Raw genomic sequence first — 69,623 nt, forward strand, 5'->3', positions numbered from 1 at the left:
AAGGCAGAGGTGCTTTGGAGCTGAGCGCAACTCCTGATGATCTTGTGGGTCACATTGGCAACTGTAGGAAAGCGCATGCCCTCAATCTTCTTCTGGGATAGTTTCCTGCCTTCTCAATCCAGAAGAATTCCTGGTGGTTTCCCGTCCAAGGGCTGGCCAGGCGCAGCCCTGCTAGGCTTCATTAGAGCTCAGCTACAGAGCTGGAGCACCCCAGCGGTAAACACACTGAATGACCAGCAGATGTCTAAATTCATAAATATAACCACGGTTGCTAACAACCATACTACTACTACTAAATAAATAAATAATAACATGCCAACTAGCCTGCCACCAACCTGTATACAGTTTGGAAACTCAAGGAAAAAAATGGAAGGCAAAGCATTGTCTGTATTTGGGAATGTGGCTGGTCCAAATCTGTGCCCCTTCTCTGCTTGACAAAAATCACACACACGCACCCCCCTTCAGCATCACCTTTTATTTCTCTACAGCTGCTGGAGGACGGCACACAGTTTCTCCCAGGGTCCCTCTGGCCTTCAGAGGCATCCGGCCACTGCGCTCCAAAAAGTAGGCAGAGCAGGATGCTGAACAATTTGGTTTTAATTTAGTTCAAATGTGACATGAGTGAAACAAAAATGTTAATATGACTGTTCCTTGTGAATTTAATAAAGTTCTCCTGCTGCAGCTCTAAAAAATGACATTTTGGTAACAACTTCCAGAGGTCTTTTCAGGCCACTGTTAAGACTGTGGTGGGACACCTCTCTCTCAGATGTGGGACTGCCTCTGTGTGTGTGTGTGTCAAAAAAATCCTTGACTGTGCCACTGAAGCCTCACCCCTTTCTTACATGCGCTGCAGAAGGGGCAGGGCTTTATCACACAGTCACAGCTCCCAACCTGACTTTTTTGACCTCCCTGTGGATGCTGCTACTTAGATGAAAGATCCAGCATTTCGCTAGAAACTCTGGAAGTGTCTTATTTATTCAAGCCTCTTTCCAGCCCGCCCTGAGGAAATGGGTTGCAGATCTGGATCCTAGTCTAGGGTTCAAAAGGAGAAGAGCATTATTGTTTACCTCCTGCTTCAGCTTACGTCATTCCTAGCCCCTGGAAGCATCCTTCAGGGGAAAGACCTGTTTCTGAACGGCGCCGTGGCCTGTCCTTCAAGGCCCTGATCTGAAAATTAGCTCCCCAGGGTTCCAAATGCACCCCACAGCATCCTTCAAGCCAGCGCTGTGCATCCTGCGATGCATTGTGGGAAAATCCTTTGGCCAGGAAGAATCACGAGCCTTTGTATTTACAGACTTGTGTTTTCCCGAAGCCCAGGGAGATTGGAAAAGCACCCCTTTTCTCTCTGGCTGCTCTCTGCAGAGTTCCTCCTCGAGCTGCTTTTTCAGTCTCTGTTCCAAACCGTGGCAGGCATCTGGAGCTCATTCGTGCCAGATGTTTCCAGAAGGAGAGGAATGGCTTTCACGGGCTTTTCCACCCACCCAGCCTCACCAGGGTTCCCCCAGTGGGGCAGCCGTCACTTCGGGGTGATTGTTTCCTTTTTTCACAGGATCTCACCACCTGCCAACTGGCGTAAGATGCGAGAGAGGGGGTCCAGCATCTTCCTCTGCTTCTGGGTCTCTCCAAGGTCTCTCTGTTTTTTCTGAACAATCAAGCAAACAAATACACTTTTTTTACTTTCCACCCTTAAACCATGGGGAGCCAGCAAAACCCTTCGGAACGCTGGTGGGGCATCTGGGGCAACGGGGGGGGGGGGAGAAACACCTTTTAAGTCCAGAACGTCCAGGCAACATTCAGAGGCAGCCGAGGTGGACATCTCCCTGATTCTCTGAAGTGTAGGAGGGAGGAGGAGGAGATCCAGCACAATCAGACCTGCCAGATTCTGTTATAATGGCTAATCTCAATAAAAGTAGTTTCAGTATCCTGGTCTGGGTGACCCAGTGGGGCTGACCTGAGCTCAATCCTGCACGTCTTATGTGTGACACCTGCCTGAGCCGCTTCAGCTGATGCTCCATTTCCAGCCATACCTGGGCAGGAGGACAGGCCACAGGAACTCACATCCTCATGGCCACCCAGCTAGATGGCTGCCATGCGCTGTACTCAGAAAACGCAGCTGATCCAGAATGCAACGGCCCACATGCTCACTGGCTCCTGCCACTGGGAAGACAGAACGCCAAGCCCAAGGGCTTTGCCCTGGTTGCCAGTTGCTTTCCAGCTATAATTTTTATAAATGACCTCGAAGGCCCTTTATGGCTTGGCACCTGGATACCCACAGGACAGTCTGCTCCCACCAGAACTGACTTGACCCGTTAGCGTAGCCAACGAGCATGCTGGCTGGAGAATTCTGGGAGCTGAAGTCCAGCCACCTTAAAGCTGCCATCTAAATCATTTAACCATGGATGTTTTAATTTTTATTTTTATTCTGTATATACTGTAAGCCACCAACGTTGTTTTGATTGTGGTGGATCAAAGGATGATAATCAGTCAGTCAATCAATCAGTTGATTTGTTTTTCAGAGCCACGCCATCATTGGCCTGGAGTAAGAGGCTTTTGTACTGAAAGGTGAAGACCTCCTGCGGTGAGCTTTCATATTCAGCAGTGCTATACCTTTAAAACCTTGGGAGAAGAGCAATGACCAATCTTGATAAAATAGTTAAGAGCAGAGACATCACACTGACAACAAAGGCCCACATAGTTAAAGCAATGATGTTCCCCATAGTAACAGATGGCTGCGAGAGCTGGACCATAAGGAAGGCTGAGAGAAGGAAGATCGATGCTTTGGAGCTGTGGTGTTGGAGGAAAATTCTGAGAGTGCCTTGGACTGCAAGAAGATCAAACCAGTCCATCCTCCAGGAAATCAAGCCAGACTGCTCACTTGAGGGAATGATATTAAAGGCAAAACTGAAATACTTTGGCCACATCATGAGAAGACAGGACACCCTGGAGAAGATGCTGATGCTAGGGAGAGTGGAGGGCAAAAGGAAGAGGGGCCGACCAAGGGCAAGGTGGACGGATGATATTCTAGAGGTGACAGACTTGTCCCTGGGGGAGCTGGGGGTGTTGACGACCGACAGGAAGCTCTGGAGTGGGCTGGTCCATGAAGTCACGAAGAGTCGGAAGCGACTAAATGAATAAACAACAACAATACCTTTAAAAATACCAAGCGCTGGGGAAGAAGGAACAGGGAGACACCACCAGGGTCCACCTAGATCACCAGTCTCAGTGGTCCTTAGCCTGACCCTCGGGTAGCGTTTATCGCGGCCAACACGATTGGCTGTAAGAGACAGCCCCTCTCCAAGGACGTTGCGTAAGGATTCTGTTCAATCTGCATTTTTAAGCCAATGGAAATCATTTGTGTGTCTCACACCAACAAGAGGACTGGGAAAGTGTTGTCGTCGGGATTTGCACTTCTAGCAATCTCATGATGTAGTTCTTGGCTTGGCTAGTATGCCAAAAATATACAAAACTTTTTTTTAAAATGTTTGAATGCTCACAAAGGTGTATTTGGGAATGAAATGTGTGTTTTGTGAGCTTTCTTGCCACTTTAAAAATAAAAAAAAAACTGACTGGTGTGGGAACAGGTGAAGGGGTCCGATGAATGAATGTGTGCAAAAGGGTATGTATCCCATCTTTCTGGAGCTCAGAACCCCAGTGACAGGGAATTTGCAAGCCTGGAAGGCCATTCCTGATCAGGACTGTGGGCTGCCCCCTCTTGACCCCGGAGGCCCAGCTGGCTGTCAGATGGGGGGGTTGTGTGTGTTCCCCTCTGATGGCTAACCAGCATTTCAAATGGCTGCTTTCCGACACCCCACACTTCTCTCCCTTCCTTACATGAGGCTGGCTTCCATGCTAATTTGTCTCATGCAAATTTATAAATTCACATCCAACACTCCAGTAGGGGAATACCCTTTTTTCTCCCAGGATTGCTGACATTTTTATTTCACATTTTTGGCAGTCCTCTGTGATTGTGCCATGTTCGGGGCATGCCAGAGCAAACTCCTGTAGCCAGAAACATGCAGTGTGACATGGCGCCCGAGAGGGAGGGCAAGCAAGGCCAGGGCCCTGAACGTCCTCGGCCTGAAAGTACAGGCTCCTCCCTGGGCCAACATCCTGAAAATCCTCCTTTTATTATTCTTGATTATCATTTATGAGCAGGTTTCTAGACCTTATGACATCTGGACGGAGACTCACTGCGTAGCTGGAGGAGGGTGCTGAAAAGCTGCGTGGGAACAACAGAAGCCTCCTTCCCCAGGTCAAAGAAATCTGGAAAGGGAAGCTCGGAAAGGAATCTGGAGATCATCTAGTTCAACCCCTTGCCAGGGGAGAATCCCTCTCTACAGCTCCATGCTAAGCAGCAGCTGTTCTCCCAGGTTTCACACAGGCCCTCCTGGGGATGACCTGAACTGTCTGCAGACCAAGCCCATAAGGCTGTGCAGAGGGGAGGCCCTTGGCTGTAGTTGGCTGAGCTTCCCTTCCCTGAAGGGCAAGGCAGGGAGAGGAGAGGATCAGAGCGGCCAGCAGAGGAGGTGGGAGGAGCTAAAAGAGGTGCTGTGCTGCAGTGGTTAGAGCAGGTCCCTCCCCAGCTGAGAGGTCTCTGGAGAAGGAGAGGAAACCCCTGGTTGTCTGCCCTGGGGGGGTGGTCCCCAGGAACATACACTGGCCACCGTGAACAGGGAGGATGGTGAAGGACCACAGAGGCAGGGTGCCAGTGGGGAGCAACCCAATTTGTGTAACAGGCTAGTGCGCAAGTTCTGGAATGACGGCATGGCTGGAAGTGGCCATCCAGCATCCAAGGCTCACCAGGGGGTCAAGAACCATCTCTCTACATGCTCCACCTTGACTTTTTTGACACCTTCCCCACCATGGATTCTTCTTCCTTCCCCTCCCTCCCTCCTTTCCTTCTGCCTTCTTCTTCCCCTCCCTCCCTCCCTCCCTTCTTTTCCCCTTCCTTCTTCCTTCCTTCCCAGGGCATCGTTCTGTTCTGTCTGTATTTCAACAGCTGACAGCACGTGACATCTGATGAGACTGCCTTTTGCAACACAGCTTATAAATTCTTATCTTCCAGAGTGCAATGTAGGGTGGAGATGTCCATTATCAAATGGAATGGGGAAACATCCAGATTTTAAATTTCAGCTCCTCATCCCCCCAAAAGCTGGGGAATATGGAGTCCCTGCTATCAATTTATTTTGTGCAGGATCTCTCTTTATAGTGAGAACAAACTGGGTTCTCTGACACCAAATTCTTCTGTAGTCCAAATGGCATTTTACCCTCAAACTGCAGGTGGGGTATAATAATTAATAGTAATAGTAATACTAATAATTTATTATACTTGTATCGCCAAGGCTTGGGACCTCCACCTTTAGCATAAAGCAAGCAGTGGTTATTGAAAAGCAGCTGGTCTGGTCCTGAATTTCTCAGAAGATCCCATTCTGGGGCCCTTTGGCCACTCAACCAGGGCCGAGGGTGGCCATGCTGGGACTGCAGACCGGGCGAGAAGGCTCTGCTCCCACAATGGCCCTTTTGCGGTGGCGGTGCGTGTTGCTGCCCGCTCGGTGCAGATGCCCTGAATTCCTGCCCGGCTGCTGTGGAGGCTGGGCGAGCCCGGATTGTGAGAGAACAGCCGCGGCCCCCCAAGGCGTAAAACTCGGCATTCCTGGCTGACAGCTGGAAAGGCCACGGTGGGGGGCTGAGATGTTCCTTCTGCTGTTGAGTGGAGGGCTTGCCATGGGACAGTCGGGAGGGGATGGGGGGCAAGCGAATTCGAGAAGAGGCTGGAGGGAAGGGGGAGATGGGAAAGGGCAGCTCGGCTTAGGCTGTGGGCTTGGATGTGTGGGGTCCCTGCGCTCCCTCCCCCTCGGCTAACGTCTACGACCTGAAGCCAGGTCAGCAGTCAACTCCTCTGCAGGGTGATCGTGCACAAAAGTGCCCAGTGTCAGAACAGAACCAAGTCCTAAGGCTCAGAAAGGGCCTCCGAGGTCCTCTAGTCCAACCCTCACCTCATACCAGTGCAGAAAGCAGGAGGAGACAAAATCTGGAGCAGTCTTTCTCAAGCTTATCAACTTTAAGATGTGTGGACTTCAACTCCCAGAATTCCCCAGCCAGCATGGTCACAGTCCCATCCTCAGTCAGCATAGCTGGCTGGGGAATTCTGGGAGTTGAAGTCCACACATCTTAAAGTTGATAAGCTTGAGAAAGACTGCTCCAGATTGTCTTGGGGCACCATTCAAAGTGATGGCCAGACTCTGATGCATTTTCTATTGCTGCCACTGAGGGGGGAGGCAGGGGTGTCCAACAGGTGGGGTAAAAGACGTCCAGATGTTGCCCAAACGAAACAGGCAGAGCTCCAATGGCACCACTGTGGCTGCCACCTTGACCCAGCTCTGCAGACACCCCTGGATGGAGGGAAGAAGAATTGAGAGCTTGAAAATTGAGAAATGGAAAGATTGTCCTCCTCTGGAGAAATTCCTTTGTGATTTCTTTCTCTCCCACACAGCACAATTTCTCTGGCCACAGATACGTATTTACATGTTACAATCATTTGCACGCTGCTGGATGCACAGGGCTTTAGGCAGCTTGCAAAATTAAAATGGGCCAAACCCTGTGTAAAATTCCCGTCTGTTGCTGTCCAGTTAGAAACTTTCTGCTCCCAAAGAGATGTTTTTCATAGTTTTTTTGGAAGGAAAATGGGGTGGGGGCTATTCAGATTTTGGGGTCAAGCCATACCATAGTGAGGGGGCTGCTTCAGCAAAGGTCCTCCTTGAGCTCCAGTTTCTGAGGGACAGGGCCCCCGAGCCTCCCTTCCTGGCTAGATGGTGGAGGTCAGGCTGTTCCTGGCGAAGGCGATGGCCCACGCTTTGCAAATAACAGCCAGAGCCTTAAATGGGGCATGGCAGTCAGTGTGGTTCCACAGCATGAGTGCTGTTTTCCAAACCAGCCAGCACTGGTCAGCAAGCAAGTCGTCTCATTCCAGCCCCGACTGTAGCTTCCAGATCATCTTCAAGGGCAGCTCCCTGCCCAGCAAATTGCAGCAGTCTAACCATGAGACGACAGAGGCATCAGTCACTATCTTCAGCACCTTCTGGTCCAGGAAAACAAAACTGGCAGACCAGGCTGAGCTGGCTGAAGGCTGCCCTGGCTGTGACCTCCACCTGCTGTTCCAGCAGGAGTTGCAAGTCCAGAAGACCCCCCAGATTGTGTAGCGTCTCTTTTGGGGAAGAGTCCCAAAGGGAGAGCGAAGATGGAACATCCATGGATGAGGGGTGGTCTCTCTACCAGCAACAACGCCATCTGGGTTGCGGTCTCAGTCAAATCCTGCCCACCCCTCCCTCCAGGATCCAGCCCCAGGTCAGGACCTCCACTGGGTCTCCTGCTCTTCCAGGGGCAAAGATCAACAGCTGAGGGCATCAGGCGGAGCAAAGCGTTTCCAGAGTTTGGCCGGCTTCTGGGGTGCCGCTTAGCTTAGCGCTGGGCTTTTGAGGGGCACCTTTACAATTTGCAGGACTGGGTTGCTTGTTCTTCTGGGGTTGGGGTTGGGGCTGCCCTCCCCCCCCCACTAGTTTTAAGGGTCGTTCTCCAAGATCAGGTTGAGATCCGCCCCTGCTCGTTCAGCAAAGCTGCCGGGCTGTGGTTGTGCCAGATTTCCAGGCTGATAACACAGCCCACGTGATAATAGGCTGTTACTTCCTTTCCTGAATTCCTCTTCTTTTGCAAAGTGAAAAATAATCATTTCTAAGTTTGCAGAAACAGAACTAGGTCCTTGGACAAAGTGTTTTAGCAAAGCTCTGAGAGAGGACGGGGTCTTTTTACTGCACCTAGACCAAGGAGTCCCACTTTTTGAGCCCAAAAAGCACTCCCCCTATTTTTTTTGGAGTGCCACTTTCACACTCCTTTTTCCATTCTTCTGTCCCCCAATAACACTTTGAAAATAACTATGATTGTTTTAACTTCTGCCAAATCAGAAACACTAAGATCAAGGAGCAGAAATAATCATCAGGCCCGGAGCTATCCTGAGTCCTCCAGGAACAAAAATTGCCTCATTTCCGCCCTTCATTCCCCCTCCATGTAGAAGGACAAAAAAGAAAGGGAACAAAAGCTAAGAAGGCTGGTCTTTGTTCTGCTTCCATCCTTTCAGAAAATGGACAGAATCTGGCTCATTTCATCCCCTTGGGCTGAGAGGGAGCTTCAATGTTTGCATTGGTCCTTCAGGGCATGTCATCCGCCATGCCTCTCGAGGACCTTCTGGGCAACTGAAGCTGAAGAGCTGGGAGGACACCTGTAGCAAGAATTCCCCCCCCCCCGTGGGAAAATGGCCTGCCCCCCCATGCACTGCAGAGCCCCTGTATTTCCAGCTGAAAACCAGCTCTATCTCACAGCTAAGCTGAAAGAAATTGGCTCAGCTGCAGAAGGCAATATTTATACTTTTATCTTTATTAGGATGACTGAACAGAAGTTTTGGGGTTTTATGGTGAGCTGCCTAGAGTCACATGAGTAGGTGATGTACAGATACAAATATAGATAATAAATAGATAGATACAGGCATACGTGTATATAGCTACTTGGAGCAATGAAATGTGGTACCATCTATTTAGCAAGGGGCTGCGCCTGGCTTTTTCTACAGATCTCTTGGCAGGATTGGAAAGAACCGTACCCCAATCCTGTACATCAGTTTAAAGCAGCATTTTTCTTGCAAAGGGTCCACGACGGTACCACTGAGCCCAGCGCTTGCCCTTTTCTATAGGATAGGGGGAACCTGGCTCAACCGTAGTTTGTGAGAAGGATCTGGGTGTCCTGCTGGATCACAGATTAAGCATGGGCCAGCAGTGTGATGCAGCTGCCAAAAGAGCTAATGCAATTTTGGGCTTCACTGAGTTTAATGTCGAGGTCACTGGAGGAGATGGTTCCACTCTCGGCGGCCCTGGTCAGCCCACACCTGGGAGACGGTGTCCGCATCTGGTTGCCATGGTACGAAGAGGAGGGGGAGGTGCTGGAAAGCGGGCAGAGCAGAGGGACAAGGACGGGGGCGGGGGGGGGGAGGCTCGATCCTGGAAGAGCCATTTGCTCTGTTTAGCCCGAAAGAGGCGGCCACAGAGGAGACATGAAAATGGCCTTCCGATACGTGGAGGGATGTCCCAGGGAAGGGGAGGTGGGTTTCTTCTCCGGAGCAAGAGCTGCGGGGGGCTCTGCTTTGGGGGGTCCAATCTCAAAATCAGGAGGAATGTCCTGCCTGGGAGAGCCGTGAAGGGGTGGACCAGCCGCCTCCTGGAGCTGGGGCGGGGGGCGGCTCCGTCCCTGGAGGGTTGCAAGCAAGGCCGGACAGCCGTTTGCTGGGGATGGTCTGAGGATTCCTGCCCTGGGCAGGGGGCTGGATTAGGAGACCCCCAAGGCCCCTTCCCACCCGGGAGTTCTATGATCTCATTTTGAGCCTGTTGAAAATGTCAGCGAGCCCCGTCCTGATATTCTGTGGTGTGGGGGGATGGATCCTCCCTTCCTACAGTGTCCCGGCCAAGTCAGATGGCCGGATTGTGACTGACAGGAGAACAACCCAAAACTTCATTCAAAAATCCTTATCAAATGTTAACCTTCCTTTCTTCTTTCTTCTGTAATATTTGACTTTGGGGAGGGCTGAAGGAATTAAGACATCTGGCCAGAACCTTTGCCAGCAAAGACGCTGTAAATTAGAGTGACATATTTAAAGACAGATGCAGCTTTTCCATTGCAAAGTTTTGTAGACTCACTCCAAGCTCAGCTGGAAAAGGAAGTGCTTTTCTCTGGCAGTATTTGATGTATGTCTAAGTAGAGAAAGAGAGGGGTAAATCTCAGGCTGTGGCATGTGATCATCGGCTCCATTAGTTGCTGATCTGGGAGACGCCCAGAAGAAAAAAAAAGTGGATTTTTAAGCGGGTGGATTGTCGTCTTTTCTGTTTCAGTAATTCCAATGAGAAAGTGAAGCATGCATAAAACACTACAAAAAAAGAATATGGTCTTTCTGTAACCAGATTCCACTTTATATTGAGATTCCATTCCATTCTTTCAGGATATGCACTGGTACAATACCACACCAAATACAACCGAGCTGGGGGGTCAAAAAAGTCAAGATGGTGGCCACAACCATGTGATCAAAATCCCGCCCCTTTTTTATGCATGTTGCATGATTGAGGCTGCTGCCTTGACACCCCCTGCCCCCCCCACTCCCGGTGACCAAGCAAATGATTGCTCTTTCTGAAATGATCCAAGGGCGCATCCCATTAATCAAAGATCAAGATGGCATTTTTGTAGTGCTTCTGGCAATCTGCTTGCCCGGTTCAGAAATACAGGATGGAAAATAACGCAGTAGAGCTAGAACAATTAAAATCAACTGCAAACTTTGGCCAGTCACATTATTCTGTGTGAAATATTAGAAATAAGAGAAATGACGACAAAGCAGTGGTGTGTTCATTAAGCCTTGGCCAATCTGGAATACCAACTCTAGGGAGAATATTTAGAAGAGCAGGAGGGGGGGGGGGTTGTATGTGTGCTTTGCTGTGACAAATTGCACACGGCTGGAACCCAGAGTGTGCTACAGTCAAATGTGCCAAGTTAGATCCAGTTCCTTCTTCTGGATAATTAGGACATTAATCTCCTAACCATGAAGCAACTTCGAGTTTATTTGATGACTCCAGATGGCAGGGGCTCTAGCAGAGACGAGAATCTTCCGATTGGGTTGAGTCTCCTACTCAAAATTGAACACGGGGAAGATTTTTTTCCCTTATAAGGCCAAAGAACTTTTTTTCCCAATTGCACAGAAGCTGAACATTGTAACTAGGTTGCCATTCCCTTTGCCAAAGAGACAGGACGTCTGAGTCTATTCGAGTTTTAAAAAGTGTTCGTTTTGGGGGGTTTTGGCCAAAACTTTGTTGAAATTCGGAATAGTACTACCCTCTCTTGCTGCTAGTCAACCCCCCCCCCGCCAAACCCAGGGCCGCAAGTGGGGGGGGGAGCAAGCGGGGCAGTGCCCCCGGCGCCGCGCTGGGGGGCGGGCAAACTGAGCGCTGGGGGGGGGCGCCAAAATGGGCGTGGAATCGATGTTTGCCCCGGGTGACACACACCCCAGTTGCAGCCCTGTCCAAACCAGGTCCTCAGCCTCCCCCCAGGAAACTGGGCTGCAAAGCCCGGCGGTGCCCGGGTTGGGCGGAGGCTGAAAAGCCTGGGAGACGCCGGGCGGACCTGCCCAGGCCGCGCACCGCTGGTCCTTATGGCCAGCAGCCGTTGCGGGTCCCCGCGAGACCCAGGGCAGCTTCCTGCGGGAGGTGGGAGCGATGAGCGACGGCTGTAACGTGAGAAGGGACCGTCGGCCGATCCATCTTCTGATTGCCTCCTTCCCGACGGGCTCCCGGCATCGCAGTTCAGCCACCCACGGATACGAGGACCCCGTGGCTATTAATAATATTGTCAAGGAGATTTAATGCCAGCTTAAGGCACTGGGAAGCGGTTCCCCCGTCCTTCCCGCGTTCGGCCAGAGCGGCAGCTGCGAGACGCAGCGGCCACCCATCACGAGCTGGGCCGTAACTCGCAACTCGCATTTCGCTCCAAAACGCGAGGGGGAAGGGGGAGGCCCGCCCCGTTCCCTCGGCCCTTGGCTCCTTCTGCCGTGACGAACCGTCCGCGAGGCCAGCAAAGTTTGAAAAATTCATTTTGATTGGCAGCAGGGCACGGAAAATTTACTCGGCGGAGAGCGGGCTGATCCAGGGCCTTGGAAGAGAGGCTGCTGGACTTTTAAAGCCTCGCAAATTGGCTGCCGGGTTTGCAGGCAGAGTATGGAATGGGTCCACTATGGATTTTTAGTTCGTTCTTTCTTCCCATTTTTAAAAGATAAAATAAAACAACCAGATGCTCGAATAGAAAGGGAAATGAGGGAGAACAAGGGGTCGGCACTCTTCCGGACCCCGTTTTGCTCAGCTGGTCTGCGGGAGAGGAAGTTGCTCATTGGAGGTCTGGCTTCCTCTGAGTGACGGCTCGTGAGGGTTTGTGGTCAGCCAGTTCCCCAGCCTTTTCGTCGCTGTGCTGACAGATGTGTGTGTTTCACTTCCTCTTCTCTTTCCCACATCTGTCCACGGTGCCACACTGGCCACGGTCTTCCTGGAAGCCACTCGTGTGCCAAAAGGAGCCCAAGGCTTCCCTTACGTGGATGCTGCACCCCTGGGCAAGAAGGCGGCGCAAGCATGGGGGGGGGCAGTTTGACCAGGGCCAAAGTGAAGTATTCTCCGGGGAGGGGGCTGAGGGCGGGAAGGAAGCAAAGACGGCAGCCAAGAGGGGGCTCCTGCAGGCCTGGCCTGGGTCACCGTTCCCCGGAAACTGATCAGGTGGTAAGGCCTCAAGGGCCCGGGGGCCGGATCAGGCCAAAGGCAGGTCGATTCCAGCCTCCTTTGGCCAGCTGGGGTCCTTGGATGGAGCCCACCCCGGCATCGGCCGCACATGGGGACACAGGAGCTGGTCTGTCCCCCCACGCGTCTCCTGTCCAAGCCACCATGAAGTCGTGAAGGTCCTCATGGGAGCAACCCACCTTTTTGTTGGTTTAATTATCCGGTTTGGTTGCCATTTTATGTTTTATATATTGGGTTGTTTTTTTTAAGATTGTAGCGTTATTTTTCTCTGTTAGTTTCTGTTGTGTGCCACCCAGAATCATATTCTTTGAGTTGGGCGGCCCTGCGAATCTGGTAAATAAAACTATGAACGCAAGCTACGGACTTGGCAAAATCCATCATTCGGAGACCCCTGTTGATGGACGGACGGAAGGAAGGAAGGGTCAAGTTATCCAGAGCACCCTGAAGATCTTGGGACATCAGCTGGGAAGAGGAACCCCACATGTTGCTCTCTCTCGGTGGTTGTGCTTTGCAGGGCGGGGGCAGCTCAAGCACATGTGTCCTTACCCACCCACCGCTCTGCCCCAAGGCTCTGCTCCGCCCTTCCTCCCAAGGAGGAATCCCCCCCCCCCGCAGAGGCGGGTGGTGCAGGGGGTCTGGCTGCCCGGGGCGGGGGGAGAAGGCTGAGGGTGCAGGAGCAGAGGGGGGGTCCCTCCCACTCCCCAGCAAAGGACCTGTTCCTCCTGCAGAAAGGTGGCAGGGCGACTGAGCGGGGGGGGGGGGCACCCGGGCTCCTCCCCCTGTCCAGCTCCGGCTGCTGCGGAGGGGCGTAAGAGCAGCCGACGTTCCTCCTGCGCGTCCCTCGGCGGCCCGAAGGAGGCGCCCGACAAGGGCAGTGCCGCTCTCAGCAGCTGGTCGGGGAGGTGGGACGGATGGCAGGATTTGCGGGTGCGGGTTCGAAACCCCCTTCAGCGAAAAGAAAGGGGGAGGCAGAAGAAAGGAGGGTCCCTCTTTCTGAAGAGGCCGCTCTCCGGAATACATGAAGAGCGGTACTTTCAAGACAGAGATGCCGAGGATGGGAAGCACTGGAGCGAAACAGAGGGATCCAAACACGAGTCCTTTTGTTCATCTCCTCAGTGATTTGTTTTATAAAAGGAAAGAGAAAGTACACAAAGTATCTTGCCAGAGTCATGAGTAAAATACAACTTAGCAAAATCTGTATTATTCTAACATTCGTACAAGTGCTATTATTTATGTGTGTGTGTGTACACACACACACACACACACGTGTATCACTTCTAGAAGATAAACAAGAAAAACAGAACTATAATGGTGAACTATAATTAACTATCTAAGAATATAACCAGCTACTATAGGCAACCTGCTCCAGATACAGAATAAAGAATAATTTCTAAAGAGAAACATGGAATATTTAAAATGAAATAATTAACATTGTTTACCTCCTCAGTGATTAGTTTTGTAACAGGAAAAGAACAGTTAAAAATGCAGTATTCCTTTTTGCTGAAGTCATGAACGATTCAGACTTATAATGCAATTTATAAACTACATTTTCTTATGTTTTTCTGTCATATGTGAACTCTAGCAAGCATAATACAAAACAATAAGAACTTGTTTAACTATGGCTAACTCTTTGCAAAACAACAACTTTAAAACTTTCTTAAACTGAATCTACTGGAATATTCTCCTTATCCGAATCCTATTAAAATTGAAAGCAATTAAAAGTTCAGTTTCAGTGAAGTCCTATTCCAGTGTTTTCAAATGGACTTAAATAACAAATAAGGCCCATCAGGTTTAATCTAGGACCACAACATTTTAAATTTATGATTAAACATTTGATACGATAAAGACAAATATAGAATTAAAGGAGAACAGTTAAGAGAACCATTGAAGGCAGCTGAGAACGGCTTTGTCATTTCGCTGTGGTTAATAAGCACATAGATCTTGCACATGGTTTGAAAAACAAAAAACGTAGCTTTCCATTTATTACTTGCCCACCACAGTAAAGTAGATTCAATAATTTGCCAATTTTCAGAGGCTTGTTTAGAGGGTGAGGACTTCCTGCAGCCATTCACTGAAAAGATGCAGCAAAAATAAATGGTTAATTCCAGCACATTTTGCAGCGCTGAACACACTTTTTAAGAGCGGAGGGTGCACAGGAATAAGACAGTGTGCTGTGGAGCTGATGAGCTCGGTTGATTTTAACCCACCAACTTGCCGATGAATATAAATTCCCTTTTCAGGAGAAGAGAATCTCTGCAGCTCAGGGTTCATCTGTGGAGTCCCCAGTGCGCTCTGAGCTGGGTGGTTGGCTTGCAGACCTTTCGTTGCCAGACTAGGTGACATCATCAGTGCGAGATGACGCTCACTGATGATCGTCGCGCTGATGATGCCGTCTACATCATCTGCAGACAAACCAGCCAGCTCAGAGAGCACCAAGGACTCCACAAATTCCCTTTTGCTCTGGTTTATCAACAGAAAAGGGCACGAACAGAGAAATCTATTCAGTTTACCTTGGAATGCCAATCTGTCTCTTAGAACTGCAGCAAACTGGGTTTCCCTTGGTTCCATACGGGGAAGACAGAAGGAACCAGAGCAGGGTTTCTCCAACTTGGCCGCTTTAAGATGTGTGGACTTCAACTCCCAGAACTCCCCAGCCGGCTGGGGAATTCTGGGAGTTGAAGTCCACACATCTTAAAGTGGCCAAGCTGGAGAAACAGTGAACCAGAGGTTGGCTAATCAAGGCTTGGAAGAACTACAGTGGATGTGAGAGATTTCCCAGGCATGGAGAATGGCTTTCCCAGAGACTGAGGGCTTCCCAAACTCACCCAAGCTGAACCCATCTGCGCAACTACTAAAAACAATGCACAGTTTAGCGGGCTGGGATAATTCCTTCCAGCCCAGGTCTCGGGTGCTCTGGGCAGATTGGCAGCAGCTGAGGGCATCACACACCTTCTGCACCCTGGCACCCCAGATGCACGGGAGAGCCACTCCCACACGTTTGTGCATCCAGACTTTTCGAGGGGGCCAGGTTGGGCACGCCTGCGAGAACCCCAGCTGCAACCCCTGCCTTCAACTTTAGCAAAGGAAAGGAGGCGCTTGGCAAAGCTGAAGGCCTCTTTTTGATTTCCCAGGGCTGTTACTGACATCTGGTGGTCAATAAAGTTGCCTTCTGCTCTTTTTCCAGAGCTGTGGGCCCAGTGCACCTCAAACGGATGGGTCAGCCCCAGGAGAAAACAGGGGCAGCGCTCGGTACGGTCTGTGGGCCAGGAGCCTGGGAGGCCAGGGACGCTGGCTGGGGTGGGGGCGGGGACTCCGCTTCTGTACTTGATAAACCAAGTTTGGGAAACTGCGGACCAAATATGGGTTGTTCCCAAAGCAACGGCATGCTCTTGAAGCGGTGAGGCTTCGACTGCATGGTCAGGGCACAAGCTTGACCTTTCTGACCCCCACCCCCAGCAGGTGCCCTGCCACCGGGCTCACTTGCATTCCCAGATTCACCTGATTCACTGGGGCTCGGACCCCACGTCTTCCGGCTGTTCCTCCTGGCCCTGATCCGGAGCTGCTGCTGGATCTTCTGATTGACCTGGGACTTCTGGCGGTTCAGCCGTTTCCCCATCACCACGACCTCCTGCCTGACCCTTCTCCGCCTGGCCCAAGCCTTCTTCCGGCTGGCCGGCCCTTTCGGATCGCTCAGGAGACCCCAGTGGCCCCAAGGGCTCAGTCAGCATGGAGCTGTCGGTGTCTGTGGGCTCCGATTCCTGGTCAGGTGGTTGGAAAACTTGGAAGGGTTGGGGCAACACGCCGAGTTCAAAGGCCTCCAGCCTCATTTCCATCACGTCGCGAATTAAGCCTGGACAAGGAATTAGCCTGGATCAGAGTGGATCCTGACCATTTCCTGGTTATGTTAACATCCGTGGATCATCGTATTTCTCAGCTGCTGTATTTACTTTTATTTTTGTATGTTATGGTTGTAATTTGGTTTTTAATTGAGTTCAGGATTGTTTGCCACCCAGAGTCACTTGTTTGAGATGGGCGGCCATACAAATGGAATAAATAAATAAGAAATAAATAAGAATTTGCCAGCCCCAGTTATAGCAAGCTCCTGATGGTTGTGTTTCTTGGTTGGAAATGCTCAGGCTGTGTGGCTGTTTAGGGGACAAGCCACCCGGAGACTCCCCTCCTGCCTCTGGATTGCATGCGTCTCATCTCCCTTCTGCCCCTCTCCCAGTGCCCTACAGAGATGGTGTGGGGGGCTCTTCCTGTCACTGGGACAAACTGAACTTCTGTCACTTTCTGTCTTCCTTCCTTCCTTCCTTCCTTCCTTCCTTCCTTCCTTCCTTCCTTCCTTCCTTCCTTCCTTCCTTCCTTCCTTCCTTCCTTCCTTCCTTCCTTCCTTCCTTCCTTCCTTCCTCAGATAGAGCCTGAGATGGCAAGAAAAGGGGGACCACCAGGATTTACCCCCCTGTCACCATCTGCCAGGACATCCCAGGACATCCTTTGTTGCCCTTTGTGGATTGTCTGAGAATTCAGGCAGGGTGGGGGGATAAAATCTCCCTCCAGCTGAGTCAAACAGTCTCTGAGATAATCCGCTCTATTTGCAGGGGACCAAATTGGTGGTGGGGTGGGGGTGGGGATGGCTTTTGGAGTATCTTCTTTGGAGAGGGGTTGAAGAAGAAAAATATGAATAAATCTGGCTCAGTTTTTAGCACACGAAGAGACAGTATGTTTAGTTTGAGCTTCTGGTGAAAGAAGACAAGAAGTTGGGGGGATTGGCAGGGGGAAGGAAGAGTTTCAAATTGCCCTGAAATTCAGGAGAGATGAAAGGCAAATTAAAGATTTTTTGTAAGGGTTTCCCCACTTTCAACAGCTGTGCTGCAATCTACATGGCGCCTGCCTCTCTGTCTTGTCTTTGCAATGCAGGAGGCCAAAGGCACACGAGTCATGGTCCTGCTTTTGTCAGGGCTGCTCAGCAAAGGGGCAAAGCTAATAAAATTATGTTATATATTCAAAGTGATTTTGTTGCTAGAGGGGAGCCGGTTTGGGCCACAACGGTCCAGTCCAGCCTTCAGCCTGGGGAATTCTCCTTCCAGGAGACCCCAGCCCACCTGCATTTACTGGGAGACTGCTGAGGGGGGGGGGTCCTCATCTCCTTCAGACAACGTGTGAGCCCCCATTTCAAAACAGCTCAACTGTTGGTGAAACAAGCTCTCACGTACTATCAGCAATGACTCGGCTGAGGATCTTCTTCTCCAGCAATGTCTCCATCTTCACCATTATCCAAGGCATGAAGCCCATCTCGATGTCTGGTGGTGAAAGAACAGGTGTCACCGTCCTCAGGGAAGGGGTGGAGGAGGAGGCCCATCATCCCCAGCCACTGTGGCCTGTGGCTGCACGGTGCCCTCCACTGAACCACAGAGACGGAGGGAGCTATTCAGGGCACCAAGGAGCCCAACCCTGTGCCAGAGGCTGCCGGGAGCAGCTGCGATGACGTCACCCATGTCATGATGTTACTTGTACAATGATGTCATGGCACATGGGATGCCTATTGCCCCCCTCTGCCCCCTGTCACCAAGGCCCCATGCCCGATTTCCAATCAAGGACCAAGGGAGCCTTTGCTGTCCATGACGGTCGTAACGGGGTCCTCTGCCTTTTGGTAAAATTGGTGAGTTGGAAAAGGTGCTACCAGATTCCTTCAAAGGCCAGCTGAAAATCTGGAGCTAAGCCATTCAAAGGTACTTGTTAAACTGCAAAGTCCTAACGGGATCTTTACATTTCTTTAAGCAGAGATCTGCCCTGGGGTGTTTCAGGAGCCGCGCCTCCTGCGGCCGCAGATCAGAGGACGCTGGCCCTGGGTGTAAGGGTGCTGGCATTCAGACATGCCCCCATGTGACATTCTGAGCCCCCCGGGCATTCGGAGAGAAACTTACATATCTTGCGTTTGAGTAGGGAACATTTTTAGACCAAGGCAGCAACTAAAATGTAGTCGCCTTCCAAAACTGGGACCTCTGTGTATTTTGCTGTGTGGCCAGCCAGTGAAAGATACATTGGGGAAAAAGTGCGCGTTCAGTGAATATCGGATGGTATGCATGAAGATAATAACCAATTATGCCAAGGAAAGGCATTTGCCAGAACAGTAGGCAACGTAGCCAACCAAAAATGCGCTTTTGAAAAAACACAGCAAACTTATACAGGAATGTTCATATAAACCAGGGGGGTCTGCAGGGCTGGGGTCAAAAAAGTCAAGATGGTGGCCACAGCCACGGGATCCAAGCTTGGCCCTTTATAATGTACATTACACGGTTATGGCCACCACCTTGACTTTTTTGATCCCCTGCAGACATGCCTAATGCAAACTTTTCTTTTTTTTTTAAATCACATATGGGAATGGGATGAACTGAATTTACAAATGGAAAAATGAGCAATGTTGAATTGCTCACATCTGCAGAAGGGAAAGGCTGAAACTGAGCTGTCCACCCACCCATCCATCCATGCATCCATCCCTAATCCTTACTGGCATCCAGGATAAATCAGGATATCAGAGCCTGAAAGACCTCAACCCGGGTCTTTTCTGCTCCTACCTTCAGGCAGGAAATTTCCAGCATTAACCAGCGAAACTGCCTCCCTCCACCCGCCGCACCTCTTTCCACGGGGTCGTAGAAGTATCCGCTGTCGCGAAGGCTGCCAAAGACGGACGGAAGGAGGTCCGAGAGGTAGCGCTGGGCGAAGGCTCGGGCCGCGATCTTCTCCGCCGTTTCTTTCTCCTTCTTTGTGATTTCCGTCTGCTGCTTTTTACGACGTTCCTGTGGGGGGGGAGTGAGACGGGTCGTGCAGCCAGGCTCCCCCCAACTGTTCGGCTGGGTTTCCCTGGGGGCGGCTTCAGCCTTTCCTGCCCAAAGCCCACTGACCCTTGCCGCGCCTTCTTTTGCTTCCCTGGCAACCCCGGGGCGGTGGGGTGGTTCTTGCCTCGTTTTCATGCTTAATGTTGCCCATTGTAATTCCCAGGACTTGGAAGAGGGGGGCTGGCACTCAAGGCCCCTTCCCAAGGCCCCTAGAATGCCGGTGCCAAGGTTGGCCAGATAGTGGGACAATCTGGAGCAGTGTTTTTCAACCCTGGCAACTTTAAGGCATGTGGACTTCAACTCCCAGAATTCCCCAGCCAGACACTGATCTGGGGTAACCCAAAGACATTTGTGTTTCAGCACTGGGAGGTGTACTGTGTGCTGAGAGGGCCAACTCTCCTGCTCTGGAGAGATCCAGCCCTCTCTGATGGGCCTTTCGCCATGCCCTCTCCCCAGAAGAGCAGCCTTGCAGGACCAGGCCAAGGTCCAACCACACGGCGCTTTGGATCCCAACCCCTGAAGGTGCTGCAGAGTGCACAGCTCTCTCAGGTAGCCATGCCTTAAAGCAGCTGCGTCTTTCCTGTGCGTGCAGCTGCCCTCTGCAGCCGATGCGCATCCTGGGAAAAGAGGCCCTTGCTTTCTGGCGTTGCTGGCAGGTGCTGCAGGCCACTCCTGGGTGTCCAGAAGCACATTTGAGGTTGGGATGCAAAATGCTGCACAGCCTTATTGACTGTGGCCAGGCAGCTGCTTTCGTAAGGCAAAGCAGCAACCGCCGAAGGCCATAAAAGGAACGCCCTTTGCTTTATTTTTTTTTCCTCCCAGAGACTGGGGTGGAGTGCCCCTAAAGATGGAGGTTCCATTTACTTATTGGAAAAACAGCTGTCCCTTGATACCCCCTCCCCTTCGTCCTGTAGAAACATGTCTGCCCTGCTTTGCAAGGCACTTCCGCCAACTTTCCACAGCTTTGGGCCAAGAGGTGCCCAGTGCTGACTGTCAATCCAAGAAGTAGCAGAGGGAGAAGGGGGGGTGCTGCCCCACTTCCCTTGGGCCCTGATCCCACCCATGATTGGCATGCACCCCTTTCCATGGGAAGGTCCTGACCAAATGAATATTCTCCTGCTCTTTCCGAAACTAAAAATGACTAACACAGCCTTTTTTTTTCAAATCTGTCCAATCGTGTCTGATTCTCAGAGACTGCCTGGACAAGCCCCTGCAGTTTTCTTGGCAAGGGTTTTTGGAAGTGGTTTGCCATTGCCTCCTTCCCGGGGCTGAGAGAAAGTGGCTGGCCCAAGTTCACCCAGCTGGCTTTGTGCCTGGCGGGACTCGAACTCAGGGCCTCCTGGTTTCTAGCCTGGTGCCTTAACCACAATGCCGAATTGGCTCTCAGCACAGTCTAGGGTCTGCCTTTCTCCCCTGTCCTTCTGTACCTTTTCTTCTCGGTGTCGCCTCTCTTGCTCTTCAAGGCGCTGGACCTCAGCGAGTTCTGCCGCCCGCATTTCGTGGAAGGCATACTGATGCGCCTGCAGGTTGGCGAGTTCCTCTTCTTCCGCCACCTCCAGCAAAGCCTGCTCTATTGTTTTGCCAACCAGAACCTCAAGCATTGGCCGGACTTCGATGTCAAAATCAAAAAGCTGCGATGGGGAAAACAAACCGGAAGAGGGAGATTTGGGAGAAGAGGCCTCTGGGGCTAGTTTCCCGCAAATTTCCTTCCCTGGGATTTCCTGTCAAGGGTGACATTTCTTAAGGAGAAGCTCCTTCCCCATTACGCTGCCTGCAGACACAGCGGGAAGCAGACGCTGCGGAAGCTGAGAAACGCCTGGATCCGTTTCGGGGCCCCGGTGAAGTTTTATGCCACTGTTTTTCCACAATGAAACCGCCGTCTCTGCAGACAGACAAGATACCTCTAGCTTCACCTTTTCCTTGACGTGCTACTTTTCTAAATGCAGAGGAACTGGAATTTCCTCTATCCTGAAATTAGGCCCTGCAAAGAAAGGTGGTTCCGTCAAAGGTCCATCTGGCTAAATGCGTACCTCTCCTTCCCATATTTGCGTGGCCACGTCTCTGCCGGTCTTTGTAGGGATGAAGAGCGGAGTGGCCGGCCGGTCCAGAAAGGCGTCTGTTTGACATTCCACGTCTACCTCGATGATGCGGTCCGCAAGCTCTTCCAGGTACAATTCTGAAATCGCATTTGGAGCACGGTTACGGCCTGTCCTCAGCCACAGCATCGTTCAGTGAAAATGCGTTTCTGCTTGAGCACCGCCCGCAACAGCCACTTTGCTTCCTCAGAGGGTTAGGGTTAAATTGTTAACCTGTCCCCTGCTACCATAGTTCCTGGAGAAACACAAATTCCCTTACACCCACTTCATGCAGAGGAGAAATAAAATAAATTGCTTGCACATTCCCCACCCTCACCCACAGTATTACTTCATCTCTGGTTGCATGAAGAAGAACAAAAAATCCATGTAGTTCCTATGAGGGCGAGCGGCAAAGCTCTCAAGCTACCTTTCCCTTTTTAAGACCTCTTAGGCCAAGGAAGCTTAGAACTGGGAGGCTTGATGAAGTTGCTGCAAATGGGGAAATGGAGATTTCCCAACACCACAAAACCACACGGGTACCTTCACTGTGGCTCCAAATACACAACAATTGAGTCAGAAATTCATTGGCTCAGCTCTCAAAAACTGTCGACATTTCTGGAGCTGATCCTGGAGCCAGAGCACTCTGTTAGAGGACCCGGAACTGCTTTTGAATTGGAACGAAGGTGACACAGACGTTTTTGGCACCGGCTTGTTCCCGAACACGTACAATGCGATCAAAAGCCTTGATCTTTGTTTAATCCTCCCATTAATTCCACCTTGGCAGTTTTGTGATGAAACAGGCCTTTGAAATTCTGTTTCTCAAGGACTGCCAAGGTTGCGCCTTCAAACACGACAGGAGGTTCCCTGCTTTTCTGCAGAAGACCCACAGGGCTACTCCTAGGAGTCCCCCTCCCATCTGCACACTTGGCCCGTGCACACTTGTGTGCCAACTCCGCAGGGTCGCATTCTTCCAGAATTCTTTCAGGAATCTGAAAAGGGGGCAGGGGGACCGAAACATAGATTCTGCCTGGATGGAAAAGGCCTTGGATCCCCCCAAGCAGAGGGGCATTTTACTCCCAGGCCTTCGAGGCAGCTGACCTGTCTGCACATCCACGTGCCGCCTGCCTTCCAGCGGTTCTGGGGTTCCGGTCCGCAGCTGTTCTTTCGCCCTCTTCCTGGCCAGCATCTTCCGATGGGCTTCACGCTGCCGTTGCAGCTCCAATGGATCCGGCTCGCTGCTCTGGAAAGCCAACCCACAACCACGTTGTCATGTTTTGGTGGGTTCCAGAGATTTCTCAGCTGGTGATGCAGTGCTGAAGCTCTGGGAGAGGACAGCCCTGTTCTTTTTAAATAATTTTTGAGAGTCCCTGGGTGGTGTGGAGGGTGCCCCCTGGAAGTGCGCATGCAGCCTCACGTGCACACAGTGGCCTTGGGTGAGGGGGAAAAGCCCCCTGGCATCTGGTGGCCAGCCGAGATGTGTGGCCAAGCAAGAAAGTAAGACAGCTGCTGGAGTGTGCAGCCTGGAAGGGCCGGGCCAGATGCCCACGCAGGACACCCTGGGCTTCTCCGATTGCCTTTAATGATTCAATATTTCCCACCTTCACAGAATAACCTCCTCCCAGGTTTCCCCAAAACACCGCCCTGTGAGAAAGGCCGGGCTGAGGGGGAAGGACCAGCCCAAAGAGCTGCCACAGCTGAGGGTGGACTCAAACTCGGATCTCTCTGATGCCAATCCAGCCCCTTCCCCGCTATGCTAGCAGGACCTCTTAGCTCCAAGGCCCTGATCCACGGCTCTGCCTCCTCACCCCTCTCCCTGCATCGCCGTTTGGGTTGAGAAGAGCCGGCTTGTGCTACTCTGCAGGGCACAGATGATGCTGGGACTTCAGCGCCCAAAGGATGCGTTGGCAGCTTGTTGGGCACCCCCGATCAAAAGCAGAACCAGAGTTTGTATACCTTTGGCCTGCTGCATTGCGAAGCCAAGACAAAGGAAAAGGCAGACTCCGTGGAAATTGCAGCATGACGCTGGACCATTGTCAAAAACATTAGTCCTTGTCTGATTCCTCCCCGTGTCACCAATCAGAGTCAATTCAGCTTGCCGTGAACATTTTCTTACAAGGGCACTTTCAGCAGTTCATGTGTGTGTGTGTGTGGGGGGGCATCCCATAGGTTTGGCAGTGAGTGCAGCTCACATATGCAGGGAGGGTACCTTTCACCACCACACAGCATTGGATGGTAACGCCGGATGCTCAAGTCCTAATACAGCTGGTGGACACCTGGTTGGAAGTGGATGAAATCTGCCAGTTAATGCATGAGCAATCGTGTCCTAGTCCAGCATCCTTAACCTTCAAAGGACAAGGGACTCCCACATTTCAGGCCTAGAACATTTTATGGCAGCTGGTTCCACCGGATCTTCCTACCCTGTTCCAAACATTTTCTCTTGCGCAGAATACGTAGACTCTTAGCAGGCCTATTTTAAAACTGACCAGCAGAGAAAGAGAGAAGATTTATGGAAGAAGAACCCACCCAAGGTAACACATGAAGGGCATAGGTGTTGCCGCGAACCACTCTCCGCTCGTACATGAGATTTGCATAGTGAACCGGTTCCTCGTCTCTGAAATAATAAAATTAAAGAGGTCGTTAAAGGAAGATTGAAAATAGCTTTTCATTTTTCCATCGCAGAAAACTAAGGCTGCCACGTCTAAGAAAATAAATCAAGGAGTAGGGGTTTGGCCTCCTAACGTACCAGCTAGGAGATGGCGAGGTGGGGGCGAGGGGTGGTTGTGTGCAGAAGACTGACCTCAGCTTTTGGGGGGTGGGGGGCAGGCAGGGAAAGATCCTTGCCAGAAATTCTGGATGGTCTTTGCTGCCCCTCCAGGCGGATAATGCCCAGCGATATGGACCAACGAGAGCCAGTTTGGTGTAGTGGTTAAGGCCCCAGGCTAGAAGCCGGAAGGCTGTGAGTTCAAGTCCTGCCTTAGGCACGAAGCCATTTGAGAGCCTCTCTCTCAGCCCCAGGAAGAAGGCAAAAGGCTTGTTCTGAAAATGCTGCCAAAACTGCAGGGCCGTAGCCAGGCAGTTTTCAGTTGGAGCTGGCCAAGCCCCTTCCCAAACTGAACCCGGGGCTCCTCGCAAGCCAAGAGGCTCCGGTAAAGAGATGAATCTGTGCAGCGCAAAGCCGGACCCTTGGTTGCTCTCTCGGGCCTGGGGCTTTCTGCCCTGGCCAGCAGTGTCCAGAGAGAAAGCGAGGAAGAGAGACGGGGGCCTTTGCTCTCCTGCAAACGGTTTTACTGATCTCCTGCATTCCAAAGTGATGCTCACCACCACCACCACCCCGGCTTCTCGGTGCCACCAGCGTGGCTTTGCTATGCCCACACAGGAAGAGGAGCCGCTGGTGGCAGTCCCTGGATTTGAGGACCCCTGTCCGAAGCCAAGCGGGGAGGAAGGGGGGGGGGAAGGAAGGAGGAGAGAGAAATGCAGGGCGAGCTGGGCAGCAGGGCACCCAATGCCAGGACATCCCTCTTTCCCACAGGGTGGCGACACCCCTCCCTCTTCGCCGCAAAGCTCAAAGGCTTTGTCTTGGGAGGAACCTGCTGGGCCAGAGGCCCTCTTCTGCTGCTCCTTTGCCCCTCTGCTGCCTCTGCCCCCCCCCCCGTTTGGGGCATTACCGGGGTGCTGGGTACTCACAGCTCATTGGTCTCCAAGGCAGTCCGATACCGCTGGCGGTTGGTCACGGCCCGGGGTCGGCTGCAATAGGAGTAGGTGCCAGCGGGCACGCCCGCCTCCTCTCGGTTGACGAGCACTGAAGTGGACGCCATGCCAGGCCACAGCCGCTGCTGGGTCAGAGAGGCCTGGCTGGCAGGCCAGGGAACAATCCTCCTTGGCAACTGTTGCCAGGTGACGTGGAGCAGGCTCCTGAGCAACGGTCGCCAAGGTAAACTGAGCCCGGGGCTTGGAGCTGCCTGGCACCCTCCCTTCGTTCCCTCCCAGCAAACAGACCGCTGGAGCCTGGCCGAGGGCAAGTGGGCACCTGGGTGGCAGGGCGGGGCAGGTGACGGAGGGACGGCTTACCGGGCAACCATCTTCCGCCAGCAGCCGGATTCCAGCTTTGACTGGCAGCCCTTTTGGAGCCTCAGGCAGAAAGGGGCCGGGGTGGGGGGGACCTTGGCCCATTGAACGGGAGCTGCACGGTGCTGGCTGCAGCATTATTTCCCCTCCAGGAAGAAGAAGGGGTTCTAGTCCTCATGGAGAGGGGTGATCTCAAGAGAAAGCTGCCTTAGATCCCAAACTGAGCAGGCAGGAGTTTCCCAGCCCCCCTGGCATGATTGGACCACGTAGATCAGGGGAGGAAATCACCCACTGGCTGTGCAGCTGAGCGGGCCTTGAGACCCCTCCAAATCCAGTTGCCCTGAGCCCCAATACCGTGTGGCTCCCCTGATCTAGCAGGAAACATTCCTTGACCCTTTTTTAAAAAAAAATTTGGAGGGGCCAACTCAGGGCAGCAAACATACCTAATCCTCCTGCCTCCTCTTCTGCCCACAACAACAACCCTGCAAGGTGGGTTGGGCTGAGACAGGGGGATTGGCCCAAAGTCCCCCAGCCAGCTTTTGTGCCTGAGGCAGGACTAGATGGAGTCCTTGGTGCTCTCCGAGCCTTGTTGTTTTCTTGCAGACGTTTCATTGCCAGGCTAGGCAACGTCTTCAGTGCGAGGAGGGAGGGGGCCTTGCTCTCAGTTTATACACCGTGGCTTGCCCTGCTTGTGTTGGTGGGGGTGTTGTTCTCTCCTTGTGAGGACAACACCCCTACCAACAACACCCCCACCAACACAAGCAGGGCAAGCCACGGTGTATAAACTGAGAGCAAGGCCCCCTCCCTCCTCGCACTGAAGACGTTGCCTAGCCTGGCAATGAAACGTCTGCAAGAAAACAACAAGGCTCGGAGAGCACCAGGACTCCGCAGCTGAACCCTGAGCTACGAATAGTCACTTCGATTGGCAGGACTGGATCTCACGTCTCCCGGCTTCTCGGCCAGCACCTTCACCACTGCCCCAAACTGCCATTTAGTGTCAATTTTTTTTTAATGATAAGTGATTGCTTAAAGGCCTGGGGAGATAAGGAGACACCCACCCACCCCTTTTTAGGCCCCCAGGTCAAGAGCTGAAGGTACCTTTTGATGCCTAACTTTGGGAAAAGACCTCAAGCCCTCTCCGCTCCAGGGAAGCTTCCTCCAGGACGGGCAAAGACCCCACTGAGGCACAGAGATTAGAGCTCGATACTGAGATGCAGTATTGTTGTGGGGTTGTGACTCAACAAACCTGGGGCTTGCGGACAAGGGGGTTCCTGGGAAGAATGGCGAGGCACATTTGCCATCTCCCCACAGTGGCCCTTTGCCCAGTGTGTGAAATGCCTGGGGCTATCGTGCACAAAACAGGTGTTCATGTGTTTTCTAAACAAACAAACCAACCAACCAACCAAAGTCCTGTTTTGCTGGGAGAGTTGCAGCTAAATGAAGCAATTGCAATGATTACGAGGAGGCAAATAACCATTTAAGGCCACTTTGGGTTCAGCGCAGCGTCCCTCAACCTCCAGACCTGTAGACTTCATCTCCCAGATTTCTCTGCAGTAGCCATGCTGGCTGGGGGATTCTGGGGGCTGAAGTTCATATACGTATATATCTAGACAGGCCTGAATTGGGAAACTGGTGTTGACTTCCTGGCTTTGGGAAAAGGACTCATCCCTCCCCAGCCTGCAAGAAGTGAAGAGTAACTCTGATGGTCCGTGTCCTTAGTGTTTGGGACAGGGACAGGGTCTCTGTGCAGGGAGAAAGCTGAGAGCCCCTTGGGTCCCCTGCAGAAGATTTCATACAGAACAGCTTCGGCTTACAGTTGTGAAATTTTCAGGTGGTCTCCCATCCACATGCCAACCAGCTCTGACACCATTTAGCTTTTAAAGCTCATCCCCCACAGGTCACTGAGCCAGAGAGGCCAAGTCCTTCACTTTCTTGCCCCATATTAGGACTTGGGGTCCCTGCAGGGAGGTTTAGGACAGATAAAAGGAACACGAAGATGAAATTTGTGGCCATCGGAGGGGACACTGGACACTCTTTGAGATGGTTTTAAAAGGGGGCCGGGAGCGAGCCAAACAGGCCGCACAAGGGGCACATCTCTGAGCACAGGCGCCTTGGATGGCATCTGGCTGGGCTCCTTGCCCCATCCACCCCAGAGACCCGGCCAGAGTCTCTTACTCCCAGAAGGTCGGGCAGCTGGTCCTCTGCGGAGTCAGCAGTGCCAAGGTGGACCGGCGCGCTCCTGCCCTGATGTCGCGAGGGGGCCTTCCAGCCCGGCCCAGCCCCTCGGCCTGCATGGCGGGTGGTGTCCCCTGAGTCAAGGCCCTCCCCAGGCCACTAGCCTCCGGCCACCCCATGCCCGTCCGACGCCCGGCAGCCCCCATTGTTGCTCCTGCCAGCACTGCTCATCTAGTTCTTTTGCAGACAAGGTGGTCAGCTAGTTAGATGGGTGGCCTTCGGCGCTTGACCCCGGGCTGTCCGAGTCCCATAAATCGAGGGAATAAAGCCAGCGCGGGTGTGTGTAGGTAGGTCCCACCGCCCGCCCGCCTTGGGGACAGAGGTCGTCTGCGCCTCGCAGTCCGTCCGAGGGCGGCGCGGGGGGGGGGCGGGCTTCCCGCCGGGGCCAGGCCCCTTTGTTCCGGGGCAGGAGTCCTCCGCTCCCCGGCTCGGCTCTTCCCGCCGATGATGCTCATCCACTCCCCCAGGGAGGGCGGGGGCACGGCGGCTCGCGCACGGGGGCGCGCCTGGGGCTGCTCGCTCGTTCGCTCGCTCGGCTGCCGTGCCGTGCCCAGCCGCACCGCACCGCGCCGCGCCGGGGCTGGGCTGGGCGCTGAGCATCCTCGGCGAGGACGGGCGCCTCCGCTCCGAGTCCCCCGTCCGGCTGCCGCTGATGCCGCGGGGCTCGTGAGCGGCCGCCTCCGCGCCTCCTGCCTCGGTCCCTCGTCCCGGGGGCGCTCGGCAGCGCGGCTCTCCAGCCTGCCGCCAGCGCGGCGGGCGCGCAAAGCACGAGCATCGGGCGCTGCCCGGGCAGGCCCAGCCGCAGCGGGCGGATGGAGGCCGGGCCGGAGCGGGACCCGCGTCTGCCACGCTCCCCCGCCTGAGGCTCCCGGACGCACGCGGGGAGAGCCGCCGCCGGGCCCGGTAAGCCGCGCCCCGCCCGCGGGAGGGGGAGGGGGGTCCGGGGATGGGGCGGCCGCCCGGAGGGTCCCCGACGGCGGGTGGGTCTCGCCGGACTGCGTCCGCCCCAACCCTGCCCACGGGGGACCCTCTGCCCAGCCCCACCCCGCCCCATCTCCGAGGTGCCCCGGACGCAGCCCGAACTGATGCCCCTGGAGAGAGAGGCAGGCGCCGGCCTCGGAGATGCCCCCGAGGAACCTGGAAAGGCCCGGCCGCGCATCTGCTCAGCTGCCCGGAGGCGCTTGCGGGCTCGGCCTTCGCTGCCCCCCGCCGCCGCCGGGCTTCTTCCCTCCCTTCCTCCCGCAGCGCCGCCCGCCTCGTGCGTCGGCTCAGCCTTGCTGGTTCCGCCACCCCCGTCGGCTGGGACGCGCAGCCCAGGGCCCGGAGCCCCTTCCGCCGCTTGCGGCCGCCCAGCCCAAGGGGACCGGAGGCACCCAGCGCGGGCTGGCTTCTCACCGTGCCCGGATCTCCTGCCCGCCCGTCGCCACCGGCTAGAGAACCTGGTTTTCTGTGAAGGGACCCGCGCTGCTCAGATGCAGCCCCAATCGTGCCCCCCGCTTTAGACGGCAAGCTCCTTAAAGCTGAAGCCCCTCTCCACGTTATTCTGTAAAGCTCCCACGGGACAGCTGGGTGATGATATGTTTACTCCTGTCCACCCCTTAATCGAAAAGAAGAAGTCCGGAGCGGTTTCGAACGAAAGGGGGAAAATACCGGACGTAAGGCCTCTGAGTCCAACCCACTGTGCTTAAAAGCCACAGAGGCAGCCATGAAAAGTGAGGTCCTTGCAGGAAAGTGGGAAAGGCAAGATGATCTCACCAGCTTTAAAGCCCGGTCCTCCTCTTGCTTCTTTGCAGAGGTCGGCTTAATTAATTCATGGCTCCCTTGTCTCAGTTCCCACACCCTGGTCCTCCCAGGGGGCTATGCAGGATGCCTCCGCCGGATGCACACTCTTTGCACATGGTCCTTTTCCTGAGCCTCAGTGGGGGTCAGGAGGTGGGAGAAGCAGGAGAGGCCAGTGGGACCCCTTTGGAAGGAGCAAAGCCCCCCAAGGGATGGGCCGGCAGTCCTGCCAGGCTGAGGTCCCAGTGCAGAGGGCCCTCTGCTGCAGCCCTTCCTTGCAGGCCAGACTTAGGGCAATGCCAGCGATTTGGGGGCTCAGGAAGTGTCTGGGCAATGTCCCCCGGGCTCTGTGGTTCCAAAGGGAAGAGTCAAGAATTCTGCAGGGAAAACCAAGAAGCTGGAAAGAGTTTCTTTTCTTGGGAATGGAAAACGTCTGCCAAGGAAAAGGTCAAGAACGGGGAAGAGAGGTTGGTGTGTGTGTGGGGGGGTGTCCCCTCCCAGGCCAACCAAGAGTCTTAAGGGCTGTGCTGTTCTTTCAAGGACCGGGGCCCCCTTTCACAGGCACGCTTGCTTTCCAGCAAAGGCGGAATGGGGACCACGGAGGCCACGCTGCGGATGGAAAATGTGGATGTCAAGGAGGAATGGCAAGATGAGGACTTCCCCAGGTTAGTCCTTGCTGGGGTGAAGGGATGCTCCCTCCCCCTTCCCAGAGAATGAAGGGCTGCAAGCGCCATCCTATAGCAGACATGGGAGGCGGGGGGGGGGCGGCATTCTAGGCAGGCCCCAATCTGAGAGCATTCCCTCTGGGCCCACCATCATTCAGGGGCTTAAGGAGGCATTTCCTTGGCCCTCAGAAATCTCTCTGGTTGAGACTTGAGGCGATCTCGATCTCGGTGGGCAAACAGGCTGTTCTTGCACAAGGCGGCAGCCTGTGCTCCAATCCTCAGAACCATGAGGACTAGAAACTTGGATTTGTTTTGGAAGCAAGGGGCGCTCTTGAAAGGCCGAGCACAGGCTTTGCAGGTGGGCAGTTCAATCCTTGGCATCCCAAGGTTGGTTTGTTTTTAAGCAAGAGATGGAGTTGAAAAAAATATATCTTTTTGAGGCCCTGGATTGCTACCAATTGTTGGTAATTGGACAAACCGTCTGGACAGGTATGAGGGAACGTTCTTGGCAGGGATGCCGGGTGTGGGCAGGTGGAATTTCCTGCATATTTTGCCCACCGGTTTGGCCAGAGGCTTCCAACAACAATCTCCAGAGCGACCCCCACAATTCTTTGTAGAACATGTGGATTTCAGGCCAAATGTCCAGAGGTTGATCTGCAGACATCCTGGCACGCAAAAATTCATTGCAGGCAGGAAGTAGGATGTTAAAGTGGACTTGTTTGTGCAGCCGGTTTTCTACTGGGGCATGCTGTCCATTCTTTTTTCAAGGCATTTTTCATGGTTTGAATTGAATTGCTTTCATTTAATAATCTATTTGAATGCTATTTTTTGTGGAAGGGCAGGATAAACATTTGATTAATAAAGAGGCTGGAAACTAATGGCTGCAGATAGGAAAAGTATTTGGGGCTCCAGCTGAATTGTTATGCCCTTACGATGCTGTCCCTAAGGGCTGTATCTTACTGTATCTTTACGCTTTATTGTTTATTACTGAGCCTGTTTACACAACTGTTATCTTTTAGCTATCAGGAGGATTTTATCGTTGATTTGATTCCATGAAATTCGGAACCTGGGCATTTTCATTGGGAAAATTAAGGAGTTGCATACGATCAAACAGACACCCACTGTTGCCATAGTTGGCTGTTGGGCAAGATTGACTGTGTCAAAAAGGGCTTTTTCAGCTTTGGCAAGTCTCTTAGAGAAGATCCACAGGGACTCTCTGTCCTCTGGACAGTAGCTTCTCTGTCCAGCCCCAGCTGCCAGAGCAGACCGACCATCTGAGAGAGTCTGTGTCCTTTCTTCTGGACCTCTTAGCTGAGCACTGTCTCTGGAAGTCACAGCTGCAGAGGGAACTAAGTTTCCCGGGGATGTGTTGGTCTGCTGCATAGACCTTCTTGTTAGTGGGTGCAAAGGTGGTACGGTGTCTTGCTAAGAACTGGGTTAGCAACCCTAACTTGCCCCAGATCATGTGAGCATGGCTGGGGTGAAACTGGGCTCAGTTGCACTTGTAGCATGTGGTCCCAAGCGGGCCCAGACTGACCAGTCCTGCCCTTACTGTTAGCAGGAAGTGCGGCGTGTGGCACAGGTGTGACTGAAGCTGATCACCTGGCCTGCTCTTTGTTGATCTCACCAAAAAGCATTCAGGTGAAAACTGACTGGGGAATTCTGGGAGTTGAAGTCCACACATCTTCAAGTTGCCACGGTTGAGAAACACTGCTCTGTGTGGTTAGAAAGGATTCTCCTGCTGAGGATGTTGGTCCCGGGAAGACAGTCAGAAGGATGTGAGGATAAGCAAGGAGGGAAAGAAAGTGGAAACCTCTGTGGTTGTTGGGCTGTGTTTCAGCTCCTGGCGTGTTGTGATGCTCCAGAGATGCTCCGGGCTAAGATGCAGGGAGCATGCTCAGTGAGTCACCCCAGGCAGAGGTGACTCATGCAGGCACTGTCTACGGAAGGACTAGAGCGTCATATGATCGGAACAGCCCCCAGTGGGGGGGGGGGTGATCAGCTGGATTTCAGCAGAAGAAGAGTAAAGGGGAAGGGAGGAATCTACAGCAAGTGAAACAGATGAAAATCCAAGACAGGGAATTAGGAGTTAAGGCAACATCAGCCTTTCCTTGAAAGTTTCAACAAGGAAAGAGTCTTCTTTGATTTCTTATTTTTTAATATTTGCACAATGGCTGCCTTTTCTAGCTCTCACGTTGCTGTTGCAGGGAGCAGCGCTGAGGCAACCTGTAAAAGTTTCAGGGCGAGGGGATCCCCCTGTCCTAGGAAGGCTTTGAAGTAGAGCTGCTAGGGAGGCCCCAAAGAACTTTTAAAGCAGGGCGTCTCAGCCTTGGCCACTTGAAGATGTGTGGACTTCATGCTGGCTGGGGAATTCTGGGAGTTGAAGTCCACACATCTTCAAGTGGCCAAGGCTGAGAAGCCCTGCTTTAAAAGGAGGAGGAATGTGATGCATATTTATGTGTCACCCTCTCCATTTTGGCGCAGGTGTGTAGACACTGACGCGAGTGTGAAATAGCATTTGTTCTTGTCTAAAGATAGCTGTGTCTTAAACCTGTTTCATAATACCAAACCTCAGCCTTCAGAGGAGGCTTTTCCTATAATCTAGGTAAATCCGCAGATGATTTTACTTCGGCCGGCTCAGAGGTTCAGGCTTGGCCAAACGTGGGCAGGAGGCTGGCCGCCTCCAGCTTTGTGCAAAATAGGCAATGTCTGGCCTGCTTGATTAGAAAACGGACTGCCTTTGGCTTGCAATATGTCTGGCTCCTCTCGATGAGCTGGAATGAGAACGGGCATTGGAGGCATTCAAGGACACAGGAGCTTTGGATTAGTAGATTTCTAGTAGAAAAGCTAATGAAGCCATTAAGGATTCTAGCAACTGCTGTGTTTCAAATGCGAGCCCTGTTTATAGTGAGATGAAATACCAGATTCTTGCACCCTGCGATGGGGGGCAACAGAGCTGAAGTCAAGTCTCTTGGGCAGGAGGGACAGTTTCTAGCTGGCTCTTGTTTGTGGGGGTGTCCAGAGATGGTTCTTTTTTACTTTTATATCTGAGAACGAAGAAGGTTAGTTGGAGAGAATAGAAATACCCATCGCTTTAAGATGGTTGATTGACTTCTCGGTGGTCACTCAGAGGACTAGGAACGGTTGAGTCGATGTGAGATTTGTTCAGAAGATGCAGGGGATTTCTTTAAAGAGACCTGGCCATGTCATCAGGCCTGGGCGTCCCAGGGGACCAGGGAGATTTGGCGATGGCTCTCCTACTGTGGTTAATATTCTCTATCTATCTATCATCTATCTATCTATCTATCTATCTATCTATCTATCTATCTATCTATCTATCTATCTATCTATCTATCTATCATATTTTTATCACCGCCCATCTCCCCCATACGGGGGACTCTGGGCAGTTCACAATAAAACAGTTTAAAATTCAATAAAAATGAATAATATCATCCCCTCTTGTTTTGTGTGCCTTTTTATAGTTATTTTTTAATTGTGACTGTTTTTATGTATTTATTGTTTTTTAATTAAGTGTTGTATGCTGCCCAGAGTGACTTTTATGTGAGATGGGTGGCTATATAAATATGATCAAGAAATAACTAAGCAAGCAAGCAAGCAAGCAAGGAAGCATGGGGACCTGGCCCCTGAGATGAAATCTGGGGCTGGAAGCAGAGACTGGCCTCATTTCCAAACTGCTTCCTTGGGGGCAACCCCTGCCTAACTTCCCACCATAATCCCCTCTGCCCATCACCACAACGATCCTCTTCCTCCTCCTTTCTCCCTTGCAACTCCCCAGTCTCCCCCCCCCCCCAAGGGGGCTCCCATTTCCATCCCTCAAATCCTGGCTTCTCCTCAGTTCCCACCACCACCTTCTTCCATGCTGCCCTGGACTCGTCCCGCAGCAGCTCCCTGCAGCCGCCCACTCCCTGGGCACCCACTCATCGACCCCCAATCCTCCCGCCCCCATCTCGGGTCTTGGTCTCATCCCTCCTCCAGGAGGTTAGCCCTGATCTCCGGTGGCAACCCATTCTACCGCGTAGCTAATCTCCACTTCTCTTGCCCCAAAAGGCATCTCTCCACCAAGGAATCCCACAGGACCAGTCTTCCAGTAAGCCCCCATACCAGGCTGTTCTTCCAGTCTGGCCTCTGGCTGCCTGTCCCAGAGTCCTCCAGCTCGGTCAGTTCTCCAGTGCAGCTCCTCACCTGCTTCCAACTCCTTTCCTGCTGATGGACCTTCCTTCAAGGTTGCTCAGCCACCAAAGGCAACTGCAGGGGTGGCCCCGTCTCCACTGCCCCGTCCCTTGTCAGTGGCCCAGCTTCTTCAGGTCCCCTGCTTTTGGCCCTCCCCGAGCTCACCTGGTCCACCTCTCCGCCACTGTCCAGATGGCCTTGGGGCCTTCCATCATGGCAGCCCACAGCTTTTCCAGCACATCCAGCTGCTGACCACAGCGCCTCTGCGCTTCTCCTGCCCACCCCTTTTCCTTTTCACAGGCAGCCTAGCTTGGGTTTGAGTCTGAGCCTGAGGCTGAGTTCTTCCACCCTCTTCCATCCCTTCAATAGGCTTTCCCTTCTGTCCTCACAGCCGACCTCATTCCTCCCAGCACCATCTCCATGTATTTGTTTGAAGGCATCATCCTCAGTGTGTCCTGCAGTTCCCCTGTTTAGAGCCCGCAACAGCTGCCCAGAAAGAGCGCCTGACCTTTTGCTTCCTGGTCTCCCCCCTCCCCAATCTCTCATCTCCAGGCCCCTCCCAGAGGAAGCAGGAATGGAGTCCTTGGGAAGCCCATCGGAGAATGTGTTGGGTGAGTAGAAGTCGAGGGTCAGCAGAAGAACTCCATCTTTACCAATCGAAGCCAATATTCGTAGCTCAGGGTTGAACTGTGGAATCCCTGGTGCTCTCTGCCTCCACAACTCCATCTTTGCTTTGTGGAAACAGGGAGGTCCTGAGGCTGTTCCTCTAGTGGGGATGGAGAACCTCTGGCCCATGGTTCTCCTCTGGTCTAGGCCAGATTTGCACCGGAGGGCTTCCAAGGATGGGTCTACCTCTGCACACCTACCCCTTTCCTGGTGGAGGGAGTGTGGGGTGGCCAAGGGCAGTGTTCACCACCCTTGCAAGTGTGTGAATGGGGAGAGGGCAGATCCTTGGGCCACCCTGCTTCTCCAGCATCGAGGAAGGCCCCTGGGAGATGCTCCTTGCTGGGAGCCAAAGACCTGGGCTGAGTGATTAGGCTAAGACAGGCTTAGGGTGCTTTTGGATTCCGTGTGTGGTGAGAACCCAGCCACTTTCTCAGCACGGTGCGTGAGATGATTTACCAGTTTGGGGTCTCTGGTTATACCGGCACAGCCGTTGGGTGTACTGACCTTTTCGCTGCGTCGCTGTATCGAATCCAACCTCTGGGCCTGTTCACTCAGTTGCCCCATTGCAAATAGTTGATAGCCTTATTGAAAAAGATTAAGATTAGGAAAAAGGAGGTATTAATAGGTTTGGAGGATCCAGCATCCTGTGGCAGTATAAAATTTAGGAAAAAGGTGAAATGTATTGTATATACCTTTGTAATATACAGTAAATTGAGACGTAGAAGGATGCTGAAACCAGCATGTCTTTGCATTGTAATAAAAGCAGAGTTTAGAAGCTATATATAAGTGTGTCATATATAAGGGAGGAGATTAAGTAGAATCTCCTCTCCTTAAAACTGATCATAATTTTTAAATTGGTTAACTGTTGACCCCACTCTGCAGTCCTTTAAAATATATTGGACTGCAGTTACATACCACTTGTTCGTTACAAATTTTTGCAAGATTATTACTGCTTGAATAACAGCAATAATCTCACACGTTTCTTCTGGACTGCCTCATGTTTTAATTTTTTGTACTAAAACCCCACAGCTCCACCAAGCTCCTTACGCTTTAGTAATGGGGCTCATCACAAGCGGAAGACACTTGTTGCTCCAGAAATTAACATTTCCTTGGACCAGAGCGAAGGCTCACTCCTGTCGGACGATTTCTTGGACACTCCGGATGACCTGGATATCAACGTGGATGACATTGAAACTCCCGATGAGACAGACTCCCTGGAATTCCTGGGGAACGGGAATGAACTGGAATGGGAGGGTAAGAGATGATGGGTAACCTATTTCTGCTCTGTATCCTATCAGGAGCTGCTGAGGTCAGAACTGACAGTCTGACCAATTGCAGGAGGACATTCAGGTCAGGTTTTCCTAGCTGGGATGACCTTCCAGAAGTGTAGGTGTTGTTGTCAAACTGCTGGACAAATTAAAAAAAAAAAAGCAGTCAGAACGGGGTTTAATTTTAATAAATTTGATGAATTGAAAAGTTATTCCACAACTCAGTTCGATCAGCAAATGCTTGTCTAAACAGAAGTGTTTTTGCCTGCCAAAGGAGTGTCAGCAGAAATGAAGTTAGTCTGGCTTCCCTTGGCAAGGAATTCTGTTGTCCATAGAGCTTTTGTGCACCAGGAAAGCATATTCCAATTAAATGTTAGGAAAAAAAACTTTCTAACAGGGCAATGACAGGGAAATCCCTCATGGAGGGAGGAGGTGGCCTTCCCTTAACTGAAGGTGTTCAAGCAGAGGCTGACCCTGGGGGGGGCTGATCCCCCATCTTTTGGAGAGGAGGTCAGTAGCCGGCCGGTCCAACTGGCCTCGAAAGTCAGCCTGCGGGGTCCCGGGTGCATTCAGTCCTGGACAGTACAATAAACCAGCTCCTTAGACCTTGTGATTCTGTGCCAGGTCATGTTTGCGACTCCTGGCACCAGGGTGTAATGATTGCCCTAGCCCAAATACTCAGACTCACAAGAGGCTGCTGAATGAAATCTGATTTATTAGGGAACTAAAGACAAATACAGAGAAAGCTGAGAATGAGCAAAAGCGCGCCAAATACAAACTTAAACCCTTGGTGCAAACGTATCCCGCCTCCCTCGTAACAGCCCCGCCCGGCACAGGTGCTAGCAATTGTCAGAGTTGCTAGCCTGGGAAAGTAACCTTGAGCGCAGTAGATAATACAAATACATTCCAAAGCGAAGCCAAAAGATAACTGTTCCCATCCTCCCCAAAGAGATGAAAACACGCATCCAAGTAATGACATGCGAAACGTTACGATGCATCAAAGACATTGAAACGGCGAACATGACATACCGCCTCCCTAAAAATACACCTAGGGACCCGGCTTAGTGGGGTAAGCAGAGTGGAAACGGGCCACTAAGACAGGGGAAGCCACATCTGGTGCAGCGACCCACTCTGGATGAGGGAAATGTTTCCACCGAACTAAATATTGTAAAGTATTGCGAAGGCGTCTAGAGTCCAAAATGTCTTTAACTTCAAAGTGTTGCTGACCGTCAATCATGATGGGGGTTGGCGGTGGAGGTTGGCGATGCCAGCGGTCAGAAGGAATAGTCGGTTTGAGCAAACTGCAATGAAAAACAGGGTGTAAGCGTTTGAGGTTATGAGGCAAGTCAAGTTTAAAAGTCACAGGGTTAATCTGAGTGGTAATCGGGAAAGGACCCACAAATTTAGGCGCAAGTTTCTTTGAAGGTTGTGAGGACTTGAGGAACTTGGTGGAAAGGTAAACCGAGTCCCCGACTTGGAATGCAGGCTGGGGGGCTCGCTTTCGATCAGCATACAGTTTATAATCCGATTGTGCATCAGCTAATGCCTGTTGAATCATTGGCCAGGAGTCTGCCAGTTGTGTTGTCCAATCATCTGGAGTGGCTGATCCTGCAGGAGGTTGCGGTAGATCAGGGATAGGTACAAAGTCTTTACCCTGGGCTACCCGAAATGGGGTCTGGCCAGTGCTTTGATGCACTGCATTGTTGTAAGCCACTTCAGCAAACGGTAGGAGGTCTACCCAATTGTCCTGCTGATAATTCACAAAAGCTCGGAGGTACTGCTCCAGAGTAGAATTTACAGCCTCAGTGGCCCCGTCCGTCTGAGGATGCCAAGCCGTGGACAGGGCTTGTTTCGTGCCCAACAGTTTGAGGAACGCCCGCCAAAACTGTGAGGTAAATTGTGTACCTCTGTCCGAAATCAAGCGGGAGGGACATCCGTGTAGCCTGTACACGTGTACAAGAAATAGGCGAGCCAATTGACGTGCCGATGGAATGGACACGCAAGGGATGAAGTGAGCTTGTTTGGAGAAATAGTCTTTGACCACCCAAATGACCGTTTTGCGTTGGCTGGGAGGTAGCTCTACAATAAAGTCCATGGAGATTTCCTCCCAAGGGGAAGAAGGGGCGGCCACCGGCTGCAGAAGGCCCTGGGGCTTGCCCACCTTGCGTTTAGACATTGCACAAACAGTGCAGGAGGCAATGTAGTCTTTGACATCTTTACGTAATGTGGGCCACCAGAACTGTCTCCGAACCAGGTGCAAGGTTTTTACAAACCCGAAGTGACCTGCGAGTTTGTCATCGTGTGAACGTAGTAACACATCTTTTCTGAGGCTTTCAGGAACATAGAGGCGGTTAGATTTCCAAGCGAAGCCTCTGTCAAAAGTAACACTGTCTTTATTCGCAAGCAACCAAGTATCCGTTTTCAGTTCTTTTAGAAACTTTTGTTGCAACTGGGAGGGAATTGACAAAGCGCTTGGCTGAGCAGCGTCCGTGGTGGGCGGCTGCTGCGCGCGCGTTTGGCTTCGCGTCACAGCCTGCATGCCCAATTGGGGCGCCGTCCATAGGGTGCTAACCACTTCTGGCGCTGCCCCAGAGTCCTGAGGTTGCCTTGACAAGGCATCAGCCAAAAAGTTCTTTTTCCCCGGAATAAATTTCAATTGAAAATTGAATCGATTGAAAAATTGAGCCCAACGGACCTGTTTGGGGCTCAGTTTTCGAGGGGTACTAAGAGCCTCCAGGTTTTTATGATCAGTCCATACTTCAAAGGGGTGATTTGCGCCCTCTAACAGATGCCGCCAAGCTTCTAATGCGGCTTTGACTGCAAATGCCTCCTTCTCCCAGACATGCCAACGTCTTTCAGTCTCGGAGAATTTGCGGGACAAGTAGGCACAGGGCTTGAGGCATCCTGTCCCGTCTTGTTGCATCAACAATGCCCCAATGGAATAATCGGAGGCATCTGCCTGTACTACAAACGGCTTTGAGGGATCAGGATGCTGTAAAATGGGCTCTTTGACAAAAGCTGCTTTTAGCCGCTCAAACGCCGTTTGACAAGCAGGCGTCCACCGCAACAGCGCTCCGGGATTCTTGACTCTCCGAGTATCTCCCACCCCTTTTGTTCGAAGCAGTTCAGTTAATGGCAAGGCAATCTCAGCGAATCCCCTTATGAATAATCTATAATAGTTGCTGAACCCCAGGAAACTTTGAAGTTGCCTGCGGGTGCGGGGACTTTCCCAGTCCATGATAGCCTGCACCTTTGCAGGGTCCATTTCTATGCCTTTATCTGAAATTCTATACCCCAAGTAGTCAATTTGGGTTTGATGAAAGGCACATTTAGACAGTTTGGCATACAATTCAGCTGATCTGAGTTTACACAATACTTTCCTTACCAGAGCTACATGCTCTTCCATGGTTTCAGTATAAATCAATACATCATCCAAATACACCAGTACCCCTTTAAACAGATGTTCATGCAGTACCTCATTGATTAATTGCATAAATACCCCAGGGGCCCCAGCCAAACCAAACGGTAACACCTTATACTGGAAAGCTCCCAAGGGGCAATTGAATGCAGTTTTCCACTCATCCCCCTCCTTGATTCGTACACGATAGTAGGCTTCTCTTAAATCAAGCTTAGAGAAGATCTTTCCCTTGGCCAGATGTGACAACATGTCTTTGATCAATGGCAAGGGATATTTGTTGGAAATTGAGACGGCATTTAATCCGCGGAAATCGGTACAAAGTCTCAATGTCCCATCCTTTTTTGGGCGAAAAAGAACCGGCGCCCCCACCGGTGAATTCGCCGGCTCAATGAATCCGCGCGCCAGATTTTTGTCCACAAAGTCTCTCAACAGAGTCAGTTCCTTTTGTGTCATGGAATAAAATCTTTGGCTTGGGCAATTGGGTGTTGGGCAGCAGTTCTATGGCACAGTCCGTTTTTCGATGGGGGGGCAACTGGTCGGCTTCCTTTTCACCGAATACATCAGCAAACATCCTGTACTCGGCCGGCAAGCCTTCCAGAGGAGGGGCCGGGTAAGGCGGAGTCGCAGCTGCCGCAACCCCCACCATCTCCTCTGGGGCACCCTTCCCCTCGGCCGCTTGATAAAACCCATCCCTAAACGTGATAGTTCGGTAAACCCAGTTTATTTGGGGGTTTTGCTGTACCAACCAGGGTACTCCCAACACCACCAAGGGCCCCCCCACAGGAGCCACGACAAAAGACAACCCTTCTTGGTGGCTGCCCAGTTGCAAGGCTACGCGCCCTGTAAAATGGGTGACCGGTTTGCCCCCTGCCATGGACCCATCCAGCTGTGTAAACGCGATGGGTCGTTGTAAAGGGAAAGTGGGTAGCTCCAAAGCCGCTACCACGTCGGGGTGCATAAGACACCGGGAACACCCCGAATCAATCATGGCCCATACTTCTACAGTCTTGGATTGGGAGCCCAATTTCAATTTCACCGTGAGAATGCGGTAACTGCCACTCACCGATGAAGGCTCGCGCCCTTCCTCTACCACCTGCCCAGCGGCGCCCTTTAGAGCAGGTGGCTGGCGTTTCCTGCCGGCTGCGGGATTTCGGTCTCCCCTTCAATGTCGTAGAACATCACGTCGTCTCCCTCGGTTTCAGCCACCGCGGCTTTCTGCTTCCTCGGCAATGCAGGGGACTTCGCCGACGGTTTTCCGGGTCGCTCCTCTCCCTTTGCCTTCGGGCATGCTGCCACTCGATGCCCCTCCTTACCACATCTCAAACACAAGCCTTTTGCGTACCGCTTCTCCCGCTCCTCGTCCCAGGGTCGTTGTCCCGGTTTCCCCCCGGTGCTCGATGGGCGGCTGGGTTTCACCTCCCGCCCCGATTTGGCGGTCTTCCGCTGGGCAAAGATCTCCTGGGCATGTTCAGCCCTCCCCGCCAGCAGGATCCATTCGTACAGCGTATAGGGGTCATCCCTCCCCAGGGACCAGCGCAGCACCTCTGTGTTCAAGCCATCCTTGAATAGCTCGATAATGGTTGCTTGGGACCAGTCATCCACCTTTCCAGCTAGCGCTTTAAACTCCAGAGCATAATCTGCCACTGATCTGAACCCCTGCTTGAGTTCCTTCAGGGCTCGCTTTGCTCTCTCTTTTGCTAAGGGGTCCTCGAAGTGTTGTTTCAACGCCCAGAGGAACTCATCGAAACTTTCCAGTTCAGGCGCTTCCGACTGGCACATCTGGACATACCAGTCTGCCGCCCTCCCCTTCAGTTTGGTGGCAATGGTGATGATCCTTGCCTTTTCCGATTGGAAAAACGCCCCCCATTCTTCCATGTAAGCTTTCGCATTCGTCAGGAAGAACGAGAGTTTGGTCGGGTTCCCATCAAACTTGACAGGGAAGTCTCGCATTCCACCTCCCGCCACCGGTGCTGCCGCGGCTTGTGCTTCCCTGGCTCGGGGCGGCACGGGGCCCCGGGGCGATCGCCCTGGCGATGCTGCGATTTCCATCTGGACCGACTGGTCCCCTTCGCGCCTCCGCACCGCCCGTCGCCGTTCCGGGGTCAGCCCCTGGGAAGAAGGGGTTGAATGTCGCTGGCTTGATTCTTCCCGGACCTCTCGCAACGAGGTCACATCCAAGCTCAGCTGTTTCAATATAGCCTCCAACGAATCCATTTTGGACTCCAGTACTCGGATCCGATCCGGAGTGGGTGAGCCCTCCGTTGGCTGCACTTGCACCACGTTGGGGGATAATGGGTATCTCTGCCTCCATGATGGGCCCCCCGCTACCGTGGCATCTCCTTGGGTCTCATCCCAGGTGAGCAGCTCGCCCGGAGAAGTTACGGTGGTCTCCGGGGCTGTTTTCAGCCCCCCGGCTTCACTCTCCGACTCGGAGCTCGCCTCTTCTCGGATGGCTGACAGCTCCCCACCTTGGGAAGGTCGGCCGGACTGCCTCACGGTCGAGTCCGGTTCCCCTTCTTCCATCATCATTATGTCGGGTTCGGTCATCGCAGGCTCTCTCCCTCACAGGGTTAGACACTTGTCTTTCCTGGACAGGGGCCAGCGGAGTTAGGATCTTAGATTCTCAGCTTTATGTAATGATTGCCCTAGCCCAAATACTCAGACTCACAAGAGGCTGCTGAATGAAATCTGATTTATTAGGGAACTAAAGACAAATACAGAGAAAGCTGAGAATGAGCAAAAGCGCGCCAAATACAAACTTAAACCCTTGGTGCAAACGTATCCCGCCTCCCTCGTAACAGCCCCGCCCGGCACAGGTGCTAGCAATCGTCAGAGTTGCTAGCCTGGGAAAGTAACCTTGAGCGCAGTAGATAATACAAATACATACCAAAGCGAAGCCAAAAGATAACTGTTCCCATCCTCCCCAAAGAGATGAAAACACGCATCCAAGTAATGACATGCGAAACGTTACGATGCATCAAAGACATTGAAACGGCGAACATGACACAGGGTCACCTTCTGGATTCTCCTTCTCAGATGACACTCCCGTGGCCACAGCCAAAAACATGCCTGGGGACAGTGCAGACTTATTTGGAGACGGAGGTGGGGAAGATGGCGGTGCCCCCAACGGCCGCCTGTGGAGGACCGTCATCATCGGGGAACAGGAGCACCGCATTGACCTGCAGATGATCAAGCCGTACATGAAAGTGGTCACCCATGGAGGTGAGGGCTCAGGCAGCCTGGAGGCCCCGGGGGGCTCCAATGGGGAGTCCTTTGGGGAGGAGGGAGCGGGTCCGTCAGGCGGTGAGTGCCCAGGGAGAAAGGAGGAGGTGGGGGAGTCCCACGGCCGACGCAGCGCATCAGTTCCCTTGATGCCTCTGTCTCCCTCAGGTTACTACGGGGAAGGCCTCAACGCCATCATCGTCTTTGCGGCTTGCTACTTGCCAGACAGCAATCTGCCTGACTACCATTACATCATGGAGAACCTCTTCCTGTGAGTGGCTCTTCCTGTGTCCTGCAAAGAAGGGGAGGGCATCTATTTTTAATTAATCAATCAATCAATTAATTAATTAATTAATATTTATTTTATTATTCAAATTTAATTACTGCCCGTCTCCCCCAGAAGAGGGACTCTGGGCGGTTTACAATAAAAACAAACTACGACCATGAAATGTTAAAATCTCATTTTAACCATGAAATGTTAAAATCTCATAAAAATCAGACACATTACAATTATTATAAAATGCAATGAATAAATATAAAATCCAAGAGGCTAGAAAATTCCAAGCTGGTGGGAGGGACTCTAGGGTGCGAGCCACCCCCAAGAATGGTTACCCCCTTTCCCGCCCCAGGCGAGACGGCAGAACCAATTTTTTTTTTTTATCCTGCCTTTATTATTTTTATAAATAACTCAAGGCGGAGAACATACCTAATACTCCTTCCTCCCCCTCTTTTCCCCACAACAACAACCCTGTGAGGTGGGTTGGGCTGAGAGAGAAGGACTGGCCCAAGGTCGCCCAGCCGGCTTTCATGCCCAAGGCGGGACTAGGAGTCTCAGCCTCCTGGTTTCTAGCCCATCACCTTAACCACCACAAAAAAGGCCGTAAACTCGGGTCAGATGTTGCTTCGCTTAGCAGCCGAAATTCTGGTCCCAATTGTGGTTGTTAAGTGAGGACTACCTGAATATTTATTTTTCTCTTTCCACTCTCTAAAAGGAAAGTCACAAGTTCTTTTAATGCAAGTTGTTCCTTTTTTCTTGACAACACACTGTAATAAACTGTCACAATATATCTAAAAGAGGCTTTCTCAACCTCAACAACTTTAAGACGGGTGGACTTCCACTCCCATAAGTTAGGGAGAGGCCCGGATCTAAAAGGACACCCCCAACCTTGCGTCCTTTGATAGACCGATATAGACACGCTTTTTCCTAACTCCAGTTTCTCTGTCTTCCGGCCGAAAGGTACGTGATTAGTAGTCTGGAGCTGCTGGTTGCAGAGGACTATATGATTGTGTATCTGAACGGCGCCACTCCGCGGAGGAGAATGCCGGGAATCGGCTGGTTGAAAAAGTGCTACCAGATGATCGACAGACGGTAAGGAAGGGCTGGATTCCGCAGAAACGGGCCGTTGGTTTCCACCTGCTCCGCTGAGGCTGGAATCGCCCTCTCCCTTCGCTTTTTGGTGCAGTTGCCACGCACTGTCCTGACTCCCGGGGGTCGGTATTTTCTCGCATTTTACTCCCTCTTTTTAAATACGGTTGGCCTGGAATCCTGCCGCAAACTCACCTCAGAGCAAGGCATTTTTAATCAGGACTTTTGGCAGTAAATTAAAAAAAAAGAAGAAATTCTTCCTTTTGCGCCCAGCATCAAATGGAAAATCATGCTGTGCTAGGAGTCAAAGACAACTTGATGGCACATACAGGTAGTTCTTGCTCAATGACTGTTCGTTTAACGACGGTCTGAAGTTACGACGGCCTCTGGTATAGTGCTTTACAACCTATACTCACACTTAGGACTGTCACAAACTATTGTGCCACCCCCCACAGTCATGTGATCACAATGCAGGCACTTGGCAGGTGGCTTGCATTGAAGACTGACTGCAGCTTCCTGTGGTCTCGCGATCGCATGATTGCTGGTTTCTGGCAAAACAAGTCAATTGGGGAAGTTGGATTTGCTTAATGACCGCAGCGGTTTGCTTAATGACCGTCGTAAAAATGGTCATAAAATTGGCTCTGGTCACATGGTGACTCACTTAACGACTGTACCACTTAACAACCAATTTTTGTCTAGAAGAACTGGAGGTGGACTAAGACAAACCATAGTCTCAGCCGCCACAGCTGCAGCGTGGGTGCAGTTTAAGCAGGCTTGACCGCGGCCTGGATGAGCTTTAATGGCAATTCCAGGTCTAAAATTGTAGGGGGGTGTCCTATGCTGGCTGGCGCTGGCAGGCTGCCCCCTGCTGTCCAGTCTTGGAGGGGGGTCCTTTTGCAAGTCCCCCCCTCCCCCAGGATGCACCTTAACATCAACCAGTTCTGCATTTTCAGGGGTAACTTGCCAATAGAAGTTGGAGTTCCTTGTATCCTTTGGGGATGGTCTCAAAAGAGGTGCGTTTTTAGCCTGAATAAAAGACCTTTTAGCACTGCATATTTGACAGATGTTTTGCAGTTATAATTGCTATCCTGAATTTTACAGAGGACAGCTTTCTACAAATGGCATATAACTTTTTAAAAAAAAAGAATTAAGCGTGAATACTGCGGATATGTACATCTAGCCATCCACATTCTTTCCAGAGACAGAAAACAAAGCAGATACAGCCAGCCCTGGAGTTTAGTGGGAGCGATTTGAGGGCCATTTTTAATTTTATTTATTTATTTATTTATTTTTGGGTGCCTTTGAGCCCGTCTTGATTCCTGGCGACTGCAGTTTTCCTGGCAAGGCTTTTGCAAGTGGCTTGCCACGGCTGCCTGCTCCCTGGGGCTGAGAGGGAGGGGCCGGCCCAAGGCACCCGGCTGGCTTCGGGCCTAAGGCAGGACTCGAACTCAGGTCTCCCGGTTTCCAGCCCGATTCCTTAACCGTGACACCAAACTGGCTCTCTTTTAAGTCTCATAGTGGTGCAGAATCATTGCGTCACTGAGGTACAGCTGCTCTCCCCTGGCTTGTTCTAAGTGCATTGCCTCCACTTTTCACAGGTTACGGAAGAACCTGAAAGCATTAATAATCGTTCACCCTTCCTGGTTCATTCGCACGGTGCTGGCCATATCCCGGCCGTTCATCAGGTAAAGGACGAAAAGCTGGAGCGAAACCCAGTGAGACAGGGTTGAAATGATTGCTTTCTTTGCGTCTCTTGGTTTGGCTACGTCAAGTTTAGCTCTTTCCTCCTGCCCTGCATGGTTGCGGAAGTCCTGGAGCAACACCCACGTGTTGCCGTTCAGCTTTCTCCAACCTCTTAGACCTGTTGGACTGCAACTCCCCTCATCCCTGGTTGCCTGGAACCTCCAGCCAACATGGCCACTGGCTGAGGATTATAGGAGTTATAGCGGGCACTGGCTACGGCAAAATCTTAGCGATAGATACAAATGGCCTGAGCTAGGATCCGTGAGGGGGAGTTAAGCCAGAAGCTGGCCACCAGTTGGTGGCTCTGCTTGGTTGGTGCGTAAAAATGAAATCTGCCTTTCAGCCAATCCGCCTTTTTGTGGTCATGTAGATTCCTGGCAACGGTATGGGAATCGTGGGCCATCGCCCTCTTCGGGGGTCTGAGCCTCGTCTACGGTGCTAGGATTTCATCGGGGTCTTTCGTCCAGGGGCTCACCGGGTCCACCCTTCCTTAGATCATTCCAGGTGGACACCACGCTGCTGTCTGCCTTGGCTGGTGATTTACGGAAGGGAAACGCCAAGCCTCTCGTCCAGCGGGGAAAGAAAAGCTTTCCTTCCTGCGTAGAATGAAGTGATCAGCGTTTCTCTCCGACAGCCCTCCTAGCCCTAATGCAGGATTTCGGCATCTCTGAAAGCAACTGGATCCCCGTGGCTTTCACACAGATTAGCATTACTTGCAACGCCTGTAAACTAACAGCTATACAAGACCCTCCAACGAAAGCTCAACTAGGGGTCTGTGCTGATTATTTCTCTTCTAGTGTGAAATTCATCAGCAAGATCCAGTATGTTCATACCCTGGAGGAGCTAGCCCATAATATTCCCATGGAGCATGTCCAGATTCCAGATTGCATCCTGCAGTAAGTGTTATATTTTGAGTTTCTCAGAACCCTCACACTCAGAAAGATCAATTTTCCAGCTTCCCCCAATTCCTTCAGCAGCTGGTTTCTCAACCATTTACTATGTACAGGTAGTCCCCGACTTACGACCATTTGTTTAACGGGAGTCTGAAGTTACAATGGTCTTGGAACGGAAGCTTTACTGCCTGTAAAGCACTTCTGAGTGTTGCAAAATGTCGTACCCCTCCATGATCACATGATCGCATTTTGGGTGCTTCATGACCGGATCGCATTTATGACTGGCTGCAGCATCCCCCGGTCACGTGATCACATTTTGGGACATTTTTTGCTGTTTTCTGGCAAAAAACACCCATTGGGGAAACTGGATTTGCTTAATGGCCACCGTAAAAATGGTTGTAAAAGCATGAATCACGTGGTGACTCGACTTACGACCGCAATGACTTAGGAAATTCCAGTCCCAATTGTGGTCGTAAGTCAAGGACCACCAGGCATCGTTACCACCATCATCATCATCTTGCAACATAGGGCTGAGTCTCCTGTGGAATATCTGATCCACTCAGTATTAATCACTTGGTATTTCGTTGTTTGGCTGAGGTCTTTTGTACCAGGTTCTGCCCAATTTTTTTAAAAAAAAGAATAATCCAGGCAAAGGGAACAGAAGCAGCATCTGGGGGGTCCTCTCCTGCCTAGAGGGAAGGGGGCGCTTTGCCAAGGAGATGCCCATGTGGCAGGGAATCCCTGATGTCCTCCCTGCCTTTGCTGTAGGTTCGAAGAGGAGCGAAGCCAGGCCAGAAAAGAACGGTAAGGTCTCCTTCGGTGGGTGAGGAGGGAAGGAGTGGGGTCCCCCGGATTCACTGGGGCAGCCACTTCCGGGAAGGGAACGTTTCAGGTGGCCCTGACTTGTTTCATTCCAGGGCAGAAGGAGCGAAACAGGACCCGGCTGAGAGAGAGAGGTAAGCTTCCCCCGTTGCCATTCACCTGCGGCATCCCCTCTCTCATGCCGGAGGTAGTCAGAGATCAGCCAGACATCCAGGGGAGGTGGGGACCCCCTTTCCACTCCCAAAGGCTGTTCAAAGGCACTTGAGCGGCTTTAACCTAAATCCAGTTTCGGTCTGATGTGTGTGGGAAAGACCCTGGGAGACAGGCGAAGAGACGCTGCCAAGGGAATGGTCCGATAAGAGGCAGCTGAGCCCGCAGCTGCATAACGGGAGGAGAAAGAGGCTCAGAAGGGACCCTCCCCAGTTTCTCGGGCTGTAGAGAAGATGGTGGGAGAACTGTACCTTCAGACTTGCAAGATTCTGTTAATGTAGCCTTACAATAAAGTAGAATTAGTTCCTCTGGTCCTGCTTCCTGTCTGGTCTACCTAGCAAGGCTGACATTAGCCACTCCACCCGCCCGATGAGGGGAGATGCAGATCCCCAGCGCTTCTGCCTTTGAATAAAATCGGTTCGTTGGAAAAGGGGCTCCCAGACTCCATCGGATTCTTTTGCCACTGTAGTCAAACGGGGTTCTCCTCCCACAGGACAAAGGCTGGGGTGGCGGGAGGAGCGAAGTCTGGCCAGCTAATGTCCCCGTGGACTTAAAAGCTGGATTGTTCACGTTCTCCTCAGTTTCCATCCGTTTCGAGTCCATCAAGAGCCTCCTGTGGGATGTGTGGCCCATCTTCAGGCTGTTACGCTTGCAGGGCTTAAGAGTTACCTTTGCATGTACCATAGAAAAGGGCTCCCCAAGGCTGATGCTTTGCTTAGGTACAGAAGGCGACCTCCAGCAACTAATTAGTACTGGCAGGAAGTTGGGAGTTATCTAAATTCTTTCTGCCGTGTCTCCAAATAACTTGCCACTTCAAAGGTGTGTGTGGAACATTAGATTCTCTGCTCGAGGCCTCAGCGTGTCTGGGGCAGCCCTTAGTAACTGTGGCGTTTAAAGAAATGAATGCACTTTATAACATTTGTAAATACTTTGCCTTCCGAAACAGGGCTGCCCTTCCTTCAGAAGATCAGGAAACAAGGTTTGGATTTTGTTCTTTAAATTAAAATTCACCTCTTGAAGTTTGGGGATAGTTGTTGCTTTTAGGAAGTCACAACCACGAGTCCTCGGCTAAGAACCAAGAAACTCCTTGGGGTGTCAACCAAGTATATGTATATTCCTGGGGGTGGCTCGCGCCTTAGAGCCCCTCCTGTCGGATTGGAATTTTTATAGCCACTTGGATTCTATATTTATTTATATTGTATTTTATATTTGTAACTTGTTTTTTTATGGGATTTTAATGTTTATTGTTATAGTATTAATTTTATTGTAAACCACCCTGAGTCCCTCTTTTGGGGGAGATGGGCGGTAACAAAATTTGAATAATGGGGAATACTTATTTGCTTAACAGCCGCATGATTTGCTTAACAACCATGGCAATTCGCTTAACAACTGCGGTAAAAATGTTCATAAAATTGGGTCTCGTCGCGTGATGCCTCGCTTAATGACCGCATCACTTAATGACCAAAATTCCAGTCCCAGTTGTAGTCGTTAAGTGAGGACTACCTGTAAATAGATTGGATGGCTCCAATTCTGATTATCCTATTTTGCTGGTTGCTTACACTGTTAAGCTTTGTAATGTAAATTGTAGTTTGCAGTCTTCAAATATTAACTCTGCCTAATTTTCTCTTTCTTCCCTACCCCTTCTAGCATGTCATGAATTGAGGTGCAGAGGCAGATGGCGCTGAAGGAACACCCGACCTGATGTATCACCCACCATAAATGCCCTTCCTGGTGTTCAGACCTTGCAAACATCTCATCTTCAGCCCATCAGAAGAAGCAGCCCGCTGCTTCCCCACTCCCAAGGCAAAGCCGGCTAGAGAGATTCCATCACACACAGGAGTTTGCAAATGACTAATTCTTTCCAGGAAAGGCACTGAGCACTAAAGTTTCCACTGTGTGGCAGAGATATTCTGCAGCATCCGTCTATCCAACTTTGGGATACGATGGCGTCTTGTCCGAAAACGGAGATCTTGATTTTTACACAGCAAGGCTTTTCCTGTAGCTGCTGCAGGCCAGCGTAGCAATGCCAAGGTGGAAAGCACATATTTCTTACCAGATAATTGCAAGAAGAAATGCTAGTCTTGTGCATCGCTGCGTCAGGAACGGCTTAAGATGAGCCTTCCTCCTTTCGGATGCAGCCGGGGTGGCCTTTTCCAATAGACCTGGAAAGTCTATCCACGTGTCGCCCCCTTAACCCTTGAACCGGGGACCTCGTGCTGAAATCCCACGCAGCAAACGGTGCGAAAGAGAATATTCATCACAATCCTCCTCCTGAAGGGGTCTCTCTCGTGATCCTAAGTGCCCCGGCAGCAACGAACATCCTTCAACCGTCAGCATCACGCAGCAAATATACTTACGGCTTTGACTGCCTTTACGACTCTGGACAATCATCCCCTCCCTTTGTATCCTGATGCGACAGAATGTGCAGACAGACCCAGATCTCGTAAAGCAAGGGGAAAAAAAAAAAAAAGGAAAGGAAGCAAACTTAAAACAGCCAAGCCAGAAAAGGCACACATTATAACAGGATGTAGGTTTTTCTTAAACAAGAATCACATTTCAGCACGGTTTTGGTTTCCAGCACAACAAATGTGAGGAATATCCAGTGTGAATAAGAACTCTGCCAAAGGGGATTGGGGAGAGAGGCCCCAGATCAGAACCATTTAGCAGCTTAATGATCAAGGGTGGGCTTGAAACCCCACTAAGTTTGCAGCCACTCACATCACTCGCTCACTGAAAATGGCACAGGAAGATCTTTCTCTCACCCACATCTCTTTGAATTGTCAGTGGTGTTCAGCGTTCTAATATCGGTCCAGTGAGCTCAAGTTGCAGTATTTGCTGTATGATTCTTGCACAGCTTCTTGCTGAAATGTTACTCCAATCCATGAAGTTGTAAAAGGGGCTCAGGCAAAGAAAGGAAGATACAGGTAGTCCTTGATTAGTGACTGCCTTTTTAGTGACCGTTCACAGTTATGATGGTGATGAAAAAGTAACTTTACGACCAATCCTCGCATTGACGACCTTTGCAGGTCTGTAAAGCAAAGGAAAGCTGAAGTCAGGTTGTAAGCACAGTCGTGGTTTTACTTAGTGACCGCTTCGCTGAACACCAAGTTGCCGGCCCCCCTGTGGTCGCCAAACGAGGACCACCTGTAATACTTAACCTAACAACAGAAGCAAACAAAAGGAGAATTCACACGTCGTGTACCAAACACGGAAGTAGAATATGTATCCCATTATGGGGCAATCCTGTGTGCCGATCCTTTCGCACACCATCATTAAACAGCTCTGAAAAAAAGAAAAGAAAGTTCACAGTCTGCACATTTTAAAAGCTGCTTTTTCTTTCAGCATGCTGTAAATAAACAGCTAAATAATTGCGGGGACAAGTCAGAACTCTAAACAGTCACATGGACAAGTTGCAAAACGGTAAAACAACTTCTGAAGTTGTTTCAGACCGCTGTGCCATTTGGTCGGAATGGCACTGGCTCTCTGGGATGGTGGGTACAGAGAAAGCGGCTTTCCTAGCTTGCTAACTGACATCCACAGGGTGGCAAATGCCAGGGATTGGAACTTAGGACTTTATACGTGCAAAGCATGTGTTGTGCCATGAAGCTTCACAAAGCCACGCAGAGCATATCACGGCGTGTTCTGAAACTCGACACTGCAGAAACATATAAGGGGACCTGCAGTGTGCCTGCTTTTACCGTTTTGCGTGACATTTTGCCTGTCTTCTGTGCATGCCAGCTGCTATCCATTTAGTTCTTAAAAGTATGGAATGGCCGTGTAATTTCAGGGATTTGAGAGAACTGGGAAGGGTTAGAAATCTGCAACCTTCCAGGACCTGAGTGACGTCTCCCACCACCCCTGCTATTAGCCACCACTGGCTGGAGTTGGTGCGAGTTGCAAGGCCAACCTCTGCTGGGCAGAAGGTTTTGCCCGGGAAATCGTCCATCCCGTTCTTCTGTATGAGCTGAGAAGAAAATAAAACTGGCCCCAGTGATGTCTTCTACCACCGTCTCTAAGGATTAATCACGTATAAGCAAACATCTGAAATCCAACAATAACCTCTTTGTGTGAACAAGGCAGTTTTTATTCCTCCACTGGCATAGGATCGTAGAGGGTTCTCTCAAAAGTCATGCTTTTGGACAGTAAGTGCATTGTTTCAACACGAAAGTTATAGTTTCAGGCCTTTGGCCGGCACTTCCAATAAACGGAGTTTCCTCAAAGGAAAAGAACAAATACAGGGGAAGCTTTTTTTCTGGGCCAGTGTTCAGTGCAAGCGACACGGGAACAGGAGCCCTGGTCTAAAACTGCCTCGAGGGTGGTTTAGGAAAGGGAATTTCCAGGTGATTGTGCTTAGGGGTGGTGGGGTGAGCGGGTGGGATGTCCCAGTTCAGATTGTAATTCGGTCCAACTTGATGTACAGTTCCTGAGCTATCTTCTGCTATCTGCAATTCTCAGAATGTTATAGCAGACTTCTCCAATTAAAGATCACATCCGTTGGGGGACAAGTGGCAAAATGTGAAAATGTTATTATTCCTTAAAGAAAACTGTTAGTAAAAGACATGTAATTACAGACACATGCCGATGGTAGATTATGCACACCAAATGCAAGCGTTTAAAAATTCAGAAGCAGACATGAAGATGTGAACTGGATGGATTCCCATGGAAAGCTCTGCTCATCTGGACTTGGGATGAATTAGTTGCCCTCAAAGCAGTGCCAATTTATACTGCTTGTGGGTATCAGCAGGCGAATGCCTGCAGGAACTTCAGGAGCCAGAAAAGGGCATGAGGAATCCAGAGTCACTCCACCAAGGAAGTGTAAATCTACCCGCCTCGCTTGAGTTCATCCTGGTTGCATTAGTATCCTAGGTTTGATCTAACAGTTGAGTGGATGCATCCAAAAGATTTTGGATCCACAAAAGATCCACTTATTTGTGGATTTAGACAAATGGGGAAAGATAAGCTCTTCAGTAAAGCTGGTAGCTGTTACATTAATATATTGCTAAGACTAGGAAAAAGGTACGTAAACCCTCCCCTGAATTAAGCTCAATGCTGGATGGATATATGGGTTGGACACAGCTGTTTTCTTGCCAAAAATACAGAAGGGATTTTCCATTGCCCTCAGAATCAATCTCTCTCTCTCCAAATTTCCCAGTCTAGTCTTACAGCCCTGGGATTTTTGGTGACATCCATCCGTGTACTAATCAGGTATTTTCAACATCGGCCAGAGCTGACGGCGGGCCACCACATGGTGGATCAGAGACCAGGACTGTATCTTTTATCCCTTGTAAAGGCTCGTACAAATAGTCTCATAAGACTAGGATAAGTAGCAAAAGACCACGTCCTGCTTTGGGACTGGGGAGCTGTCAGCCATGATGCAGGTGGGAGGGGAAGGAGGAGGAGGAGCAGGCCTTGGGCTCTGATCCTCTGAGGCCAGGAGGTCTTTTCCAGCTGTTTTGGTGCCTTGCTTTTTGGAGGCCTCTGGCTGGCCTGATCCAGCAGGTGTCCACAAGGGGTGGTCAAAAAATCAAGATGTCAGCCATGAAGGTCCAATCAAAGCTTCACCTGTTCTTTATATTGGTCACGCTGTCAAGACCATATTGACTTTTTTTACCACCCCCTGTGGACACCCGAGTTGTTTATGTTAAAAATTTGTACATCCTCCTCTCTTAAATCCCAATCCCGATCCACTTTCACAAAACTGTTAAAAACATTTGACTCCTTTTAAATGTGTATTTTGTGCTGCTCTGTGTCTTCCTTGTTACAGTTCCTGTTTGCTATATGGCTTTTTCCCTCCTTGAAAATGAGAACTAAGTTGTTTTTTTAAAAAGGCCCTCTTTTTAAAGTGCAATTATAGTCTGCACCCACTCTCAGTTGATTGTTGTGAGGTGGGAGCACAGAAGGAACAAAACCAAAATGGTGTATTGCCCCAAATTCGCCTGCTTATTTTTTTTAGAAAGGATAATACAGTCAGATTAAGGAGAAAGAACACCTAGATTTTTGTCTAAAGTAACCACACGTTTTTGGACAGTATAATATAATAATACTTTGCACAAACAAGCTGGAAGTGGAGCACCCGTGGGGACATATCAGATGGGAAAAAAACGGACCCCGTGACAGTTGGATTGTGCTGATGCACAAGGAACAGGAGTGACCTGTTTTCCTGCCTTGTTTTAATCAGCAATAGTTACTTCACATTATCCTGTGGGAGAGAAAGATGTTCCTTTTTTGAGCATTCAGGTACCCGGAATAGTTCCTTCGTATAAGGCACTTAGAACACGGCTGCCTTGTGTCCGTACATAGGTTGCTACGTGGTGCGTCTTGTGCAGGGGTGGTGAGCGTTGTGGCCGTGTTGCTTGTGGATTTGAACTTTGCACACAGAGCTATCCCTGGCACAAGCAGTTGTGTGCCATCTCCTTCAATGAATTGATTATATTCCGAAACCACCGTTCTTTCCGGAAGATGTATCAGCGTCTGCCCTTTCGCAGCCGGTGATGCAGGGCAGGCAGAGATTGTGGACTGCTTCAAGGTCACCCAAGGCGTTCCATGGTCGAGGGAGGGTCTGAATTCGGACCTCCCCAGTCCTAGTTTTGCTCTAGCTAAAAAAGAGAAAACCCTCGTAAAGCATTCTGAGCGATTCCTCCATGTCCCTCTAGCTTTCAGAGACTTGCGTACAGGTTTCATGTCTATGTCAATGGAGGAAAACCTGTGTTCCACATGTAAATACTCATGGTTTTTGTATATTCCTTGTAATTATCAATAGAGCATGCCAAAACAACAAAGTGAATCCTGATGCCAAGACAGGGTACAACCCCCCCCCCCAACCCATGTATTTCTTTTCCCCGTGCTAAAGTGGACGCCTTCTGTTGGAAACACATGTACGGTTGTGGGGAATGTAATCTCCGCAGGCTCCCTTCAATATGCTTGTATTTAGTCGGTTTACCTCTATGAGATACAGATTCCTATGAAGTATGTTGTTGTTGTTGTTTGTTTGCTGTTTGAAGCCAGGAAAATTTAAATATTTAATTAAAAATACTGAGCCTTCAGCCAGATGCTTCTTTCCTATTGTAAGTTTAAAAAGCGCCGTTTTGTTCTCCCCGTTTCCTTTCACAGCTTTTCAGAACAGCTAATTCAGGGCCACGTCTTCGTGAAGAGAAGCTTCCGGCCCACACCTCTAACGCTTCCAGGATGGGAGACTGACACGCCAGCCCTGGGGAAAGGCCCCAAGGAGTTCCCCGAGCTGGATGTGGTTTGAAAGAGAACGGTTTCTTCTGGAAGGGCCGCTTGCAGTTCAGAGAAATTCTGGAGATGGCTGAGCTGTCCCTAGCGTGGCAGGGTCAGGAGGGGGACCGTGAAGTTCTGCGGAACATTCATAATTCATCTCTGGAATTTGCTACCACAAGTTGTGGGGCTGGCTTCACAAAAGGGGTGGGCCCCTCATGGGCGTCCTGGGGATCAGTGGCTCTTGGCCTGGATGGCTGTGGGGCTGCCCCTGAAGGCCATCTGCTGGGAGACCAGTGGGCTTCCATGGGCTGCTGGGAGGACAGGCTGATGGGCTAGACGGTGCAAGGGTCCCCTCCAGCCGGGCCCGGCTTCTGTCCTTAGGCCTGAATTAGGGCGGGTTCAAAGGGGTCCTGTCGCCTATGCAACAAAGAATCGAGATAGTTCTCTTCTGAATCTTCATGGGATCCTTTCGTAATTGGAGCAGGGGCTGACGGCCTTAGCGTAACCAGGAATTAAATGCAGGAAGATTCAGGAGGGACGGAAGGAAATGTCTATTCACCCAGCACATCCTTAAGTGGCAGAATTCACTGCCAGCGGTTGCCATAGCAGCTGGTGTAGACGTTTCAAAAAGGGAACGGGGCAATTCGTGGAGGCTCCTGCTCGCCAGGGTTTTGTGGCAGTGGATGGCTCCCTCCCTCAACTGAGGCAACAGCAGACCACTCACGCTGCTTGATGGGAAACTCCCCAAAAGCGTCCCTGGGGGCCACTTTTGGGCGACGCCCAAGGCTGGCCAGAGGGGCCAAGGGCCCGATCCAGCAGGGCTCTTCTTACGTTCTTAGTACGGAAGCATGCAAGGTCTGTCAGATCGTGGAGAACAAGGGAGCTTTTAGAAGTTCTACTGTAGGAGGAGTCTACCATTGGTGTGGTTGCAGGAAAAATACAACTGTCCAAATAAATACTGTAGCTTCTTCAACAAAGTGTTGCTAACTTCAACGGAAGAGAAGATGCGTAGCTCAGGGTTGAACTGCGGAGCCCTGGTGCTCTCTGAGCCTGGTTGTTGGCTTGCAGGCGTTTCGTTGCCCGACTAGGGCACATCACCGGTGCTGCTGAGTGTGGGGTTTGCTCCCTGTTTATCTAGGGCAGCTTGCCCCGCCAGTGCTGGTGGGGGTGGGGTTTTCTCCCTGGTAGCTCCTTGACTGGGGTGTTGTTTTCTGCTTGATTGTCTGGTGTTGCTCCCTGCTTATCTGGGTGTTGGCTGCTGGAGAGGACGTGTTCTGCTCTTTTCGTTTCCTTCCTAGCTTTTTTATTGCCTCCTTTGAACGGTGCGTAAATGTGGTTTATGTATCTACTGATGGCTGATCAATATAAGCCAAATGATGGGCCGGTGCAGGAAGTGGCAAGCCGCCGTATATAAACCGGGAGCAAACCCCGCTCACTAGCGCTGATGTTACCCAGTTGGGCAATGAAACATCTGCAGGCAAACAACCAAGCTCAGAGAGCACCAAGGACTCCACAGTTGCTCGTTTAAACCAACAACCCAGCAACTTTCCTGCTTTCCCCCGCTATTTAGGAAGAATGATCCATGGGAAGATCACCACCCGGCACGAGGAAGACAGAGGCCCACAGCATCCAGAAGGTTGGATCAGGAGGGAGATGGCCGTTTGGCTGAAGCTGAACGATGACCTCCAAGGGCAGCTACTGTCTTTCCCTTCTGCTCCCAGGGAGACTGTGCAACTCTTGGACAGCTCGTCCAGAGAGAGTTTAGGACAGGAAGGACAGGCGCAGACGTCACCCAGATGTTGTGGATAGAGAAAACTGAATAACCAGATGATGTCACTGGTTTTGTATAGCATTCTGCCAAAAGAACCAACAAGCAAGTTGGGGTGGGGGGTGTCTCCTGGATTCTAGGAGTGCCCTTTACCAGTTTAGATTGGTATCCCAGCTATGGCCCTATCGGAAACCAGATTTTGCTAGTTGCATACTCACGAATCACATCCACTTAAAACCACTCCCACGCACTCTTCATGCTGACTCACAATACTATTAACCATGGCTTGTTGAATAAATCACAACTGGGTTCACCCAAGTTCAGACCAAAACAAATAATCGTGTTATGCTTTAGTGCAGTGTTTTTCAACCTTGGCAACTTTAAGATGTGTGGGCTTCAACTCCCAGAATTCCCCAGCCAGCCTGGCTGGCTGGGGAATTCTGGGAGTTGAAGTCCACACATCTTAAAGTTGCCAAGGTTGAAAAACACTGGTCTAGTGCAATGTGGGGTGAAGCCGGTTTATCTGCAACTGCCTGTTTAAATCCTATTTTCTACTATTGTTTGAATTACTTCATGGTCTTTCACGGTCTTTAATCCTTCACAGAAGATAAGCCCAGGAGTGGGGTGACCATGAGGAGGGCATTATTGCCCCTTGGCACTGGCTCGCTCACACAAACCTTCTGACTCTGAGGAACATGACCAGCGAACGTACCGATTGCCCTTTGTGGCACACCGTGTTATAACAACTATGACTTAACAAAGAGAGGGAGCAACTGAAAGCAGGATTAACTGATACTTTAGGAGAAATATAAAACGTGCGGCCAGAAGACACACGCCTTTTACGACATCCACGGGGTCTTCTAGACGGCTGCAGTGATTTTCCACAAGAGCTTTGATAGTTGTCCCACGTTTTAAGATTCTCTTTAAAAAAAATTTTTTTATTAAGTTTCAAGACAAAGATAAAAACTATGAAAAAACAAAAAAAAAAAACTACAAAAAAAGAAAAAAGAAACTAAAAAGGTGTGAAAACACAACAGAATATTTTTTTTTTCAAAATTAGAAAAAGATGTGGCCTCTGACTTTTAAGAGCAAGAATATACAAAAACTCTAGCCCTAATCCAATGGGCTAGAAACCAGGAGGCTGTAAGTTCTAGTCCCACCTTGGGCATGAAAGCCAGCTGGGTGGCCTTGGGCCAGTCCCTCTCTCTGCCCAGCCCACCTCACAGGGTTGTTGTTGTGGGAAAAATAGGAGGAGGAAGATTAGCTATGTTCTCCACCTTGAGTTATTTATAAAAATAATAAAGGTGGGATATAAAATAAAATAAAGTAAATATTAAACCAAAACCACATTATTTCTATAAATCATTCCACTTCAGCATATAATAAAAATCACTAAGTACAGTTACTCCTCCCCCTTATATTAAAATTAAAAAAAAATTCACATAGACCTCCTAAACAACTTTTTCCCCCCAAAGGATAACACAAATTTAATTTATCTGGTTTGCTTTAAGGGTTTGACTGATGTTAACTATTAAGTATAATGGCAGACAATTTATGTGTTTTTTAATCTGATTTTTATTATAGTAGACAGAAATGTATAGAACAGTAGTAGGAAGGGAATAATTAAACTAAACATTCTTCAACCCTTATCCCACTTCAAAATAAACCAGAGCATTTACATATCCCCACAATGTGCGCAGACCTTTTCTCTTGAAAAAAATCAAACAGCCCAAGTGCCCCCCTCAAAAATTCCACCTTCTCCTCAAAAAACCTCCCAAATATAATGACCCCTTCTTTTTCCTGGTATTCCACCAGGAAGTCAGTTTCACTTATTGCTTGCAAATCCCTCTCCCCCTTAAATTTCTCCAACTCCACTATCCAGTCTTCATCCAGCAACTCAATAGAAGTCCCAATCTCACTCTCAGAAGAAACATTTCTCTCGCTGTCGAATCCCTCGATTTCATCCATCACATCCCCAACCTGATGGCACATTTTAGATCTCATATTTTCCATGAGATCCTGAATATCTTGCATAAATGCTTGGTGGAAGTCAGGAGAAATCCGTTTAAAATCCTCCATATCTCATGCAGTAGATTATGGCGCCCCCTAGGAGCTTAACCAGTGAAAGTCAAGGATATGGAAAAGTTCCAAAATGTATTTACACAAGCGAAAGTGAGATAAGCAGACAGTTCCCAAGGGAAAGTAGAAGCAGAAAGCTGAAGGTTCAAATCAGCCAATTCAACATGTAGGAAAATGCTAATATTCCAAAAATAATGATAAGCACCAAGAAAGCCAGCTTCTACCCACTGTAGAAAGCCTCTCTTAGGGTATGCATACTTAAAATATATACATATACATATACATATGTGATTTAGAAATGGGGTGGCCGGTCCTAATGTTTCTTTAAGGCTACAGCACTGCTTGGAAAACGACATCCCCACCTCCCAGCTAAAAGCTCTTACCAGTCAAAACACTGGTTTGCAATCTTTTGGCTACAAGCAGCCGTCCAGAGGACAGATGGGGTGATTCCAGGCATTCTCCTTTATCCGGAGAACGTTTCGGGGCTTCAGGAAAACTTGCCTGAGCTGGAAAAAAGCTGCTGCGTTGTCAATGTCACCTGCTTAGCCCGCGGGCACAGCTGCTCAGTCCACCATTCCCCACCGGAAGCCTCCACGTTTTAAGATTCTCAATATTTTTCATTTGTTTAGATGCATCCATTTTTTGGCTCTTCAAAAACAACAACAACAACAAAGGTAGTGATACATGATAGTTCCTGGAAGGCAGGAGAGGTGTCTCTTCATGTCCCTGTCATGCTCCCTGATCAAATGTTCCCAGAACATCTTACTGGACTTGCATCCATCCTGCAGCAACCCGTGTCAACCTGCGAGTCAACCAGCAGGGAGGGGGACCATAGTTGGAGTGTGAATCATCTTGTTTGGGCTATCTGCTCTTTGCACCAAGGTCATCTGCAAAGAACCGTTACAACCATCTGCTGGCACGAGAAGGAGGGGCGCATACCTAAGAGGGCAGTGGGGGGAAATTGAAGTTACTGTGATTTTAAAATGTAGAAACGCACGGGAAATTCCATTCGCAACTTTTCCTCTGCACTGAATGCCACACTTGATTAAAATAGATTTATAAGCAGAAGCTTATGAGACGTAATTGAATGAATGCATGAGTGTTGCAGTCATCACAGTCCCACAGACCATCTTTTTCCATGCTCCATTTATCAGGGAAAGATGGCCAGCTTTATGCCTTTCCCAAGCCCTCGAAACACAATCTCAGAAAAAGGAGATGAAGATCAGGAGGAGCAGCATCTGCAGGGCCTGTCAATGAGATCAAAATGGTGGGCACAACCGCACAATTGAAGCCCTTCTCTTTTCATGTGTGCAACACATGTTCAAAGGGGTGGGGTGTCACCTGCACACCCGCACTGACCATTTTATTTATTTATATTTATTAAACAAATGTATACAGATAGCCCTTGCTTAACAACCATTTGTTTAGTGACGGTTTGGACTTACAATGGTGCTGGCAAAACTGACTTATGACCAGTACTCACACTTACAACTGTCCCCAATCTCTTCCCCCTTGAGCGGAATGGACCTCTGAGGATGGAGCTGAACCACAGCAGAACAGGGCCTCCAGCCGGAAGGATACCATGGTTGAGGGCGTTGAAGGCTGCTGGAAGTCCAAAAGAGCAGGACAGGGGCTCTACCCCATCCGGGCTCCAACATAGGTCATCACCCCGAGCAACCGAGGACAGCTGTGTCCCGTGCCTGGGTCTGAACCCTGACTGGTGTGGGATTTGGACGATGTTGTCCATTCCTACAATCCCCCCCCCCTGATTGGGAACCCGCAGGATCTCTCTCTAGCCAAGCCAGGCTGCCCTTGCAACATGCCAGGGATCCTGTCACCACAGGGACAGCTGCAGTTCCCACGCTGTAGCAAAGAAGTCCTTTTAGGTGAAAGCGCCACAGCTGTCCAATACCACAAGGGCACCACACCAGGACAGGCGACTTGGGGGCCGGGACTCAGATGTGGTCCCCCGAGCAATTTCTGAAAAGTGCCATTTTGAAATAGGAAGTAATAAACAAGAGGAAACAAATATGCATGTAAACCTTAAAATATATAAATCCTAAAATGCCTCAATCATGCAAGACCTTATGCTGGCCCCACCCTTTCTGCATCCTCACCTGCCGACTGCAGCCCGGGCCAGCCCCGAAATCTTAGATTGATTCCCCAGCTGGATATAAGCAACCCCCCACCCTGCCCCTGATATCTGTGATCTCTTTGAGAGCCTGTAAATACCCCCTCATGCCTTTTGCTCCTTAGATCTATGGACTGCCTGAATTTAGGTTGTGAGGTTTCTGGAAAAGTTAATTATTCTGGACCAGGGTTTCTCAACCAGGGCTCTGTGGAACCCTCGGGTTCCACGAGAGGTCCCTAGGGGTTCCCTGGGAGATCACGATTTATTTTAAAAATTATTTCAAATTTGGGCCACTTCACATTACAGAGGTAAGTTGCATTCTTTATTTTTAGTTTAAGAACCCTGTTAATGCATACATACAGGCCTACTCATGAAACAAACATAATAAGTTTTGTAACTTCTGGCCTATACTTGAGCCTGAATGGGCAGGGGTTCCCCGAGGCCTGGAAAATATCCCAAGGGTTCCTCCAGGGTCAGAAGGTTGAGAAAGGCTGTTTTGGACTATAATTAATCTCCAATGAAGATTTGGTTTTTAAACCCCAAGAGGAATAAAGAAGGAACTGAGGGACCAAAGATTTTTGATTATATATAAATTATATACCACATTAAGGTATTTTAACAACTCTGAAGGTCAACAAATACAACATCAAAAAATGGGGTGGGGGAAAGAGGAATAAAGTCAGGAAAAAAAATCAAATGGGTTGGGGGCTTCTACCCATGCACGCATTTAAGAGTGAAGAAATGCTCCAGAGACCCTCCTAGGAAACGGGGAAGGGCTAATTCTGCCATGGAGGGAGTAAAAAGCGGGCGACACTTGTACTTCCCCGGGACTAATTTAGGCAAAGGGCGGCTGGCCAAGGGGCTATTTATAAGCGAGCCGCCCGGCCGAAGGAGACGCGAGCGCCGATGTGTGACAAGGGCCCCCTAACAGGTGTGGCCGCAGCGCGCATGACAGTGACTCGCGCCCCTGGCAGGACTGGTCACGCTGAGCCCCCCTTGCTCTGGTGAGCAGTATGTGCTTTTCCATCCATGATCGGGGCGGGGAAAAGGAGCGGGGGGGGGGCTTTGCCCGGGGTGGGGGCAAGGGTGTATAAGGGGCAGGCACAGGCGCCTTTCTCTGCAGTTCCTCAGTTGAGCAGAGAGGAGGCTCCGGAGAAAAGGCTCCAATTCTTTTATTGATTTCTAATAAGCAAGCACCCTTGCTTCTTGTCCCCCCACCCGAGAAGATGAAGTATATCTTAGGAATCGGAGGGTAAGTGGCTTTTCCCCCACCTCCTTTTTCCACGCTCTAGGACTCGAACCAAGCGCGTTGTCGGCGGAGGGAGGGAGGAGGCGGGCAAGAGAAACCCAGGCAGCGTTTGGATGGAAATTCAGGCCCTGAATCTCCCCCCGACTTGCTGCTTTAGGTTTGAAGGTTGGCCGTGGCGGGTTTCCTCTGGCAGGTTTCCAAATGAGCAGTTCAGGTTGCGAGCCTTTAGAAACTGGACCACCTGAGCCTGAAAAGGAAATGGAAATTGTGAACGGCATTTGATGAAAATAAGAAAAACGCCTCTTTCGCTGCATGCTGCTGGAACAAAATAGGGCTCTTTAAGAGAGATTTGAAAGCTCTGGAGAGAAGTCCTCGTTCATCAGATGGGAAGATGTCCTGGAAGACATCTGTCACGGCCGTTTTTGCAGGGGTACTCTGGGTCCTTCCCAAGAGGACCAATATTACCTTTTCGTCGCTGTTCCTCTGACAGCCAGGAAGGAGTTGAATCTGGAGGCAGGAGAGGGTCTGCCTGCCCGCTTACGGGGGCTGATAGAACACAGAACATTTCAGGGCCTTGCAGTTTGCATCTGATCCCATCTACCAGATTAGCTGTAATTCACCTGATCTTAGGGACGGTTTAGGCCCCGGACTTGCCCCCTGGATTGTGCAGGAAAACGGGATGGGTGTCCTCTACAGCTGAAGGAGGAAATTTGGGGAGGTTTTTTCTTTTTTTTTGCAATCTCAACAGGATGAAAATGTGAGCCTACAAGGCTTCCAGCCCCTCGGCCCCAGAAAGACTGCGTGGATTGTTCACGGAAAGCGCAGCAGCAGCAGTTTGCAATTCCTTGGCAGCCTTCGTGCCACCCACTTACGAGCCGGACCACAGCGCGAACCGTGGCTGGTTTTACGTGGCGCTGCGTGTTGTGTAGCCCCAGCCCGAGGGGGCCGGCGTGTTGGGTGAACCCCCACGTGGGTCAGTGGGCAGAGAGCTCTCTTAAGAAGGCACTCGGGGCTCCTGGTTGGATGGGGTAGCTCCCTTTCCCAGGCTAGCCTACCTCACCCGTTTGGCCTCGCAGGAGGAGAGCCCAGCGGATCGAGGGCGTCCCCTAATAAAGAGGCCCCCTTTCACAAACTTCATTAAAAGGCATCCGATTTGGTGACTCGCAGCCCCCGCCTTCGCCTGCTGAGGCTGAAAGATGAAAGGCATCTCACCCCTCCCCCTCCCCACATTTCCCACTGCCCCAAACCCGCGCCGGTTCCTTGGCGGGGAGGGGGAACTGCCCCGCCCGTCGCTCTTTGCGTAAGAGGCGCCGAAGCAATTAACGGTGCTCAGAGAAACAGGAAGACAAAATACGCGCAGATCAGAGCGGGGCTTTTCTCCCTCTGCCCCCCCCCCCGTTCTTCCCGCCCTCCTTTCCCGCGCCCGCCAGGCCCATTCAAAAGAACACGGGAAAAGCGGGCGCGAAGGAAAGAAACCGTTTAACCGGCAGGGCGGGAAAGGCCGTTCATTCATTCGTTCGTTCCCTTATGCCGCCATTCATGCGGGCGCTCATTCATCCCGGCGCGAACCTGCCCGCGCGCCCGCCGGCCGGCCGGCCAGCCAATCACGAACCCGCGGTGGGAAAGGCGCGCTTTTTTTGAAAAGGCGCCCCTCCCCTCGCCCCCCCGCCCCCGTCTGCCCTGGGTGGGAAACAGGAAGCCGAGGCCAAAGCAGCCTCCGGCGATGTAGTAGGACTACTGCTCCCATCTTTCCCAGCCGGATAGCATCCAACGCATTTGCTGGGCTCCAGACCCCGATAAACGCACCCAGTTTCTCTGTCGGTTGCTCAGAAGTAAAAGGCCTTAAAAAAGGACCTGGGGAGTTCAGCCTTTGCTGAAGCTGGATGTTGAAGCGTGGTGGAGTTTTTAAAATCCGGAGGCTCGACATCCTTCCCTCTTGGAACCCAAATGGCAGGGTGCCAGATCTGGGCTTGACTCAGAGAATTTGCTTTCCTAAAAAACTTTGCATGCGCCCCAGAGCATAAAGACGTTTTTTCAATTTCTCTTCTAAAAACAGAACTTTTAAAGCAAAGGTCATGTATTGCAGCCCCAAATCAGGAGGAATCTGGTAGCACCTTTTTAGACTTTTAAAAAATTATTTATGAATAATTTTATTATATTCTATTATAATTTTTATTACATTTGACAGAGTTGCTCTGTGAGTGAGATGGGCAGTGATGAAATTCAATAAATAAATAAATAAACTCAGTCTGAAGCAGTGTTGCCAGACTCCTACTGATTATTGGTGCCCATCGCCTAACACAGTTCTACGGAGTCACCTGCTGTGCATCCCTGATACGTACTTCTGTGTAAGAAGGGGTGACCCTGGATGATACAAAAAACACTGAAAAATAAGGTTTGCTTCTGTCCTCCTGGGCGGGCGAAAATCCATCAGGGCAACTACGTAGTCACTGAGTGTGGGTTGGGTGGCCATATAGATTTACTACATAAATAAATAACAAACAAACTACTCCATAAAGCTTAGGGAAATGTAGCTGGGTGGATTTATGCCTCTCTTCACGTGATGCCCCCTGAGCATTTCTGCCAAGGGATTAGGGTGGAAATTCCTCTGAAAATGGAATCTTGGCACAGCGTGATGTACCTCCTGAGTTATGGGACGGGGTGGGTTATTTAATAACTGGGTTAAGTGTGTTGGATGGACACGATGGTGGTGATTCTCTTGCAAGCCCTGTCTTTCTAAACCCCTCTAAATCCTCAGAGAGCCATCTTGTGAAAAAGTGGGGCTTTCTACGGCTTTCCACCCTTTGGGGGCTGGGGAGTCAGGGCAGAAAAACTGGTGGGCAGCAAAGCTTGCTTGTCACCTTAAGCAAATGACTGTACAGTTCTGGCCTCCGGAGGTGGAGGACCCCACAGGCCAGAGGTCCCCTTTCCGGTCAGAGAGTTGTGGGGCAGGCAGAGAGAAGGAGCAGGACTTCAACTCTCCGGTCAGAGAGTTGTGGGGCAGGCAGAGAGAAGGGGCAGGGAACAAGCTTCAGGGGCCTTTGATTCCTGGAGTGCAGGAGAAGCTCTTGCCCTCTTCTCGGAGAACGCCACCCTGGTCCTCACCTCGCCACTCTACTCCAGGCAACCTCTGCCCTGAATTGCCCGTCTAATCTAGTCTTCGCTGTTCTGCTTCCAATTCCCTCCTTTAGGGTGACCAATGGGGGCAAGACCACTTTGACCAATAGACTTATCCAAGCCCTCCCGAACTGTTGTGTTGTCCACCAGGATGACTTCTTCAAGGTAGGTAGAACTTTCTGCCTTTGATCGATATAGCGGTTGATTGAGTTGAAAAATGTCCACCAGGAGAGCCCAGGTGAGCTGAGCATCGTTGTACTGTATGAAGCAAATGTATTAACTCTTTTGAATTGCGTGTGTAGCCTGGAGATGTGTCTCAGTGGCCTTTGTAGAAAAGGGGGGAATAGTAGATGGAGCAGAGTGCAGAGGCTGCCTAATTAACTCCGGATTAGTGGACCCAGGGTAAAAGCCCCCCTCCCCCTGTTTTGGGGGCAACGGCTAATGTGATTGGGGGCAAGAGGCCAGGCGCATTTGGGGACCCTTGCCCACAGTGACTTGCCTTCTCTCTAATGAAACACGAATACCTCTGGTCAAAATCAGTGCTGTCAATTGTATAAAGCAGTTGTTTTCAGCCTTGGCAACTTTAAGATGCGTGACTTCAACACCCAGAATTCCCTAGCCAGCCTGGGGAATTCTGGGAGTTGAAGTCCATGCATCTTAAAGTTGCCAAGGTTGAAAACCACTGGTTAAAAGTAATCTCCTTTTATTCACCAGGTCATAAGAAATATATCTGTGTTTTGATTTGGAAAAAATAGACTGGCATCTCTACATATTTGGCTCAAGTGGCATTTAGGTCTCCCTTCCCAGAAATCTAGCTCAGTCCCCTTACTACTCCCAGCCTTCACATAGGGGTTTCCTGGATTGAATGGACATAATAAAACCAAGTGTTCTGGGCTGCCCCCCCCCTTTTTAAAAAACAAAATACAAGCAAATGTATTAACTCTCTTTTGAATTGTTCTCTCAGTCTAGCATTTTATTGTGCAATAATATATATTTGTAAATTTTAAAGCTGTACATATTTGAAAGATACGCATCTGAACCTATTTTCAAACATTATTTTGTGCATTTATATGCATGCTTGATTTTTTTTCAAAAAAGCCAAACACAGTGAAAGGAAATTGTTGCAAACCTATCTAATGATTTCCCCTCTGAGCGCTGTGCTTCTCAGTTGTCCCTGGCCTGTACTATGAGCTTGCCTGAAAGTCATTGTCCCTTAATCTAACATTTTCTCAACGGCGCCCACAAACCGGCGGTCCGTATGATGACTAAGTCAGCAGCTCACTTAACGTGCCTTGTGTTGCAGATAAGAAGTGCATGCGTAGACAAGTGTACCTATTTTTGCAAGCGTGTGCCTGCCTCTCACAACCCTCTCATTTCAAAAACAGGAGCATTGCCAAGAGGCCTACATATATTAATACACTAGAAGCCTGGCATGTTTTATAGGAAGGAAATGCATGTTTAGGTTGGCCAGATGCAAGAGGCGGGGCGACCTAATCTGAGCTGCCGATCTCTGGAGCAGGGAGACAAGGAAGTGTTCATCCTTTGCTTCCACCTACTTACCATCCAGAAGTCTGCAACCCAAATCATGTAGCCTGACAAAAATGGACAGCGGTTCCCTTTGGCCCAGTTGGAGGACCTTAAGCAGGGTGACCCCGGGTGGAACGTCTGCAGTATCTGGATCTGGAGGAATAAAAGAACTTCCAGTGGATTTTGGAATCCCAGTTTTAAACCTCAGGATCTCTGTAGCACCCAAAGGAATCCAGGCAGAATGGAACCAGATGCAATGGATATGTAGACATTATTCCTTTATGGGTTTCTAGGAAAGAGAGCTTGAGCAGATTGTTTCTGTTGCCTGGCTGGGCTGAGACAACGCGTGCAGAGAGGAGTTTTCTCCCCCGAGCAGAATATAAATCCAAGCGACGGTTAAAACACCATTGACGCCGTCCTTACGATGGCCTGAGAGACTTCACTGTCTGAAGCAGAGCCCAGATGCTGCCCTCCTTCTAGGTTCACAGGTTAAAAAATGGCTTGGAGGGCAACCTGAAGTTGCTGTTCCTGCCCGGTGTCATCTGAAACAGGTGCACCCTTCCCCTGCAGAGCTGGTAGGGGGATCAGGCCCCACCGAGGGCCCGGCAAGGTCTTCTGCCGTGGGCTGGTCCTAAAGGCAGGGACAGCCTTGCCCACAACATCTATGTCCTTTGAAGGTCTTCGCCGTTCCAGCTGGGAACAGCACCCTATTCCTGAACTCATTTTTCAAGTTGTTTTTAATTGAATTTATAAACTTGTCTGATCTGTTTGATTTTCAAAATGTGCAAGTCTAAAACAGATAACAATCCGATTCTGTGGTAGAAGCTGTGGCACCCCTACCTTCCCCCCCTCCCACACTTAAATTGCGTTTGAAATTTGTTGGCATAACCAGATTGGTTGCGACCAACGTAAGGCCCAGAGATTTCAGAAGGAGCAAATTCTGAGCAACTGAGCCCAGAGTAAAGCTGCGTAGGCAAACCGTCTGTTTTAACCTCTCCGTTTTTTCTCAGTAAAAACACCTTCTGTAGGATCAGCTGAAACAAGCCACCCAACCAACTGAATTTCCTTGTCTTACATCTGATTTAATCCAAGGGTGGGGACCTTGTGGGGGCAGCCCCTGTAGTCTCTTGCAACTGTGATTGGCAGCACAGTTTCCGGCCCCTGAAGTGGGAGACTAACAGAGGCTAAGTAATCTGTAGCTTTCAGACTGTTTAAAAATCAAGAAGCAAAAGGAGGTCAGAGACCTCCAGCTGTTATTCCCACTGCTGTTTCTTGAGTAGTACGTAGGAACTGCACATCATGGCCCCACACAGGGGCAATTCTACTTTTCCCGACATGGCAACCTTAAACAGTTCAACGACAACAACCAAGTGCGCCGATCACTTTTTTGTTGTTTACAGGGTCATTTAGAGAAAGGAAAGCTAAGAGTAAAATAGTAATAGTCCGTTTAGGCAACATGTTTTGGTATGTATTGCTTGCTTGTATTGCCTCTGATTCCCAGAAAATCTCTCGAGGATGCAACGGCATAACTATATTAAATCCTGCCAGATCTTTCCATGGGCCATAATGTAATCCAGGGTTTCTCAAGCTTGGCCACTTGAAGATGGGTGGACTTCAACGCCCAGAATTCCCCAGCCAGCAGAACTGGCTGGGGAATTCCGGGCGTTGAAGTCCACCCATCTTCAAGTGGCCAAGCTTGAGAAACCCTGGTCTAATCTGTATAGCTGTGACTTAACATTAAGCATCTTACTCATTTCCCAAAACTGGGTTGTGAGTTCATGCCTAATGCAGTCATTTTAGGCCGTATTTGAAACTGGGAGGAGAAGCAGTTTTATGTATACCACAGAGCAAAACGTTATATTTTAGGTCTCCTGGGACAAGGGTGGGGCCGTGGATTTGTGCGCACCGCAGCTGTTTTGCTAAGAGAGCACCTGCCTTGTGTGTGTGTGTGTCTGTGTGTTTTGCAGTAGTGTCCAGGTTGTGATCGGATCTTAAGTAACTGATCACCCTGCGTTTGCAGCAATGTTTTATTGATCACTATATTTCAGCCACAAGATCAAATACAAGTCGGGGAAGACGGCTTTAAGCAATGGGATGGTAAGAACGGTGTTCGCTATAGGATGCAGTAATGTATATTTTCCTAAGTATATTTTTATCACTCTTCTATTATTAAAAACTTAACAGTAAAATTTAAATAATTTTATAAATTCACTTCTTTAATTTATATACTTTCACACTGAGTTTCATGTTTTTTAAACTGCTGTTTGCATATGCGTATATATAAATTTATTCCCTCTAACCAGTCTTGGCTTCCTTGGATATGGACGCGATGGTGAACACGGTACGGGCCTGGACTGAGAACCCCGTGAAGTTTGCCCGCTCCCATGGAGTGAATCTTGCACTCAAAGATGACTCAAAGATGCCCACTTCTGAGGATGTCCACATACTGGTGGTGGAGGGATTTCTGCTCTATAACTACAGGTAGAAACCCATACTTTGCTATTGCTCATTTTAGTCGTTTATGTTGTTGGATATTGTTTAAATTGTTCTTGGGCTCTTTTTTAAAAAACTGATCCTGCTTCTGAGCTTTGAGCAACAATTTCATGTAGTCATTATCACTCTCCAGTCTCCCTGTTTTTGCAAAATGGTTGAAGTTAAAGCAGAGTAGCCCAAATCTCCTCCTCCCCCTCCCTCCCTTCCTCCTTCCTTCCCCTC

At 50.5% G+C, this 69,623-nt stretch overlaps 3 protein-coding genes across 3 annotated transcripts in view; 2 read left to right on the forward strand and 1 right to left on the reverse strand.

The window, feature by feature from the left end:
* Window positions 1-9,063: 9,063 nt before the first annotated feature.
* Window positions 9,064-25,230, reverse strand: LOC134487605 (radial spoke head protein 3 homolog B-like). Its single transcript, XM_063289508.1, has 11 exons — window positions 24,958-25,230; window positions 23,797-23,884; window positions 22,372-22,513; window positions 21,229-21,374; window positions 20,626-20,829; window positions 18,997-19,159; window positions 17,576-17,662; window positions 15,867-16,209; window positions 13,073-13,304; window positions 9,735-9,788; window positions 9,064-9,288 (listed from the first exon to the last, which is right to left on the reverse strand). Exons 1-11 carry the CDS (start codon window positions 25,086-25,088, stop codon window positions 9,064-9,066), a joined length of 1,815 nt encoding a protein of 604 aa, XP_063145578.1. The 5' UTR covers window positions 25,089-25,230.
* A 4,697-nt stretch (window positions 25,231-29,927) lies between these two features.
* On the forward strand, window positions 29,928-50,542 carry ATCAY (ATCAY kinesin light chain interacting caytaxin). The gene is made up of 12 exons (XM_063290994.1): window positions 29,928-30,017; window positions 34,761-34,819; window positions 35,904-36,128; window positions 42,597-42,782; window positions 42,951-43,053; window positions 44,020-44,151; window positions 45,747-45,833; window positions 46,689-46,787; window positions 47,553-47,588; window positions 47,702-47,740; window positions 48,763-48,795; window positions 49,464-50,542. Exons 1-12 carry the CDS (start codon window positions 29,941-29,943, stop codon window positions 49,471-49,473), a joined length of 1,086 nt encoding a protein of 361 aa, XP_063147064.1. The 5' UTR covers window positions 29,928-29,940; the 3' UTR covers window positions 49,474-50,542.
* An 11,621-nt stretch (window positions 50,543-62,163) lies between these two features.
* NMRK2 (nicotinamide riboside kinase 2) overlaps window positions 62,164-69,623 on the forward strand; it is a 14,134-nt gene continuing 6,674 nt past the window's right edge. Inside the window, exons 1-4 of the mRNA XM_063291001.1 lie at window positions 62,164-62,267; window positions 65,456-65,546; window positions 68,957-69,005; window positions 69,212-69,389. Of these exons, the coding sequence (XP_063147071.1) occupies window positions 62,242-62,267; window positions 65,456-65,546; window positions 68,957-69,005; window positions 69,212-69,389 (344 nt within the window). The 5' untranslated portion in view covers window positions 62,164-62,241. The remainder of the gene's footprint in view (window positions 62,268-65,455; window positions 65,547-68,956; window positions 69,006-69,211; window positions 69,390-69,623) is intronic.

This window comes from Candoia aspera, chromosome 1, assembly GCF_035149785.1.
Source record: "Candoia aspera isolate rCanAsp1 chromosome 1, rCanAsp1.hap2, whole genome shotgun sequence".
Lineage (NCBI taxonomy): Eukaryota > Metazoa > Chordata > Lepidosauria > Squamata > Boidae > Candoia > Candoia aspera.

Coding starts and splice junctions, on each gene's coding strand:
- LOC134487605 (XM_063289508.1), bottom strand. CDS start 25,088: ATGGCGTCCACTTCAGTGCTCGTCAACCGAGAGGAGGCGGGCGTGCCC. Junction 17,663..18,996: donor CTACGACCCCGTGGAAAGAG/GTGCGGCGGGTG, acceptor TTTCACCACCAG/ACATCGAGATGGGCTTCATG. Junction 9,289..9,734: donor CTTTTCCAGCTGAGCTTGGA/GTGAGTCTACAA, acceptor GCAACCCTCCAG/GGACGGAGCCGCCCCCCGCC.
- ATCAY (XM_063290994.1), top strand. CDS start 29,941: ATGGGGACCACGGAGGCCACGCTGCGGATGGAAAATGTGGATGTCAAG. Junction 36,129..42,596: donor GAATGAACTGGAATGGGAGG/GTAAGAGATGAT, acceptor TCTCCTTCTCAG/ATGACACTCCCGTGGCCACA. Junction 45,834..46,688: donor ATATCCCGGCCGTTCATCAG/GTAAAGGACGAA, acceptor TTTCTCTTCTAG/TGTGAAATTCATCAGCAAGA.